This window comes from Aethalodelphis obliquidens, unplaced genomic scaffold, assembly GCF_003676395.1.
Source record: "Aethalodelphis obliquidens isolate GAN/ISIS:26980383/991018 unplaced genomic scaffold, ASM367639v1 scaffold48, whole genome shotgun sequence".
Lineage (NCBI taxonomy): Eukaryota > Metazoa > Chordata > Mammalia > Artiodactyla > Delphinidae > Aethalodelphis > Aethalodelphis obliquidens.
In genome coordinates, this window is record NW_020837992.1 from 16308764 (window position 1) to 16380852 (window position 72089).

The 72089-nt window shown below is 42.1% G+C and overlaps 1 protein-coding gene across 1 annotated transcript; it reads left to right on the forward strand.

Annotated features, from left to right (window-relative positions):
* The first annotated feature begins 7701 nt into the window (after positions 1-7701).
* Positions 7702-50092, forward strand: ZNF648 (zinc finger protein 648). Its single transcript, XM_027083089.1, has 3 exons — positions 7702-7923; positions 11144-13856; positions 46314-50092. The coding sequence occupies exon 2, from the start codon at positions 11203-11205 to the stop codon at positions 12874-12876; it is 1674 nt and encodes a 557-aa protein (XP_026938890.1). The 5' UTR covers positions 7702-7923; positions 11144-11202; the 3' UTR covers positions 12877-13856; positions 46314-50092.
* Positions 50093-72089: the final 21997 nt, after the last annotated feature.

The window sequence follows — 72089 nt, forward strand, 5'->3', positions numbered from 1 at the left end:
GGCCATTCTGGTCCAAACCACCATCATCTCTCATCCAGATGACTGAAAAGCCTCCTAACTGATCTTCCTGAGTCTACCATTGCTGCTGCCATCAGCTTCCTGCATCTGGGGACCAAGTGAGGAGGAGGTAGAAAGACCTGGCCTCAGGACCTGGAGTTTTTGTTTGTGTGCTTGTTTTTAATTACAAATTCAATTACTTTAATAGATACGGGGTTATCATCATTACCTATTTGTTCTTGAGTAAGCTTTAGTAGTGTGTTTCTTTCAAGGGATATTTCTGTTCTAACTTGTCAAATCTATTGGGATAACGTTGTCCATAATATCCCCTTTTTATCCTTGTAATACCTGTAGCATCTGTAGAGATGTCATATCTCCCATTCCTGATATTACTAATTGGTGTTTTCTTTTTTTTTTTAACCTGATCAGTCTGACTAGAGGATTATCAATCTTATGGATCTCCTCAAAGAACCAGCTTTAGGTTTCACTGGGTTTTTTCTCCGCATTATATTCCTTTTCCATTTTATTTATTTCTGTTCTGATCTTTATCATTTTCTGTAGTCTACCAACTTTGGGTTTACTTTGATCTTCCTTTTTTAGTTTCTTAAGGGGGAAATTGAGGTCATTTCTTGAGACCTTTCTTCTTTTATAACATAGACCTTCAGCGTTACAAGTTTCTTGTGGCTGGAATTTGTGTCTGCTTTGTTCGCTGATAAAACCCTAAAGTCTAAAACAGTAATTGGAAATGGTGGGTACTAAATATTTGTCAAATTAATGAATTGATACCTCCTATCTACCCAAAGCCCTCTGAAGAGTTCCCATTTTACTCCAAATAAAACCAACTCCTACATCATCTATAAGGCCTTACACAGTCGGCCCCTCGCTGCTTCTCTGATCTCCTTTCCTGCTGTCCCTTCCCTTAGCTACACTGGTTCCTTTGTTGCCCCTCAAACAAGCTGGGCAGAATCTGAACTCATGGCCTTGGCATTTACTGTTCTGCCTGGAATACTCACCTACCCCATTTGTCCTGGTAAAGAATGACTTCAAATCTCTGTGCAGAGAGCGTCTGCCATCTCTCATTCTCTTCCCCCTCTCTGCTTCCACCCTGATGAAGAAACCTGGCTGAAAAGCTGAAGCCGGACACTGAGAGTTCTCACTTCCAGAGCAGCCCTGCCTGGAGTCATCACCTCAGCAGCCCCACCACCCCGTCAAAATCACGTGTCTGTTTCTGTGAGGCTGAGGACTGGATTCAGCTAAGGCGCTTTCACCCGTGAGGCCCAGCCACTAGCAGATTGTGGATACTTTTTTTCTGAATGCAAGATTTTAATTTAAGTTTTATTTTTATTCATTTTATGTATGAGGACATAACTTATCTCATTGTTGTTTTCAAATGTATGGCATAAAACTGCAAAGTATTCCTGTATGTGTTCATAACCACTCTCAATTTTGTGTTTTTACATCCGTCCTCCACCCACACCCTCCAACTAGACTTGTCCGAGGATTTCAGTCTTTCCAAAGGACAGACATGCGCACTGCTGGGCTAGGGGGCAGGGCCAGTCCTCAGCTCACCCTGGCCCGGAGAATCCGCACGTACCGAGTAATATCGCATCCCAGGAGCCCTAAACAAAATTTCAAGAATCTTGGCTTCACACCCTCTGCCAGACCTTTCTGAAGACAGGTCCTCTCCAGTTATGTTCAGTGCAGCAGCTGACAAAGGGAAAGGGAGGTGTGTTTTCCTGGAAACCCCAAACGCCTCTCCTCATCTCCTGTGAATTACCTCTGTGTTCAGGCAGCTGAGCTAGACACCTGCGAGGAAACGCGTGTGTGTTCAGTGGGGGCCTTGGAAAGAAAAGGCCCCTTTTACCCCTGGCCAGCACTGTAGGTGGTATGGCCCAGGAGGGCCCCGTGGCAGCAGCTCGGCTGCTGCAGGCAGAAGTCAGAATCCCGGTGGCAATGTTCAACTGAGCCAGAGGGGGAGCCAGAGAGCTGAGAGGCCCGTCCCTGTACAGAGAAGGGCGGAGCAAGGCCGAGGAATGTGACGTGAAATTCCTGATGGTAGTGTGGCCCTGTCCCTCCCCGTCTGTGCTTGGTAAACTCAAGTTCATCTTTCAGGGCCCATGTCAAAAATCATCCTTTTGGAAAGACTTCTCCGAAGCCCAGACAGAGCCAATTTCTCCTCCTTCTTGCTCCCTGGAGCATGCCTCAGAGTCATGCAGGGGCTTGTCAAAATGCAGATTCTAGGGTCTGCTGTTACCCCAAGAATCTCTGGGAGTGTGGTCCTACCATCATCATATTTAAACAGATTCCTGGTTTTTTTTTTATGCAGAGCAAGAATGATACCAAGTACAGCATCATCTCCCTTAAACCCCATAAGAACTCTGGAAGGTAGACGCTATTATTAACCATAACGTACAGATCAAGAAACTGAGGCACAGAAAGCTTAAGTAACTTGCCCACAGACATGCAGCCAGTGGTAGAAACAGGATTAACTAACCCAAGTAGCCTGACTCCAGAGCCTGCATCCTCGGTCCTTACACTGTGCAGGCGTCCCCCTTGCCAGGTGGTGCTATCAGTCAAGCGAAGGTCTTCTGATCTCGGGTGGCCTCAGCCGGCACTGGCTTGAAGCAGGATTTCGGCTCCCAGCCAGAGATTGAGGTCGGGCAGCAGCCGTGAGAGCACTGAATCCTAGATACCAGACCACCAGGGACCAGTGGCCAGTAACAAGGTCCCGGCCTGTCAGCTATGTAGAAATGAATTTCCACATAGAGACGGAACATAGTGAAGTAAGTAAAGTGTTCATTAGGAGGAAAAAGAGTACAGGACGTGTGGATAGACACATGGGCGGGCTCAGAGAGAGTTGCGCACTCGTGGTAGTTTGAATCACTTTTATGGGGCATTTCTTCTGTGTTTCCTTTGACCAATCATCTTGCTTTGCCTGGTTCTGAGTCCGTATTTGGTCTTTCTCAGGATCCTCCCCTGTGTGCGTGCGCATCTCTTAGCCAAGATAGATTCTAGCAAAGAGGACTGTGGGTCGTTGACATCACTTACTATGAGGTGGCGCCCCCTCGCTTTTTGACCTCCAAGGAGCCTTTCTGTGCATGTGTAGTCAGGGAGGTCTCCTTGACTTCGAGAATGAGGAATATGTGGTCTTTCATCTCTTATCTGGGCAGGGCCTAGCCTCCTCCATCATCCTGCTTTTATGGAGTTTCTGCTATTATGGAGTTTCTGTCCACAGGGTAGAAACTGTTCAGCCTGGGGTCCGTCTATCTCCTGCCTCACTTCTACCTGGTACCATCCTGCAGAAAGTTCTAGGAAGTACTGACATTTGGGGTCACTGCCATGTTCTGTCATCCTGTCTAGAGCACGAACCTCCCAGCCATGGCATTGACTGCCATGTGTGTCGAGTGCAACACACAATGAAAAGCCCTGACATCACTGCTCTGAGAACATCATTGGCCTTGAAAAAGTCTGCTTGGCTGGCCTCTGAGTGGGAATGCTTTGGGCAGGGAGACCAGAGTAGGAACCAGAAAGAAGGTGCCCTTCAGGTGGCAGAGTAATTAAGGACAAGCATTCTGGAAGGACAGGGATGGGGTAAAGACATCAGCAAGCTCCCACCAGCTCTAGGATAAAAATAATAATTTATTGAAAAACCACTACATGGCTGACACTGGGCTAAAACTTTACAAATATTGTTTCAGGGTATTTTCACAACCACCCTGTAATGAAGGTTGTAATGAATTCTTATTCCCATTCTACAGACAGAGCGCCTAAGGCTCAGAAAAGTTAAGGAAATTGGTCAAGGTCGTCAAACAAATACACCTGGGATTCAAAGCCAGGTCTGTCTAGCCCGAGATCATGTACCAAGTTCCTGTTCCACCCACAATTCTGCTCGCCCGCATGCATTCTCTTACTCAACAAATTTTGATGCATGTGAGAGAAAAACAACAAATATTTTAAGTCTCTCCCACATATGGGCCACTTAAGTGGCTCCATTAATCTTCCTCAAGGATGACACAGGGGCAAGAAAGCAGACTGGATGACTGGTTTCTCAGCAATGGTTCCCACTGTTTGAAAGCAGCTCAGCTAGATCACTGTGATGACAGCTGGCGGCAGAGCATGGGGAAAACCTGCAGGGGAGGGGATCCTGGAGCCTCATCAATGGAAGCGGGAAGTTTCTCAGGTCCTCTCAGAATCATAATCAGACCCAACGTCCAGGCTTAGCCACGGTTTGTGAACTCAGCGAGGTGCCCACGCGTCCTCCAGGACGGAGGGCCAGTCTGGCCTGTTCTCCACCCGTGTCACTCAGCCCTGCCGGTCCAGTCGGTGTGGTTCATAGGCACCGCTGGGCTCTGGCACCATGCCTGGCAAGGGCCAGGTTCCCTTCTCTCTCCCCAGTGCCCTGCAAGCCTCTCTCAATCTGTCTTTTCTCCCCTTCCCAGACAGGCAAGGGGACCCCAGTTTTCACCATTGCCAGTCAGAACAGCTCAAGGAAAATGCCAGATTTTGAAGGTAGACTTGCAAATAATAACAAACAAAAACAATGCCTCCCTTGTTTCCATACCGAAGGGATTGGGCCAAATTATATAGATTCCAAGAGCTCTTAAAAGAAGGAAAAAGATGTGGCTTTCCCTTCACCTCTCATGCCCGGTGGTCCCCAGAGTGACGGCTGGGGAGATTAAATAGTGAATGTGCTTGTGCTGTCGGAAGGAAAAAGATCCCTGTCCCCTTGGGTCTGAGCAGGTTGACCAGGGGCCTGAGCAAGACCCAGGATTCAGTTCTGAGGCCTGCTCAGCCCCCTGCTTGCGGCTCCTTAGGACGAAGTTCCACACACAGAGAAGGTGCGTGACACTTCAAAGTGCGATGTCAGAGAGGGCTCCGGGGATCTCTCAGGGTAGGTGACTCGGGATAAGGGGCTCCTGTTCCGTCTTGCTGTCGGGAGTACTCCCCTGTGTGCGTGCGCATCTCTTAGCCAAGATGGATTCTAGCAAAGAGGACTGTGGGTCGTTGACATCACTTACTATGAGGTGGCGGCCCCTCCATTTTTGACCTCCAAGGAGCCTTTCTGCACATGTGTAGTCAGGGAGGTCTGACTACACAGGATGGCAGAGAGGGCTCCGGGGATCTCTCAGGTAGGTGACTTGGGATAAGGGGCTCCTGTTCCGTCTTGCTGTCGGGAGTACCCAGGCTGCTCCTTATCCCATTTCTCACTCGGTGAGCTCGCCTGGCCCACACCAGCGAGGTGGTCAGGGCAGGGTGTCTTGGAAACCAAGGGGGAGACAAAGTGGGCAAGTTAACACGGAAGTTCCATGGCGTGTGGGCTTTTGTTATACAGTTGATGCTTAGGGTTTCTAGAAATAAAGCACGACGAGAGACAAGATGTGTTGGCTGCACAATAATAAGTTGGCATTTATGGGACCCATCGTCTCCTTGGGCAGCTGTGCTGAGGGAAAAGAAGGTCTTCTGGAGGAGGGACTTCAGGGACCCCCCCCGCCACACACACACGTCACACAGCCTCGGGTGGAAGGACTGAGGGTTTCCAGGAGGAAGGGAGGGCAGCGCCAGGCCAAACACACAGGCTCTGAGGTGACAGTGTTTGAGCAGTTTGTGCTCAGTGGTTCAAGTGCAGACCCTGATACCTTGGAACCGCAGCTCCACTCGGTAGTGACCATGTGCTGTGAGCCTAGAAAAGGCGCTAAGCCGTCTGTGTCTCTGCATCCTCAGTCTGTGGACGGGAGTAACATTGACAGCAGCCACTCCACTGGAATGCAGTGAGGATTAAGGGAGACACTGCATGTGGTGTCAGCGTAGTGTTGGCACAAGGAAGAGCTCAGCGCATGTGCACCGGTGCCGCGAGGCTGGGAGAAGGGAGGGACCCGTACACTTCCACCCCAGCTGCAGCCTTCACCTCCTCTGGCCTCTTTGAGGAATTTAGTCACTTCCTTGCCAAAGGTATCTGAAGGCCATCCTGTATGACACAGCCACTTGGGAAATTTTGAACAGCAGTGTTGGGGTGTGGGTTGGTGGCAACACCATCTGATACGTTGCTATGGGAGATATTTTAAGTACCAACTCTCCCTATCCTATCGCTCCCCCTGCACAAAGGGGATCACAGTCCCTTTGAGAAATGCGTAATAGCTAAGGATCCTCTTGCCTAGACAGTGCATATCCACATATCTGTAGCATTCTGCACTTTATTTCAGGGACATCAGGTTTTGAACCCTGTTCCAGACTTGCAGACTCAAAGACCTAGAGGCATCTCTCTGCTGCCTGACTCCTTCCTCTGAAGCCACACCTACAAAACGCCAAGGGGCAGAGAGACCTACTTCTCTCAATCACATTCTGAAGTTTACTGTTCAGAAAAATGTGTCAGGTGTCACTATTGCTGTCAGAGTTGCAGCCCTGACAAGGCAGTGGGGATATGAAAGGAGCCCCATGAGCCATGTCTTCCCTGGAAACAAGAACATCCATAATAACAAGGTGGGCAGCTAACTTTTCTGGGCACTTACTACGCTCCAGACACTGTGCTAAGCTCTTCACATGCACGATTTTATTTAACCTTCCCAAGACCCCCATGATGGGGATACTGCCATGATTCCCATTTCATAGATAAGAAGCTAAGGCACAGAGAGGTTAAATAACTTGTCCAAGGTCATACAAGTCATGAGGTAAGAGTTAAACCCAGGCCCAGAACCCTACTGTCAACCAGTATAGTTTTGGCCACCTAGGGACATCACAGGTACCATACTCCCATCCCCTATTTTAATGTCCTGAGCATTCACCCTAATAAAAGCACCTTACACTCGAGTGGATGCCAATTCTAGACATACTGAGGGTTGATCCCGGGCCAATTTTCTCTTCAACATGAAACTGCATGGGAAGCAATGCTGAAAGAAGACAGAAGTAGAGTCACAGATGCAGAAAACAAACTTATGGTGACCAGGGGTTGAGGGGGGTAGGGGTAAAACTGGGAGATTGGGATTGACATATCACACTACTATAAACAAAATAGCTAACAAATAAGGACCAGGGAACAGCACAGGGAACTCTACTCAATACTCTGTAATGGCCTATATGGGAAAAGGATCTAAAAAAAAGAGTAGATATATGTATATGATTCTGTGCAGCAGAAACCAACACAACATTGTAAATCAACTATGCTCCAATAAAAATTCTTTCACAATTTTCTCTTCACAATGAACCTGCATGGGAAGCAAGGCTGAAAGATGGAGAGAGAAGCTTGGTTTGTATATGAGTCAGGAGAGAAAATTATCTCCCTGTACTCCACCCGCAGCTAAGTAGTCATGGGCATCCTTGAGCCGATGATGACTGCAGAACATCCTGGGAACAACCCTGCTCAAACCACAGTGCTGCAAAAGGTGGGTACTAGCATGGGAGGTAGGGGTACAGGCCTAATACCCTGTCCTGCTTTCCAGGAAGGGAAAGCATGCTTCCCCCAGGAAGCTCACAATGTGACCAGAGGCTTACGGACATATTGGGGCAGGACGGAAGGACTGAGTGCCTGGTCTGCTGGAAGAAGGGATGACAGTGAACAGAAGGGAGAGGGCCACCTGCAGGAGGGCTGAGTAACCTTCCTGAGGGCGGGAGGAAGGGAGGGAGGGAGGCTGGCCTTGGCAGGAGGGGAGGCGGGCGCAGAGGAAGCAGCAAGATCAGTCCAGGCAGTGAGACAGGGCAGCCCCAGTAGACTTCCCAGGCTGCCCTTCTGGGAAGCAGGCAGGAAGGTTGAGTGTATTACGCTGGCCCCACCTCCTGAAGCTCTCTCCACAGCTGCTGGACTGGACACAAAAGCATGAGGGACAGAGACACCATCTCTGCTGATTTGTACCCAACTCTAGTTCCAGTAGCTGAGAAGCTACATATGACAGAGAAGCTGGGGGGGCGGGGCACGTGGCTGTCTGCATTTCCCAGGTAAGTGACTATTTGTGTCGGAGCCAGAAGTGACGAGCAAGGCCTGAAGGTGGTGGGCAGGGCAGAAGGCGGGAGGCGGCTGCCCTGGGGTGGACGGGGTACCTTCTATGGAAGGAAAGAGGGGCAGGGGCTGGGAGCTGGAACAAGGCCTGTGGCCAGGCTTCTGCAAAGCATCCACGTCCACGGGTGAGGTAGGTGAGCCGGGGCCGCCCCTGGCCGGCAAGCACGGAGGAAGGTCCAGGAAAGGGCTGTGCTCTGCCCGCACCAGGGTGTCAGCGTTCCTCTTCCAGACTGGGAATATTTGTGTCGACCCGGCCAGAAAACCCCAGCCTGAGCCCTTGCCTTCCTCTCGGTCTTCTTGGTGGTCAAGACAGCACCTTTGGCAGCTATAGGAGGAAGACAGCGGGACATACTCACTGGGAATGTGGCTGCAGACAGAGGGGTTTCCCATCTGGAAAGGCAATCCCCGTCAGCTGTGAGCTAGCAGAGGGCTGTGTGCCACCCTGAGGAGGCTCCCCTGTGGCCCAGAGGAAAGGGATGAGACACGTGTTGTGTCGAAGGCGGGGTGGGGAGTGGGTGAGATGAATGGTCTGTGAACAGCTCTCTGTGAGCATGCACGGCGTGTTGTCCCAGAGAAAGAAAGACGCCTTGGAACCTGCTTCAATCAAATCCAGCGTCCCCTTGCCATCCTGCTGGCAGAACAGTCCCTGAGCAGGCACACTGGCCTCAGTAAGTCATAGTAAGCTGGTTAGTGCTGTGTCCCCTCTACACACACACACACACACACACACACACACACACACACACACACACACACACAGCCACTCTCTAAGAACCACTATGCTGAAAATATGTCAAACTTGGTTTCCTGCCAAGAGGTACGCCAGCTACACTCTGACGTGTTATGGGGATAGAGCAGAAGGGTCAGAGGGAGAGAGTGATCCCTGGGCTTCGGGTACAAAGGGACATGAGATGTTGAACTCCAGTCGTTACTGCACTGTGTCCTCCATTTATCTATGGCTACTGTATCCACGGAGAGAGTGAGGAGTCCTCCCCATCGCTGCCCCTCCCCTCCCTCCAGCCCACACACAGAGCAACTGGGCTTGTTGCGATCAGGCAGGAGCTGGGGGAAGGGCAGTCTGGTGAGACAGGGCCTAATATAACAGGACATGACCTTACTGTGTGAACCTTGACCACCAAACTGCGAAGATCGTCGACCTAGACACCTCCCGGGAGTCCCGCCGCGGTGCAGAGGAGCTGGCAGCACGAGTGACAATGGCCCAGTCACTGAGAGCCAGCCATGTGTGCAGGAGCGTCCCCCACACTGTACAGTAGGGGCAGTATGTCCATCCTGCAGACGAAGAGAACCTGGCTCAGAGATGTCTGTCGACACACAGGCATACGGTTTTGACTATTTGGTCAACATCTGTCGAATGAATGACTCCGTCTTGCTGAGGGAGGATGGCAAGCCTCCCGCCCTGAAGCGGCACGTTGGAGCCACACCAAGAGCCTATCCCTCTGAGAGGCGGTGGAAGGTGGGCGGAGGGGAGCAGCGGCTTTTGGAAAGCAAACCCTCAGTGACTCATACGCCGAACCACCTCAGTCAAAGGCCTGGCCTCTCTCTCCTGTGCAGGGCAATTTGGGTCAACAGGGTCAGGGAGGAGCCCAGCCGTGAGGCCCCGTAGCCAAGGTGTCTTGGCCCAGAAAACACAAGGGGCTTTGATGCCTCCGAAAGCAGCGGCTCTCCCCACCCCAGGATGCTGCGGCGGCTCTTGGGCAGGGCCCAGCCCCGGGGCAGGGCCTCAGTGTGGAGGCCACATCGGGGAGCTAGGGCAGAAACCCCACGGCTGCTGTCTAGGAGCTGTGTGACCCTGGGCAGGTGAGTAATCTCTTGAAACCTCAGTTTTCTGGTCTGTAAAATGGAGAGGATACTAGCACTTATCTTAAAGGTTGCTGGGCGGATTAAAGGAAGTCATGCTTGTGAAATGCTCAACACATTGCCGGGCTCATAACATTTGTCCAGAAAATGGAACTGCTAGTAATACTGCTCTCTGGGATTCTCAGAAGGTTCCCTCCAGAGCAAAGCAAACTCAGCCCCCGGGTCAGAAATTGCTCCTCCCCCACCTACACCCCATCCTGCCCCACTCCCCACCCCCCCACCCCCGGCCTCCACAGAGACCCTCAGTAGCCTGTCTCTCACTCCAGCAACTCCTGTAAGACTCACACAAACAATCCTTATTAACCAACCCCAGCAGGCTTTCTTTGTATCTTCAAGCTAAAATAAAATCAATCAGAAAATGCAACTCAAAGCCTCTCTTGTCTCATGCCTTGCTGTCAAAACCCTAAGTCCATACTTTTCAAGTTGGGGTATGTACACCTGTGGGAGCCTATGGGGGTATGCCAGGAATACATGAGGCCATGGGATAAATACAGCACACCTGGGGAAAAGTTAAACGTTTAAACTGAAGGTAACTTAAAACACTGTTTTTACGTTGAAACAGACATGACATAGAATCTACATTCTCATGAACAGTTAAGATGAAGCAATACTTCAGAGATAGTTCAAGCTGTTGGTGGGCATCCCTTTTTCCCTGGGTGCATGTGTCTACCCCGCCCAGCAGCAGGGGGGTCCTCACTGCAAAGGCCTGAGAAGCTCCCCTTAAGCAGTGACAGGCAGCTGGGTTTCTTCTTGGGAACACGCTGGTGTCTTCCTGACTCACCCCCATTCTCCCAGGAGCTGGTCCTTAGCTTTGGAAGGGGTGGCCCACGCAGTCCAGGGCCTGGGAGGCACTCCCAGCAGACATGGCAAGAGCCGGCCTGGTTTTCAGCTTCCCGACCAGGACGGCAGTTTAAGAGGTCCGAGGAGGACCAGACCTTGCTTCCTGCCCTCTCTCTTCCCCAGGCTCACAGAGCACCCACCTGGCTAGCAGTTGGTGTTTGAGCCCCTGGGAAGGGCAGGGCAGGGCACAGCTGGCACTCAACAAATGCCCCACGCTTGCCATCCTGACAACATTGTCTCCTGGGGCTTCGGGCAAGTGGGACCTCCAAAGGATTAAGGGTGACTGTGGAGTTCTCAGCAGGGCCCAGCTCCTCCTTCGCCTGTGAGGGGCAGCAATGTGGCTGGAACGGCTACCAGCTGGACACAGATCTGTAGTGAGAACTCAGTCCCCGTGGCCGTGAAGGTGATTAAGTCCATTCTTTGTGATTTTCCTTTTTGCAGGTATCTTGAGCCAAGTAAAGGTCTGTGTCGGAGAAGCAGGGACAGAAGGACCTGCACATATGGCACAGGTGGACCCCCAGGATGGACAGGGTGAGGCATCTCCTCTCTGCAGCTATGACCCCCGGATGCTACGCATGAACTTGGAGAGTGAGGATGAGGACCATGGACAGGCAGGAGACAAAGGGGGCACTGGTGACACTGGTCAGTGGGCCCATTCAAGGCTCAGCTCCCAAGGGACTCAGGACAAAACTGACTTGCCACGGCAGCATCCGTTCCACAAAAAGGAAGAGAAATTCTCTGACTCCTTTAGTGCAGGAGTCGTGGGGAAGAAACCCATGGCAATGCCTAGGAAGAAGGCCAGCTGGGAAAGAGACGAGTCAAAGATCACCCTGACTCAGGACTCCCCCAGAGCAAGCACAACTCCCAGTGGCCTCCCCAGCAGCTTCTCACACAAGGGGTTCGGTCAGGTGCAACCTCCTAGGGACCCATTACCTGCTGGCAATGATGGAGACTGGAGGGCAAACCTGGACACTGCTCTAGGTATCCCATCCAACTTCCCTGGTTCTGGAAGATATTTCTGTGCACAGAAAGGGGTAGACAAGTCCCCAGACAGCTCCTCTCCAGCTTGTGTCCCCAAGGCGGCGGGCAGTTGGGACCCCTCCACGCAGGAGACACATATACCAGTCCAGGGGTCGGCCACCCCAGCCAACCTGGCAGCGGAGGCGCTGGCCAAAGTGCGGAAGGGCTTTAAGGACCAGAACCCAGCGGGCGCCGGGGAGGGCGGGCAGAGGGAGGCGTGTCCCCACAAGCGCCGGTGGGGCGGTCAGGCCTTCCAGAAGCCGCCTGGCGCCAAGCCTTACGCGTGCGAGCTGTGCGGGAAGGTGTACTCCCACCGGGGCACTCTCCAGCAGCACCAGCGCGTGCACTCGGGCGAACGACCCTACCGGTGCCCCTTCTGCGACAAAGCCTATACGTGGTCCTCGGACCACCGCAAGCACATCCGCACGCACACGGGCGAGAAACCCTACCCTTGCCCGGACTGCGGCAAGGCCTTCGTGCGCTCCTCCGACCTGCGCAAACACCAGCGCAACATGCACAGCAACGACAAGCCCTTCTCGTGTGCCGAGTGCGGCCTGACCTTCAACAAGCCGCTGTCGCTGCTGCGCCACCAGCGCACGCACCTGGGCGAGAAGCCCTTCCGCTGCCCCACCTGCGACCGGGAGTTCGCCGTGGCCAGTCGGATGATGGAGCACCAACGCGTGCACTCGGGCGAGCGGCCCTTCCCCTGCCCCACCTGTGGCAAGTGCTTCACCAAATCCTCCAACCTGATCGAGCACCAGACGCTGCACACGGGCCAGAGGCCCTTCAAGTGCGCCGACTGCGGCGTGGCCTTCGCGCAGCCCTCGCGCCTCGCGCGCCACCAGCGCATCCACACGGGCGAGAGGCCCTTTCCTTGTGCGCAGTGTGGCCAGGCCTTTGCGCGCTCCTGCACCCTGAAGCGGCACCAACAGATCCACTCCGGGAAGAAGGGCTTCCTCTGCGCCGAGTGCGGCAGGGCTTTCCGCATTGCCTCGGAGCTGGCCCAGCACATTCGGGTGCACAACGGGGAGAGGCCCTACCAGTGTGAGGACTGCGGCCAGGCCTTCACCCGCTCCAACCACCTCCAACGACACCGAGCCAAGCACCGCAGCTGCAAGAAGGAGCCCATCCCCCCCTCCTCCTCGGACGAGTGAGGGCTCCATCAGCTGACTCTCAGGGAAGGTGAAGACATGGCCGACCTCGGATGCAGTGACGAAACAAACTAGCCCGTTCTGCCCTCAAAGCCATATGCAAATACCGAGAAGGTCCAGGCTGGTCCTGTCTAGAGAAAGGTACTTTTCTGTTTTTATGTAAATAAAGGAATCCCCAGATGTGGTCTCTATGGAGGAATCTTCCAAAGCAGCAAATTATACCTGGGGGTAACTCAAACCCATCCAAATGGCTCAGCATTTCACTTTCCTAACGAAATGACTTCACCCTGGGGAATGTATTTCTGAGTCATGGCTTTGAATTAGAGACGGCCTTTATCTTAAAGAGAGGGGTGTTTATGTCCTATATTTGGGACCCAGTTATCCTAGAAATCCAGAACAGCCTTAGCCTCTGAAAAAGAAGAAGCCCGCTTCTCTTCACAGTGGAGCTTAGTAACTGGAACTAATCGGAGTCTCACCTGCAAAATTCACAGGTGCCTCCTCTCTGGCTACCTCTTCTCCTGTTTCCACCCTGGGAGCTTCAATCACATGCTATATTTACAGAGGAATCTGCCCATTTACAGAGACATATACAAAATTTCTCCCTGTGGGCTTGACCATGGTTCAGGAAGCCTTTTAGGTTCATTTAAACTTGCCAGGATCAAGAGCTCCAATGTGAAGTAAATAAAATAAAGGACCCCTTGCCCAAGTGCAATCAGCTTGTTTCACCGTCATTAAAAACAGGTTTGAAAACCTACGTGACTCTCAGTTATTCTCGAACAAGGTTAACTGAAATTTGCATTACTAACAGCCATCCTTAGAGATGTACTGCTACATACATTGATTTTGTATAGTTTAAAAGTCAGTAGTTCTTAGCTCTGGACCTCAACCGGGAGGAATCCGTGACTTCACAGAGTTCCGTTGACGCACGCAGGTAAACGACACTTCTCATCTTACCAAAGTTAAAGAAGGTACTCCACAAAAAGGTATTGCACTCTCCTTCTGAGGATATCTTTGCTATATTCCTAAAATCGCCACCGAAATCTGCCAAATCTGAATTTCCCTTGAATTTCAGCTGATTTGGACCCAGGGAGTGACTGCTAAATAGTGTTCTTATGCTTGACACGTGGAGTCCAGAGAGAACTGCTGTACGCGTCACGCCTTGTTTGACAAAGGTAACCTTAGAGTTCTGACAGCATGCCTGCAGGTTTTGTGTGTTGACTCAGATAGATCTGCGTGTCCAAACGACAGAGTTAGCCAGTTCTGGGTCCGGCTGGAGAGCCAGTTGTTGGGTTCCTAATCCATCCATCTCCATATTTACCAGTGATGTGACCTTGAATTCAGCTTCTGCATCTGAATTGGCAAAATAGGAATGATAATAACGGGGTAATAAGGGTGAGCATCAGTCTCCCAGGAGAAGAGCTTTGAATTCAAAAGCATTAGATTGGTAGAAAAGTCATAAGAATCAGCTATAACCTTGTGACTATGAAGAGAGCAAAGGATAGTATACTTTTTTCTGGGAAGTCAATGAAATATTTGAAAACTGAAGTTACTCTTCCTTTTCTTTGTGTTCCGTTTTTCTTAAGGTGGTTGTTAGTAGAGCTTTTCCTAATTAAAATTTTGGGTTTGGCCTGTAATTTCTTAAGGTGGTTGTTCCCCAAACCAGTTCATAGAATGGCTGTATAGAAATCACCTGGGATGTTTGTTAACCATACAAACTTGCTGAATCCTAGCCTTGAATATTGATACAGGTCTGTAGTGCATCTTGCAATCTAATTTTATTTTATTTTATTATTATTTATTTTATTTATTTATTTTTGGCTGCGTTGGATCTTTATTGCTGCACGCGGGCTTTCTCTAGTTGCTGTGAGCGGGGACTACTCTTCATTGTGGTGCGCGGGCTTCTTATTGCAGTGGCTTCTCTTGTTGTAGAGCACTGGCTCCAGGAGCCCGGGGTTTAGGGGTTGTGGCTCGCAGGCTCTGGAGCACAGGCTCAGTAGTTGTGGTGCATGGGCTTAGTTGCTCCACGGCATGTGAGATCTTCCCAGACCAGGGCTTGAACCCATGTCCCCTGCATTGGCAGGAGGATTCTTAACCACTGTGCCACCAGGGAAGCCCCTTGCAATCTAATTTGTAAAGCTTCCCATGTGTTCTGGTGCACAGCTAAGTTGGGACCACTAGTATAATCAATATACTGGTGATGCTTAAATCTTATTATTTAATAAACAAATAATAGAGGAATAAGAAGTGGGCAATATGGATGAGATCACAATAGAACTAGACTTAAAATAGGCACAAACTACTGGAACATCTCCTGAGTTGGATATGGTAGACTCAAACTAGCAAGCAAGTTTTGAAGTGTCCCATAAGTTCATTTCTGCAGATGAGATGCAGCATCTAGGTATGGCTTCCAGGTGGTTATACTTTTGGAATGAGAGTGTGAGTTAATAGGCCAACTAGTTTAGCTTGTGCTGGGTACATTTGGAGCTGTGTACTGTGTTTCTGGAATATAAGGGTGTATAATGTACTGAATATTATATAATATGCCGAAGAGAACTTCATTAATCCTTCAGTGCTTATTACATAAAGAGGTCACATTTCTTTTTAAAGGAAAATTGTCCCAAACAGTCTTTTCTCACTACATCAGCTGCAAGCGTCATGCTGAGTAGGTATTGCGGGTGGGGCAGGGGGAAGCAATCCTGTTGCCATAGTCACAGGGCCATTCCATGGTGCACGTAGAAGGCAGCAACACATGGAGTGGCCAGCAGAGAAATCAACCAGCTGCAGGCTGGCTTGACACACATTCTGCCCAATAGCCTGTCCTTCCAAATTGGAGGCAGTTGAATCCTCTATTTGAAGAAGAATCAATGCTAGAATACTGGTTATTCTGGCTCAGATTGTTGCCTGCAAGTGATGCTGAGCTACTTTTCTGGTTTTCTATACACCCACTGTACCTCAAATCTTACTTCCCTAGTATATAATTTAAAATCAGAGCAGGGACCTCATTGTGATAGAAGAAATTTAACATTTCTCTCTGGACTAGTGCTGTTTCCACTGTTTAGTTTGCCAGAGTTAATTTGGATATGCCCAGTAAAACTGTTCATTTGTAAGTTTTCACTTAATAAAAATTCTCCTAATGTATTCACCAGAGTCTACAGTCACCATGATCCACATCCTTTGGATAAGAGTTGGCACTTACAGTGCCAGGAACTGTTTTAAGTGTTTCTCATGTATTAACTGTTTCATTTTTAAAGTAAGCCTTTCTATTCTATTCTGTTTTTAAGATGAAGAAATCAAGAGGCATTCTATTTTTTTTCTATGTATTTTTTTAACATCTTGGAGTATAATTGCTTTACAATGGTGTGTTAGTTTCTGCTGTATAACAAAGTGAATCAGCTATACGTATACATATATCCCCATATCCCCTCCCTCTTGAGCCTCCCTCCCACCCTCCCTATCCCACCCCTCTAGGTGGTCACAAAGCACCGAGCTGATCTCCCTGTGCTATGTGGGTGCTTCCCACTAGCTATCTGTTTTACATTTGGTAGTGTGTATATGTCAATGCTACTCTCTCACTTCGTCCCAGCTTACCCTTCCCCTGCACTGTGACCTCAGGTCCATTCTCTATGTCTGCATCTTTATTCCTGTCCTGCCCCTAGGTTCATTAGAACCATTATTTTTTAGATTCCACATATATATGTTAGCATACGGTATTTGTTTTTCTCTGTATGAAAGAGACTTACTTCACTCTGTATGACAGACTCTAGGTCCATCCACCTCACTACAAATAACTCAGTTTCCTTTCTTTTTATGGCTGAGTAATATTCCATTGTATATATGTGCCACATCTTCTTTATCCATTCATCTGTCGATGGACATTTAGGTTGCTTCCATGTCCTGGCTATTGTAAATAGTGCTGCAATGAACATTGCAGTACAAGAGACATTCTATTTTTAAGATGCAGAAATCAAGAGACAAAAAAGTTATATTGCCCAAGATATCGTAGCTAGAAAGTAGCATAATAATGATTTGACATCCTGGCTCCAGAGACTGTGTTCTTAACCACAGAACTAACTGCTTCTGTTTGGTACAGAGGAATACCCTGAAATTCTTGATAACATGTGTTTTCAAAGTGGATGATCATAAATTCAAGGGAAGATAAAGGTTGAAACACAGCACAGCAGAAACCACGGTGTGACTCTAGGAAGGAGACCTGTGAATTACTTAAGAATGGGTGTGGGAGACCCTGGGATGGCAGCTGTTACTCATTAATTCCTTTGAAAAGCTGTCAGTAACCTGGTCAGAGGGAAGGAATTGAATCTAAAGGAACGATGGTTCCCTGAAGACCTACCATTACTTCATCTCACTGAGGAAAGAAACATTCTGTGCCTATGCTGGACACAGAAAAATACAGCAGCAATGAATCTTGGCACTCAGCATTTACACAACATTTTATAAACCAAATGCACGCACACTGAGCAGCTATAGTACCCCCAATATGAACACAATAGATCACCCAGGAGTTCCAAGTAGGCCTTAAAAAATCTTACTTGGAAGGAAATTTTGTGTAAAGCATCAATTTAATTGCTAAAATACTCAAGCAGATGTCATTGCTAGGCTCAGAACTAGACTATGAACTACAGACTCAATTACCCATGAAAATATTGCCAGAGATAGAGTGACTCAATGTTTCATCAAAAGAGAAAAAGGCATCTTTTTAAAGTTGAGAGGGAAGCTCATTTTTTATATCAATTGCCCTCTTTCCATTCTGTATAAAACCATGCCAGTATAATTAAAATTTTTCCACTATGGCTGGATAATATTTTAAAATCTTCCTTTTCCTTGTTTTCTCCTCAGTCAAATTGGCTCAGAGTTTCACTGACTCATCTCAGGAGTGTCAGGCTGTTAGTAGATTGGCTCAATGAGTGAATGGAGTGTCTATAAAACATAACCTATGATTGAGATTTAAAGAAAAACAGGAGGGAAGCAAGGATTCTGTCTGATAGTTCAGATGAAATCAAGGACAAGTGGGGATAATACATTAAATGAGAAGATGCCTGAGATTTCAAAGGTGTAGTCAATTAGGCTTGATGACGGGATAATAACTTCTATTTAGTGAACAATTTTTAGGGGTCAGACACTACATTCATTATCCCAATTAATCCGGTCTGTTATGGGAGACCCTTGAGAAATATTCCCATGTGGGGTCTGCAACAATTTTCCTTTCCAGGAAAGCAGGTGAGATTAATAGATCTTAGCTTTGCCTATTATTGTTAAGCAAGGGTCACTAAATCACTAGAGTCTGTGTACCCCTTCCAAGAAATAGGTTGCAAACCTGCAACAAGGAGAACATGCAGCAAATCCCCTGCCTTTTGGTTTAGAAATCATGCTTGCTTACATTTTTATTTTCCATCATTGTGGTGGTTTAAAAAATATATCCACATAAGTGTCCATCAACAGGTAAATGGGTAAAGAAGATGTGGTATATGTATGCAGTGGAATATTATTTCAGCGATGACAATGAAGGAAATCCTACTGTTTGTGACAACATGGGTAGACATGTTGAGAACATTATGCTAAGTGAGATAAGTCAGACAGAGAGAGCCAAACACTGTATGATACCCTTATATGTGGAAACTAAAAAAGTTGAGCTCGTAGAAACAGAGTAGAATGGTGATGACAAGGGACTCGGGGGTGGGAGAATTGGGGAGATGTCGGTCAAAGGGTACAAACTTTCAGCTATAAGACGAATAAGATCTGAGGGTTTATGTAAAACATGGCGACTATAGTTGATAACACTGTATTGTATAATTGGAATATGCTAAGAGAGTAGAACTTAAATGTTTTCACCGAAAGAAAAAAAATAAGATAAATATGTGAGGTGACGGATATGTTAATTAACTAGATGAGGGGAATCCTTTCACAATGTATGCATATATTAAATCACCACATTGTAGACCTTAAGTATCTTACAATTTTATATGTCAATTATACCTCCATAAACTGAAATTTAAAAAAAGAATTTTAAAAGTTTTAATAAAAATATGCCCACAATTCTTTAACACTCCTCCCTTCAAGAAGTAGAGCCTAATATTTCCTCTTTCGTGTGGGCTAGACTTAGTGACTTGGTTCTAATGAATAGAATAAAGCGGAAATGTTGGCGCACAACTTCTAAGGCTAGATCATAAAAGGCACTCTGGCTTCTACAGCTCTCCTCTGTCTGTCTCCCTCTCTCTCTCCCTCTCATCACTCACTATGGGGGAAACCAGCTACCATGCTGTGAGTAGCCTTACAGAAGAACCCGTGTGGTGAGGAACTGAAATCTGCTGCTAACCGCCACATCAGTGAGCTCGTAGGGGATCCTCTAGCCCCAGTCGAGAGTTCAGGTGACAGCAGACCTGCCCACTGCTTGACTGAAACCTCATGAGAGACCTGCAGCCACAAGCATCCAGCAAAGTGGCTCCCAAATTCCTGGCTCTTGGAAACTGTGTAAAATAATCAATACTTGTTGTTTTAAGATGATAAGTTTTGGTTGGCAATTTGTGACCCAGGAATAGGTCACAAACGCTAGAGAACAACTTGCCCCTAATGAATTAGAGAGCAGTCACTCGATGTCACCCTGAGCCCTGATTTCTGCCCTAAGGAAATTGACAGAGGGGTTGAAAAGCATCTCCACTTCCTGTCATCCCCCCCCCACTCAGGTCACTGTTAAGGTTGGCAGAAGCTCAGCTGGCCTACATCTCTGTCATAGGCCTCATTGCCAAGTGAACTGTCCTAACCCTAGGGCCCAGCAAGATAGACCCTCTGGGAAGGGGGCAGAAGCATTGTGCATAATATCTGGACACTAGCACCACATCTGATAGAGAATGCTGAGAATTAAAACCCTTTTGCTTGCCCTTGTTTTTGGAATACTGCAATTCCTACTCCATGGAGATAAGTGAATCAATGCATGATCTTCCCAGAAAGGGGGGAAATCTCTAGTTCTCTAGAGTGTAGAACACAATCCTGTGAAGGAAGTATTATTATCTCCATTTTGCAGGTAAGGAAACAAAGGAGTGCAAAGATTAAGCAACACGTCCAAGGTCACAGAGCTCCTAAGCACAGAACCAGAATACCAAGTCAGATCTGTGGAGCTGTGCGGGCTCAGTCTTGGAGTGGGGGAGGGCGTGGGAACCAAGGATTGGCCCCAGGTTTCTCCCTGGGCTCACTGGGCAGAGTCAGTGCTCTTTCCACTCTGACCACTGGCTCTTATTCCTAATTTCTTTTTGTTCCCACTTCCCTGCCCTAGGCCTTCTGTAAATACCACAGCTAGCATTTTCCCATTTCTCTTTCCCACTCTCACTTTCCAACCCCTATCTCCAAGGAATGAGGGGGTTAATGGGGACTTTAAGAAGATGGTGATGTGGACACATTTGTGCGGCAACTGAAGCTCCTGTTGGGTCATCCTCAGCTCATGTTTCCGGGAGGAAAGTGACATGAAATATATAGATACCTAAAGCTTTTCCATTTGGAGACTGTGGAGGTATGTCTTAAAAAAGGGATTTTAGGGGGAGGTACAAACTGTTGTGTGTAAGACAGGCTCAAGGATGTATTGTACAACACTGGGAATATAGCCAATATTTTGTAATACCTGTAAATGGAAAGTAACCTTTAAAAGTTGTATAAAAAAACCAAAAAATTTTAAAAAATTAAAAAGGGATTGGAGGCGTCAATGGAAGGAGATATTTGGGAGAGGCACCCTCCAAGTGCTCCTCGAATCATAAGACATCCATCTGGAAATTGATATGTAATTATTTATGTCAGCCTGGAACATCTATAACTCGAAACAGACAACGCAGAAGTGTAGTTAGTGTGCATCTTGTTTCCCCCAGTATAACGATGTTCACAATCATGATGCCTGGATGTCTGTGTGGGTGTGTGTTTAAACCACTTGTATTAGTTTCCTGTGGCTTCTGTAACAAAGTACCACAACCTCAGTGGCTTAAAACAACAGAATTTACTTTCTCAGTATTCTGGAAGCCAGAAGTCTGAAATTAGAGCTAAAATCAAAGTGTCTTTAGGGCTGAGTTCCCTCTTAAGGCTTTAGGGGAGAATCCATTCCTTCTCTTTTCCGGCTTCTGGCAGCTGCCGGCTTCTTTGGCTTGTGGCTGCATCCTTCCAATCTCTGTCTCCATAGTCACAATGTCTCCTCCTTTTCTGTCAAATCTTTGTCTGCCTCTCTTTATAAGGACACTATGATGGCATTTAGGGCCCAGTTGGATAATCCAGGAAATCTCCCCATCTCAAAATCCCTAATCACATCTGCAAAGACCCTTTTTCCTGAGAAGGTAACATCTATCCACGCGATATCTTTAGATGGCCATTATTCAGCTTACTACCCTGATGCGCAACAAATAGTATCAGGGGTCTTCTTACAACTATGAATATTAAGTGATAAACAATTTTTCACTTAAGGTAGCTGAAAGGTCAGTGAAAGTATAATTTTCCTGTCACTTAAAGAAACTTTGGCACTACAGCGGGCCTTAGAGATCACTTATTTTGCAAGGGAGAAAGCTGCAAGTTACACAGCTTTTAACGGCAGTCCAGAGTTCTTTTCATTCTACCAGATCCTCTTTTTCATTTTTGTGTGAAGTTTGATTTCTAATCTTTAAAGTCACTAACAGTCATAACTTTAATTAGCTCTATTAATTTCAGAAGTTATGGTAGATTTAAATAAAATACTTAGATATCAGAAATGAAAATTTTTACATTTTCTTTTTATACTAATAACATTGCTTTAGTTTTAGAATTGCTTCAATTCTCGATCTATAGCTGTTTCTGTCTTCTAAGAGCCATTCATAATTCCCATTTCCATCTCAATTAAATGATCTACTTAAGCTTTCAAGTCTTTCCAGCACCATTACTCCTTATTATAACTTGTTTTCTACCATCGCCACTTATTATCTGGGCAAATATAAAAGAAAAAAAGTTTTCAATCTTAACATGCAATTTTCCAAATTCTTCTCCTTCCATCATATTTCAAAAGATCTTAAAACACGCTTACACCATGCAAAAGAGATTACTGCCAATATTTTCACAAATGTAAAAGAAAGCATTTATTAGAGGCATATTAAAGATGATGCTTTTGTAATGATACAGCAGTCCTGAAGAGAAGCGGTAAAGAACTAAAGATGAAACTAGAGTGATGAGTCTGGAAGTCATTCCCAAAATCTTTTAAAGCAGTTCTGAACCTTTCCTTGAATCACAGGCTTTTGGAGAATTCAATGAAAGCTATGGATCCTATCCAAAAAACCCACATTATTGATGTTTTGTGTTATGATTTCAGAGTCACAGACCTTATAAAGCCCATCAACTGGACAGGAATTAAGAATCTCTGTTAGATTCCTCTTCCAAATATGTGTCCAGCACCAATACCCAGGAACTTAAGTCAGTTACAATAGGAAAGGGCTACAACAGACTTACAAAGTAATCCTCATCAAAGACTATCTTTTAGGGGATTTTACAAAGGGAAAATCACACAGAAGATGACTGAGACAATTCATACTCCAAAGGGATAAACGTATTTCTTCGAATGCTGAAATGAATTTATTACGAGTATAAATTAGTAAATTAACTTATAATTAGTCATGTTAAATTAACATGTTAAATTAGTCATGTTCTCTCTTATAAAGGTAACAATTATTCTTGTAATTATAAAATGGTATATGTAGTTTGAAAAAAGTACAGGTTCATCTCACTAAAGTATTGTCATAGCTTTTAAGAAAAACAAATACTTTTTTGAAAAATTTGCAACAGTGACAAGGCTAACCAAATTACTAGTGTACTCTAGGAAAGAGTCTACCTTTGCATCCTGAACTGCATGCAAACCTGCAGAGGGGTTACAACTATGGAAAACTCCAATAAGGACTAGTCCTTAAAGGACCAAGCGGAGCACCAAATTATGAAAAGAGCCAGAGGCTTCTTGATAAGGAGTCTGCCAACCAAAAACTTCATTTAGTTCTGTCATTGAAAACTGTTATCTGTACTTGTAAATACCTACTTCTTTACTCCTGCTAGAAATGACTATGGCATTTCTAAGGGGAAAAAAACCCCCCACGTTCTTAGATTTATTTTAAGCCATCCATGAGGAAGCAGGGTCTGGGGAAAAAACCTGGACTAAGTTAATGACTATATTGGAAAGCTGGCAACATGAAATCTTAATGGAGACAAAACCAAAAGGTGATGATAAACTTAACAGTCCTAGCCACTAGGATTCCTCTGCTCTATGAGTCCATTGTGCCTCCTCAGAGCGCCTGACTCAGTGAAGGAATGATCGCAGGAAGCACAGGAGTGTGGTTTCTCTCCTGTATGAATCCGCTGATGGCCTTGCAGGGGTTTCAACCAGGGGAGGTCCCTCCACATTCAACACGGTAGAAGGGGCGCCCTCTGTAGTGTGTTTGTCGGTGTCTTTTTAACCTGACCAGTGGTACAAAGGCCATGCCACATTCTTGGCACTTGTATGGCTTGTCCTGCCAATAGATCACCTTATGTTTCCATAGAAGATTTGGTTTGCAGAACCCCTTACGACAAACAGGACAGATAGGTGTATGGTTTGGAGCCTTTCTTTTCTTTGTTTCCATCATCTGAACTGTGATGGTTCAGGTACGCAGTGGACCAGGGATTCTCAGGGTACCATTTCTACAACCATTTTTGAGTGTTCCATCCAGTGCATGTTACACAGGTGCCTCCACACATCTGCTGTGTAGATGAAACCTTTATGACATTCAGGGCACTTCTGTGTCCCATCCCTAGAGTGAAACAATTTGTGCACGTGTAGGTTGGCAGCCTGGAAGAATTCCCTACTACAAATGGGGCAGCAGTGGAAACATTCCGCTAAATTGTTCTGCTTATACTCCTGAAGTCCTGTAAGCTCCTGAAAAGCTGTCCCACAGTTCTTAGGTTGATCGGAGCAATCTTCTCCAGAGAGTGGCTCTAGGTCTTCATCATCAAATAAGGCAATAAGGATATGTCCATCATCCCCAATAGGCTCTCCCTGAAGCTCTTCTGAGTGCTCAGAGGAATATGTTTCCAGGTCTTCCTCCTCACACTGTGTGTCAAGATGGGTACTAGAAGGACAGAGTCCTGCGGTGGTTTCTCTCCGCGAGTGGTAGTAAGTTTCATAGGTGTCGTCATCTTCTCACTCAAGTTATACTAGGAGCTCTTGCTTACCTGAGAGCGCCCCACCCAAGATATAGCCAGCTCTGGAGGGTAGCAAGTACTCTTCTTGAACTTCCAGATGGAGGCTGGATTTCTTTCTTTTTTTCATTGAAGTATAGTTGGTTTACAATGTTGTGTTGGTTTCAGGTGTACAGCAAAGTGATTCAGATATACTATCTATCTATGTAATTGTTCAAATTCTTTTCCATTATAGGTTATTATAAGATGTTGAATATAGTTCCCTGTGCTATGTAGTAGGACCTTGTTGTTTATCTATTTTATTACATAGTAGTGTGTTTCTGTTAATCCCAAGCTCCTAATTTATCCCTCCCCCCTTTCCTCTTTGGTAACCATAAGTTTGTTTTCTATGTCTGTGAGTCTGCTTCTGTTTTGCAAATAAGTTCATTTTTTTAGATTCCACATATAAGTGATATCATATGATATTTGTCTTTCTCTGTCTGACTTCACTTCGTATGATAATCTCTAGGTCCATCTATGTTGCTGCAAATGGCATTATTTCATTCTTTTTTTGTGGCTGAGTGGTATTCTATTGTGTATATATACCACATCTTCTTTATCCATTCATCTGTCAGTGGGCATTTAGGTTGCTTCCATGTCTTGGCTATTGTAAATAGTGCTGCAATGAACATCAGGGTGCATGTATCTTTTTGAATTAGAGTTTTCTCCAGATATATGCCCAAGAGTGGGATTGCCAAATCATATAGTAACTCTATTTTTCGTTTTTTTAATATATTTTATTTATTTTATTTTGGCCATGTTGTGCAGCATGTGGGATTTTACTTGCCTGATCAGGGATCAAACCCGTGCCCCCCTGCAGTGGAATCACAAAGTCTTAACCACTGGACTGCCAGGGAAGTCCCTATTTTTAGTTTATTAAGAAACCTCCATAGTGGCTGCACTAATTTACATTCCCATCAACAGTGTAGGAGAGTTCCTGGAGGCTGAATTTCTGATGTATCTTCCCCAGGCTCAGGCTGGTTTCATCTGAAGATGATTTCTCTGTGACCTGGACATCTCTGACTGCCATGCTACCTCTATACCCATCCTTGGGCCAATGGGCTAAGCATTTGTTTTTGGATTTTTGTTGAGGTTCTCGTCCTTCATTCTTACATACTTCCTAAGTAGATATTCTAAACAGATATAGCTTCATTTTAGTTTTTTAAACATTCCAAGGGGAAAAAAAGAGATCAGTTTTGTTCATAGAATTAGTTAAAATTTACTCTAGGAACTACAAAGTTATTTGTTTTTCTAAACAGTTAAACAGTTTTAAATTCTAAAAAGAATTAGAACTGTAGTTGCCTGTTTTTTTAGTCAAGATTGTACCGTGAGTTTATACTTTAACTACCACTCCCAAAATACATGGCAGTGCATGATAGATAAAATATAATAAAAGAAAACAATTAAAATATAGCTATATTCCAAAGCAAGATACAAATCCTCATGGACCATATCTGAATAGAAGCAAAATGCAGTGATTAGGGCTAAAGGTGTATAGTTGTTGGATTCTGGGTCAGAGAATTGGCAAAAGTGGCTGGGAGTATAATTCTCAAAGCATAAATGAAATAAAAATGCAGCTGGGCTGGAAGAATATGTGACCACAGCCTGTGAGATGGCTGATGTAAAGCTGTATACCTGGAATAGTAGGTAGAAGCAGATAAAGCCACTAACCCAGAATATGATCAAGATAGGGGAAAATTAATAATCTAGAAAACAGAAAAAAAATCACCATGAGAAGCTGGTTCTTTGAAAACACTAAATGAAAAGATAAAGCATTAGCAAGATGGACAAAGGCAAAAGGAAGGAGAGCATGAAAACATTAGAAATGAAAAAAATCAAAATTACATTTCAGTAGGAAATTTAAAAACTAGAATAAATATTTTGAAAAATTAAACTGATGCCCATATATTTAAAAACTTAAATGGAAAAATTTCTAGAAGAATATAAGTCATCAAAATGGCCTCAAGAAGATAAAAAATAAAATAATAACCACTAAAATTTAATCTGTTATTTGAAGCCTTACTCTCTTTCCTTCAACCTAAAAAAAAAGACTTCAGGCTTATGTGGTTTTACACTAAATCTACAAAGAATACGTAATCCTTTTCTAATGCAAGTCATCCTAGAAAATGAAAGAGAAAAGGCAAATTTATATCAAGACTGGATTAGAATAATATAAAGAAAGAAAAGTATGGCCAAATCTCACTTATAAATTCAAAAATCCTAAATAAATATTAGGAAGTCAAATCCAGCAGGAAAAAAGAAAATCCAAAAGCCAAGAAACCAACAATGAAACAAAACTAACACATTTTGACTAGAAGGCTTTTTATCCCCCCAAATGAAAAGGTGTTTCCACATCAAGAAATTTTATTGAAGTAATTGACCACATTAATTAAACAAAAAGCAACATAGGATCTTCTTAACAGGTGTGATAGAAAACATATTCAAGAAAATTCACTAGAAATTCATGATAAAAACCACAAAATAGACACTTTTTTAGAGTTCCTTGAAAACAAAGCTTCAGACGAGTAACAAAGTATTGAGTACTTTATTTGGGAGGTGATTCCGGGTGGCAGCAGTGAGGTCGCAGAGAAAATGAAACAAGCAAAGAAGGTGAGCCAATATAAATGTGTTATCAATATCACTGTTATAAACCACAACATCTCAATACCACTGGGATCCTTAGAAGCATAGAAAAAATCGTCCATCAGAGGAAGGAAAGACTAGAAGCCAGGACATCCATCCTTGAGCTCCCATTCACCATTGATTCAGGGGTAACCTCTAGCCCAGCACTTCTATGTAGCATCTCCACACAAGGACTGAGTGGACTCTTATGGTTTTTGAAAAGCCCTACTATTGCAGAGAAGCCCATCGGGGAAAACTAAAAATGAAAACAAAACCCCAGAGATATATGGCATATGCTTGAGGTGAGATATTGTTAGCCTGAGTCAACAATGTTCACTATAGGTGCAGCTGAACTATAGTGAACTTTGCTGGGTACCAAAAATGTCTGCTACAGTTACCTAATAAGAAGCTACAACCAGCATCATAATGGTGAAACTCTTTAAGGTCTGGAAAAAGACAAGGATGCCTCTCATTATGATTATTACTACTCAACACTATTTGAGGAACCATGTGATGCTATAAGTTAAGAAAAAAGTATAAAAGTTTGAAAGAAAGACAAAACTGTCTTTGTTTGTAGATGATAGATCTGTCTAAAAAAAGTAAAAAAAAAAAAAAAAGAAAGATGGACAGACAAGCCATTGGAACTAAACACAAGATAAGCCTATAAAAATCAATAGATTTCTATACACCAGCAATAATCAACTTTAAAATGTAACAAAAACAGATAACATTCACATTAGCAGTGATCTCTAGGAATAAAAGCCAGTAAAATATGAGCAGGACTCATGGAGACAATTATAAAATGTTATTTAAGGGTATAACATAGGGGGGCTTCCCTGGTGGTGCAGTGGTTGAGAGTCCGCCTGCCGATGCAGGGGACGCGGGTTCGTGCCCCGGTCTGGGAAGATCCCACATGCTGCGGAGCGGCTGGGCCCGTGAACCGTGGCCGCTGAGCCTGCGTGTCCGGAGCCTGTGCTCCGCAACTGGGGAGGCCACGGCAGTGAGAGGCCCGCATATGGAAAAAAAAAAAAAAAAGTATAACATAGGACCTGATTTAATACAAGGTAGATTAGATTCATGCTTATGGATGGAAGGACTCAATAGCATAAAGATTAAGTTATCTGTAACACTCTGTAAAGTCATTGCACTTCCAATGAAAACCTCAATATGACTGTTTTAAGGACCTTGAAAAACTGATTTGAAAACGTATATGGAAGAGTTAAAGGACCACAGACAGCCAAAATAATTTGGGGAGGATAAAAAGAAACAAGAGGAGGAGGAGTAGCCTGAGTAGTTAGTAAGACATATGACAAGTCATTTTAGAGTAATTAAGTCAGTTTTACATTGATATAAGGATAGACAAATAGATTAATAAAACAGAACAGAGAGCCCAGAAAAAGATCTAAGCATGTGTAGGCTCTTAGTATGTGATAGAGCGGATATTACAAATCAGTGGCAAAAGGTCAACTTATTCAGTAATGGTGTTGGGATAACTGGATACACATATAGAAAAAAATAAATTTCTTCCCTATAATATAAATGATTAAATACCTAAATATGAAAAACAGAGGTTAAAACTGTAAGAAGTAAATGTAAGATATCTTTACAGCACCAGAGAGATTTTTTTTAACAAGACAACAAAAGGGATCATAAAGGAAAATTGGTAGAATTAGACTACATTAAAACTTTAAAGATCTGTAAAACAAAGGGTAGCATAAGTAAATATAAAAGACAGGTGACACTTTGGGAGAACATTTATGACTCGTGTGACTATAAATAACTCAGATGAATAAATAAAAAAAACTCAAAAGAAAAATAGGCAAAGATTATTAAACAACTTTAAAAGAAGTAACTTGAACATCCAAGGAAAAGATGCTCAACCTTATAAGTAATCAAGGAAATTCAAAATAAAATGCAATTTCATTTCTTGTCCATTAGATTGGCAAAACTTAAGAAAATCTGACAACCTCCTGATGTGATTCACTGAGAACACAATATCACTTATATAGTATTCCTGCCAAAAATACATAACCCCATCTAATCATGTGTAAATCATCAAGCAAATCCAAATTTAGGAACAGGAAACAAAATAACTGGCCTGTACTCTTCAAATATGTCAATATCATGAAAAATAATATCTAAGGAACTGTTCAGGATTAAAAGAGACTGAAGAGAAATGACAAAGGCAACATGTGTGCTGGGTCAGAAAAAAAATTGCTAAAAAGGACTTAAGTGGGAGAATTGGTGAAATGTTATAGTTCTTCAGCAATGTTAAGTTTCCTGAATTTGATCATTGTACCATGGTTACATAAGAGAATGTCTTTGTTCTTGGGATCTACATGTGGGGGTACTTGGGGCTAACAGGTCATACTTTCTGCAACTTATTTTTAAATGGCTCAGGAAAAAATTATGGAAATAAAACATAAATGCATATGAAGGGAAGGAGGGGAGGGAGGAAAGAAGAGAGAGAGAGAAAGAAAGTAAAAGTAGCAAAGTATTAATAATTGGTGAATCTAGATGAAGCTTATACAGGAGGTCATTGTAACAGTCTAGCAACTTTGCTGGTTTGAAAATTTTTTCAAAATAAAATGTTTAAAGCATCTGTTCATATCAAATATTATTAAGGTTGTAGGAAAATGGAAATTTTCATACTCTGCTAGAAAGGATGCAAATTAGTACAGTTCTTTGGAGAGTAACATAATAATAATGTATTATATTGTATTGTAGATACATAATAATAATATAATATAATAATAATGATAGTAATATAAGTAAAGGTGAACATGTTCATATCCTGTACCCCAGCAGTTCAAATGGGATGTGGGAAGAAAATAATAGAACTTTGTATTTATTTATTTTATCTTTTAAGAAAAAAATTTACATTTTACAGTGGATATTGTATATTAGTATGATAGAGCATTTATATAATTTATAGATAAATATAGAAATGTTGGGGATAGGCAGTTAAATATTTTCTTGATAGGGCAGCCTGATGAACACAGTAGGAGACCGCTGGTCTTAAGAAATTCAAATATGCACGAGGATATATATAGATATGTATGTTAACCGCAAATTGATTTGTAGTGGCAAAAATCTGCAAACATCCTGAATGTCCATCAGTAAGAGAAAAGATCAACTGTCTTTTATTCATATGATGGGGTACTAAATAGCAGTTAAAATGAATGAAACAGAGCTGTAAGTATCTACATGGGTAGGTTTAGAAAATGTTGAGTGAAAAAAGGAAGTTGGAAAACAATAAAGACACAATACTATTATTTATGGATATTTAAATCTGCCCTAAAAACAAAAGCACTGCCTAGACAACAAAATCCTGGTGCTTGCCTCTGGGAGGGATGGAGGAGACAAGTACCAGAAAAGAGATTATACAGAGCTTAACTTAATTTGTAAAGTTTTATTTCTTTGCCCCTTCCCCTCCAAAGAGAGAGTACAATCTGAAGAAAATATTACTAAATGTTAATTTTGGTTAGTTCTGGGTAGCAGATATGTGGGTGTTTGCTGTATTATTCTTTGAACTTTCTTGTACCTTTTGCTTTGTCCAAAAAGCAAAACTCAAAGTTTTTCATTTTCCTGATGAATTACAGGCCCCATACAGAAAGCACCTGACCAGCCAAACCTGTTCCTACAACTCTGCATATATCTCAGCTTCTGGACACACCAAAGCAACTTTAAATCAGAGCTTCTGAAAAAATACTTATCCACAGAAAACTAATGCCTCTTCTTTTCATAAATGTATTCCTAATTTTATGGAAATGTCAGTCTAGTAAGGAGCATGTAGAGCCACAAGTGATGCCATGTTGAACCCAGATATTCTGTAGTGCTAAGTCATTGGCTGTTATCTTGATGTATGCAAGGATAAAACTGGAAATTCTCTCAAAGGTTAAAAAGTAATTTAAGAATACAAAAGTTGCATATTGCTGAGTTACATATGTTAAAGTTCATTACCACTTCTATATAAAATTACCAGCCTCTTGCTAATGGCTCCCTTAGTTCAATATTTCAAGTTATGCTTGTATAATAAAAGAACTTTAATTATTCAGGGAAAAATTAATTTACATTTCTCTAACATTTGGCCTCTTAATGGCATTTTTGTTTGTACCTGTACTGACTCCACCTCCACAAGAAAGAGAGTGAAACTAAAAAATTGGTCTCTTTTACTATGTGTTGAGAGAATTAATTACATTTTAGTGAGAAAAAAGAATAGACACTATTGATTTAAAGGAGACTTGAGGATTACCCCCAAAATTTAATTGTAGGAACTTCCTGTGGCCCTCATTTGCATTAATTATTAGGAGAGGGCTCACATATTATTGCTGCCAAGAAATCTATAGGATAAAAGTCTATCCAATAATCCACCTATTTTAAGCAGTAATTTGGGCAGTTCCTCTGAGCTAGTGAGTGGAGAGAATAAGACATTAAGAATTTCTGTCTGAAGGAGTTTCTTAGGTCCTCCTCTTACCATATGTTTAATGTGTGCAGGATCTGTAGTGTGGTCTCTTTTTTCATTCCTTATATTAGACATTTGTCTTTTTTTTTTTTGAAAAGTCACACCAGAGGCTTGTTAATTTTATTAGTCCTTAAATTTTTTGTTTTGTTTTGTTGATTCTCTACTATATATGTGTTTTCTATCTGATTCTCTCTTACCTTTACTATTTCATTGCTTCTACTTTTCTTCCCCCCTGCCCACTGCCCCTTGGCAAGTCGCTTTTTTTTTCTTTTTTTTGGCGTATAGTTGATTTACAATGTTGTGTTAGTTTCAGGTGTACAGCAAAGTGAATCTGTCATACATATACATATATCCACTCTTTTCCAGATTCTTCTCCCATACAGGCCATTACAGAGTATCAAGTAGTGTTCCCTGTGCTATACCATAGGTCCCCATTAGTTACCTATTTTATATATAGTAATGTGTATATGTCAATCCCAATCTTCCAATTTATCCCTCCCTCGCTTACCTCCTGGTAACCACAAGTTTATTTTCTACATCTGTAACTCTATTTCTGTTTTGTAGATAAGTTCATTTGTACCCTTTTTTTTTAAATTCCACATATAAGCAATATCATATGATATTTGTCTTTCTCTGTCTGACTTCACTCATCTTCTACTTTTCTTGTGCTTATTTTTTAGTCCTTTTATAACCTCTCTAGAAGGGTAGAATTCTTGCTCATTAATTTTCAGTCTTTCTTCATTTCTACTATATGGCTTTAAGGCTATAAATTTCCTTCTAAGGATTTCTTTAGCTAAATTGTACAAAATTGGATTGTACGTTTTCATATTGTTCAATTCAAAATATTTCCTAATTTGTTATCATTTCTTCTTTGACCATGGGTTATTAGAATATGTGCTAAATTTCCAAATATATGAGAATTTTGTGGTTACCTTTCATGATTCATTTCTAGCTTACCTGCATCAGGGTCAATAATATATTTTATCTAGTCTATATGATTTCATTCATTTGAACGTTGATGAGACTTTCTTCATGGGCCAGTTTATGGCAAATTTCTGTAGATGTTTTATGTGTGCTTGAAAAGAAAGTATATTCTGAAGTCTTGGGTAGAATGTTCTATATTTGTCCATTAAGTCAAGTTTCTTGATTATTCTTTCCTGGTATTATATCCTTAAGTTTTTGACTGCTTGTTCTATAAGTTGCTAAAAGAGGTATGTATAAAAAGCTCCCATTGCGATTATGGACTTGTCTGTTTCTCTCTGGTTTTGACCATTTTTACTGTATATATTTTGAGACCATGTTATCTTCTCTGCTTAAAATGTAGGGGAAAAAAAGAAAGAAGAAAAATTGGTTGCAAAGATAATTCCATCTCCTTTTAATAAATCAAAAATGTTGCTGGACAAGTAACTAACATTGTAGGATATTTTCCATGATGACATTTGTTCTGGGTTGTATTGTGTCCCTCCAAAAGAAATAATGTTGGAGGCCTAACCCCCAGTACCTCAGAATATGACTTGACTTAACTTTACTCTGTAAAGACTTACAGTTCAAATGAAGTTCTTAGACTGATGTCCCTATAAAAAGGGGAAAATTGGACACAGTCAGACATATATAGGGAGAAGATGGCCATCTACAAGCTAAGGAGAGAGGCCTGTAACAGAATTCCCTTCACAACCCTCAGAAAGACCAACCCTGAACTCACCTTGATCTCAGGCTTCCAGCCTCCAGAACTGTGAGACAATAAATTTCTGTTGTTTAAGCCACCCAATTTGTGGTATTTTCTTATAGAAGTCCTAGCACACTAATAGGATATTTATAACAACACAATTTTGTCATTTAAAAAGAAAAGTATGTTTTTAGCAGAGGGAAAAAAAAAAAAACAATAACCTTTCTGCCCTTAAAAATATAAAATGAGGAACCAGGAGTTGAGAAAAGCTGATTTGCTATTTAACAGAATATCCTTTTACATGTTAATAGTAAAGATAAAACTTTTTATCTGGTATCATGAGGCATTTTTATTTAATAAACTTGGTGGGTCAGTCTTACTGAGTGAAGGAAAACAGTTCCCATGTTCTCAGAATTGCATTTTATGATTTCCTAATTAAGGATGAGGAAGACAATTCCCCAGTTTCCTTCAGAGAGGACTGGAGCAATAAACATAATGAACTCTAAGAAGTTTAATAATAAATCACCAAATCCAATGAGCATAATAAATACAACCAGGGAATTATTTTAATATAGACTCAGTGGAATAACCACAAATTCAACTTCAAAGCAGCATGAGTTACACATATAGTACACATATATTAAACTTTGCTGGAAGTCAAATTTTAAAGAAGCTTAATTTTCTTAGCATAGATCTTGGGCCATGCCAGTTTTGAGGTTATTTCTCATTGGAAAAAAGAGAGGTATGACAATGTATAGCCTTACCTGTTCTAAGATAATGTCAGCAAGAGTAACAATGTCCTCCTACAAACCTTGCTAAAGAGAAAATATGAAGCTGCAGTAAGCGTAGGATATGAATATGGACCAAGTGATAACTTCTTTAAGACTGTCTGTAGAATTTTGCAATCACATACACAGGTTGTCTTATTAGCAATATGCTGTCTGATTCCCAAAAGTATACCCTACTCTGATATTTTGAGGCTCTTATCTCACATGTTCAGACCAGTGCCTACAATATACGTTTGGCAGACGGTCAACTGATGAATAATATGAGACGAAGTTTGATGTGGCTCCATCTTTACTGGATCTCATAAACCCAGAGCAAGCTTTTTTTTTTTTTAATTATTATTGTATTTATTTATTTTGGGCTGCATTGGGTCTTCGTTGCTGCGTGTGGGCTTTCCCTAGTTGCGGTGAGCTGGGGCTACTCTTCATTGCGGTGCATAGGCTTCTCATTGCAGTGGCTTCTTGTTGTGGAGCACAGGCTCTAGGCATGCAGGCTTTAGTAGCTGCAGCACACGGGCTCAGTAGTTGTGGCTTGTGGGCTCTAGAGCACAGGCTCAGTAGTTGTGGTGCACGGGCTTAGTTGCTCCGCGGCATGTGGAATCTTCCCAGACAAGGGCTCCAAACCCTGTTCCCTCCATTGGCAGGCAGATTCTTAACCACTGCACCACCAGGAAAGTCCCCAGAGCAAGCTTACTGTCAGTAAGAAATATATGTATCAGTTTCAAACCCTTGACTATGACATCCAGTCTGATATGATAAATATGTAGACAATTTTGGCTGGATCAATGAAAGTCTGATTTAAAGTCTTTGGGTTTAAGTATTTTCAAGTCAAAATTTGTATAAAGGGCCACTGTATGCAGGAAACTCATACCTAAGCTCTTCCTTGAGAGTTTGAGTGGTTCAAATGATAGAAATCTCTCATATTCATTAGGTATTCCATCCTACCATCTGACTGCTCTACTTATTAGAAATGCTTTCCCTAGAGTAGCCCTCAATTGGCCTATAGTTAAGTCTACTTATAAGGCTTAATTGTGCCTTAGGGAGATATAAAAAGAGGTTCATCCTAGAAATGACAGCTCTTCAGATATCTAAAGAGAGCAATCATGTCTCCACTAAGTCTATTTCTAATTACAATATAAATACATTTCTCTATTTCAATAAATGCGGGGGATACATTTAATTTTCAGTAATGGGGTTTGTGATAAGTAGGGGCTGGGGAGAATGATTTAATAATAGAATTACTTCTTTAAAGGGATTTTTGACCCTGCCTTCAAGCTTGTAATAACCTCCCTACTAATTTGTGTCTGAGCTAAGTTTCACATTCAGGGAGTCCAAAGAATATCTCAACAGGAAGCCAGGAAGGTACCTGGAGAGGAGGAAACAGTGAGCTGGGATAAAAGGAACCTTCAGAGGACATATAGAGATAAGGATCTTAGGTGATTTTATAGGTTGTTCATGTTGTCTGTCGTCTCTTTCCTCATTCTTCTATTTCTGGCCTTTTAAATTACAGGTAAGAAAGATCATTATGAAAAGATTATTAAGACTAAAATGTGGTGAGATACCTCAATTCAGTCATGAATTCCTTCACCTTATGATAAGCAGGATTTATACATTGTCCAGCAATTCTGTTCTTCCCAAACTTGGTTCCATCAAAGACTCCCTGGAAAAAAAGGGTGCATATTAGTTTCCATTAATTTGTAATTTCTGAAAAATCTGATTTCAGTCCTTTAAATCTTGGTGCCTAAATTCTGAAAGACAAATGTCTTGAGAAAGATAACTGGAATGGTACTTAAGAGTGAATTTAATAAATAGAAACCATCTTTCACTGTTCTAATTTCCAGTAATAGCTACCTCTCCCTGTATGAATACAATATGAATCAATCCCTCAAATCTATAGATTTTAGGTATGAGCATTTTACATCCATATTTTATAATAATATATAAACAGACTGCTATTCTACAATGTTTATTTTGTGTGTGTGTGATATGGGTACATGTTATCTTAGAGGCCAAAAAAGACATGGGAGCAGGGAAGCAGTAGAAGAAAATTAAGGCCACATTCTAATTGGCATAAAAACCAGCCCATGTTTATCCCTATACCTGCCCTTGCCTTTTCCATGCTGGCCCAGTTTCTCTACTGATGCTGTTACTATTTATTCCTCCGGTCTGTCACATGTGTATGGCCACAAACATATAGGATAAACCTTTTTTTTCTCTCTTATTTGCAGTTATCCTACTTTTACTAACCAGCCTCAGCCCTAGCCAGTCTAAGCCAGTATAATTGTGTTGTGATTAGCATCAGAAAAACACATCCCAGCCCCTTCAACGTCTCTTGTAGAACCTGAGATTGCCAAAGCTTCAATTATATGGAAATGATTATATTGCTTAATGTGGTAGGGACATTCCTGTTGGATGGTTATCACAGAAATTATTATTCAAAAAGCAAAGGCAGAGAAAGAAAACTAATGGCCTATATATAGATAGATTATCAGATGCTAAAAGTTCTTTTTGAGAAACAAATTCCTGTTAAAGTGTATCATTCGTGAGGTCTAGAGACATGACATATTAGTGTGAATTCGATGAATATATTTAAATCTCTCCTTAAATATATTAAGCTCAGAATAAAAATATAGGCAACATTCAGAAGCACATACACACAGCAAATATATGGGCTAAAATAAACAGGGAAAATTTTGTGGGGTGATGGTCACGTTTGGTATCTTGACAGAGATTTGCGTTGCATAGGAGTATCTGTTTAGCAAAACCTATTGAATGATCTATGCAAGATTTGTACATTACATATAAATATTACCTCAAAAGGAAAAAATCATAAGCAAATATTGAAATCTATTTAATGATGTACATGCTGAAGTGTTTAGGGGTGAAGTGTACTGATGCCTGAAGCTTACTTAAAATACTTTAGAAAATAAGATGGATCATTGGATGGATACACAGATATATGAATAAAGCAAGTAGTGTAAAATGTTAGATAGTACACATCAGCTTAAGTCAAATAGGATTTATATAACTCGGCACCATGTGCACAGTACGCTAAGTTGGCAACTAGAATTTTGGATACTTCCATTTAATGCACAAGTGACATTTTATTTCTAGGCCTTATTTTGATTATCTCTAAGTTGTAAATTGTCATCCATAATATTAAAGTTAGAAAAATAACTCTTAAATGTTATTTGAGCTAAAAAAAATGTGACGAGAATATAATCAGTGATTTTTCCATCAGTCTGGGCTACGTGGCAATAAAGATCTCAGAATCCTAGTGGCTCACAACACAGCTTTATTTCTCGTGTCCATACTGGGGTCAAGTTTGACTCAGTTCCATTCCAGATAAAAGCAGCCCCTATCTAAAATGTAAGAGTTTCATGTCAGAATGAAAAAGAGCTGGTGGTGAAGGACCATAAAATGGCTCTTAAAGCTCTGTTCAGAGGTAGGACTGTCGGTTCAAGTCACAGTCCAATGACCAAAGCAAGTCACATGACCATGCCTGCCACGAGCAGAGATAGGTCATCCTCCCATAGGCAGGGGCCCTATGGAAGAGGCAATGAATATTTTGAGGAAAGATACCATCTATTACAAACTAATGTAACTTTCAAATTTCATCAGAAATATTTTGAACTACTATGTTCCAGTCCTTTAGTAGTATTATATTAATACTTATATAATTAGTATATAATAGGTATTCAACAAATGTTTGCTGAAGAATGAGTTTTTCTGTATTACATCTTTTCAAATTTAGAAAGGAATCACAAATTATTCAATAGGATCCAGGAAAAGAATGTAATAAGCAAAATACCAGGTTTAAGACAGAGAGGCCTTGGGACTTCCTTGGTGGTCCAGTGGTTAACATTCTGCAGTTCCACTGCAGCGGGCACAGGTTTGATCCTTGGTCGGGCAACTAAGATCTCACATGATGAGTCGTGTGGCCAAAAAACAAAAGAGGGGGGTCTTAAAAAAAAAAAAAAAGTGAGGCCTGGAGTGGACTGTGGGGAATGCATGCCCTGTTATTACCTTCTTGCATTGGTGTGGTACATCTGTTACAAGTGGTGAAGCAATATTGATACATTATGATGAATGAATAACCCCAAGGTTTTGAGCCTCAAAACTAGACAAATCAAAGTTGTCAGAGAAGTCAGGGCAGTAGCTGAAGAGAAAGAAATTTAAATTCAAGAAAGAAAAGAAATTTAAATTCCAAGGTAGGCATATAGACTAAGAAGAATATAAGTCTCCTACAGTGGAAAAAAAAAAAAGCAAAGAAGAGTATAAGTCAAGGTCTGGACTATGCAAAAGGTAACATTTCTGTGAAAAACTAGATAGTAAATATTTTAGGCTTTGTGAACCTACCTCTGTCACAATCCCTCAAATCTGCCATGGTAAACACGAAAGTCGCCATAGACAATACATAACCAAATGGACATGGCTATCTTTCAATAAAACTTTGTTTACAAACACAGTCAGTAACCCGGATGTGGCTCCTGGGTCATAGTTTGCTGACCCCTTTTCCAGACCATGGCTTCTAGATTTGAGTACTACCTGGGATGATGGGTTGATCCTGGAGTACAAACCACCTCAGAACATCACAGAGGTGGCCTCAGGCCCTGTACCTCTGTACCTGGTATAATGCCAGACATACAGAAAGTGCTCAGTACATGTTGAATCAAGGTCACCGGTGAATACAATATTAAAGAGTCACAGAACTTGGTAAGACCTCTCTACCAAGATTTCTTGGCAAATCACTCAGAGGGAATCAGATAGTGACAACCAAAATACAGTTTTGATGACTGGCTTTGATTCCTCTTCACTTTTCTCATTTACCATGTGTGAGATATTATGCCAGTTATTTTTTCATAAGTTCACACAGGATTCTCATAACAACTTTGCAAGGAATGTACTTTTTTCACATTTAATTAGACTTTTATTTAGTTATATCTTTATTGAATGAAAGATTCTTTAAATTCTACAGTGCTTTACAATTTTCAAATTTTCACACATGATTTCCTATAATCCCATAATAACCCTTTCTCCCCCTACCCTAACATTGCCCCTCCCCCCTTCCCTTTCCACACTGGTAACCATTAGTTTGTTCTCTATATCTGTGAGTCTGCTTCTTTTTTGTTTTATTCACTAGTTTGTTGCATTTTTTTAGATTCTACATGTAAGTGCTATCATACAGTATTTGTCTTTCTCTGTGTGACTTATTTCACTTAGCATAATGCCCTCCAAGTCCATTCATGTTGCTACAAATGGCAAAATTTCAATCTTTTTTATGGCTGAGTAGTATTCTATTGTATATATATATATATATATACCATATCTTCTTTATCTGTTCATCTGTTGATGTACACTTAGGTTGCTTTCGTACTTTGGCAGTTGTAAATAATGCTGCTATGAATATTGGGGTGCATGTATCTTTTTGAATTAGTGTTTATTTCTTTCAGATATATACCCAGGAGTGGGATTGCTGGATCATATGATCATTATAATTTTAGTTTTTAGAGAAACCTCCATACTGTTTTCCACAGTGGCTGCACCAATTTACATTCCCACCAACAATGTAAGAGGGCTCCACAAGGAATATACTTTTATTTTCATATAAGGAATGAAGATCTTGAGTCTTATTGGTTGAATTATGTACCCCCAAAAATGATACGTTTAAGTCTTAACCCTCAGTACCTCAGAATGTGGTCTTATTCTTGGAAATAGGGTCATCGCAGCTATAATTACTCAATGGTCATTGCAGCTATAATTATTTAAGATGAGGTTATACTGGAGTAGGGTGGGTTCCTAATCCAATATGACTCTGGTCCTTGAAAGAAGACAGCCATGTGAAGACACAGAAACACAGGGAGAATGCCTTACAAAGACAGAGGATTGGAGTGATGTATCTATAAGCCAAGAAACACCTGGGGCTACCAAAAGTTAGAAGAAGGGATGGAACAGATCCTCCCTTAGTCTTTGAGAGAGCATCACCCTGCTGACATCTTGATTTTAGAGTTATAGCCTCCAGAATTACGGAACAATAAATTTATGTTGTTTTAAGCCACCTAGTTTTTGTTACTTTGTTATGGCAGGCCTAGGAAACTAAGACACTGAGACTCAAGGAATTTGTCACTTGTCCAAGATCACCCAGCTAGTGTGAGACAAAGTCAGTAGTCAAACCCATGGCTGTCTGACTCCCAAATCCATGCTCTTTTGATTACACTGCACTGAATCAGTCTTTATTCTACTTTACTGTGATAAAATGATGTAAAATCAAATACTGACTCATACTAGAAAAGTGAGTCCCTCTCTTCTATTCTCACTCTACAATATTCCCTACGAGCAATACCGCTTCCTTCCTTTCTTCCTCCCTTCCTCCCTTCCTCCCTTCCTACTTTCCTTCCTTTCTTTCTGGCTGCATTGGGTCTTCATTGCTGCGTGAGGGCTTTCTCTAGTTGCAGCGAGCAGGGGCTACTCTTTGTTGCGGTGCCCGGGCTTCTCATTGCGGTGGCTTCTCTTGTTGCGGAGCATGGGCTCTAGGAGCACAGGCTTCAGTAGTTGTGGCTCTCGGGCTCTAGAGTGCAGGCTCAGTAGTTGTGGCGCACGGGCTTAGTTGCTCTGCGACATGTGGTATCTTCCTGGACCAGGGATCGAACCCGTGGCCCCTCCATTGGCAGGCAGATTCTTAACCACTGTGCCACCAGGGAAACCCTCTTTCTTTCTTTCTTTCATTTTCTTTCTTTCCTTCCTTTTTTCCTTCTTTCTTTCAAGACTTCTCTACCAATATTACCTTTTAAAGTAAGGTTTCTTATACTATCCTTTATAGTCAGAAGCTATAAAGCTATACAAGTTTTGTCTTTCACCCTATTCTGGCCTCATGCTATCCATTTTTTACTGTTTTCTTTTTTAAGTAAACCATCTTAATCTATCTATACATGGCATATTTCTTTTAAAAACTTCTCCAGCACACATATTAATGAAGATCTCTTAAATATAGTCAATAAATATATCCAAGTGATATTTCCTGGAAATGAGGGAGTGGAAAGTGAGAAAAAAATAGTACATGCTTTGCACCTTTCAAAATATACTATCTCCGATTCTCATTCCAATCCTATGAGCATTATTCCCCCTATTTTTTGAAGAAGAAACTCAAGTTCAGGGAAAGTTAAGAAACTTATTTAAGATCAAAGCTAGTATATGGTAGAGCCAATATTTCCCCCAGGTCTGTCTGGCTCCAACATGCTTTACCTTCATCACATTCTCCCCTCTTTCCCTCACTTTCTTTGTGGCATTATTTCCAAACTAACACTACCTTTCCCCATTTCTTACCCAAGGAGTTACTTTGAGTTGTCATTTTCCATATTCATATATATACCACTAAATCCTTGCCTCTCACTTTCGAAACTGGCCAGAAGTAATATTGTGAAGTATGTAGAAATCCTATCAAGCATCCTTTAATCTTTTGATCATTTGGCAAACTTTAACAAGGCCTTGTGCAATATTTTGGAGACTGACAATCACATACAGCCTTTTCTCTTTTCCTACATTCTTAGAGATTGCGGTGTCCCTTCTCCTATATGAAACCTAGTTCTCCATCTGGGCCCTTGATCACATGCCTTTCAGTCTCCTCAGGGATCTTCCTCTGTCTCAGATCTGTATCTTTCATCATTCCCTCCTCCCCTGCTGCATCCTCTCTGCTCACTAATATTCTCTCTCAAAAACATCCTTCCTTTATCCTCCTATCTACCCCTCAAGTCACTACCCAATGGCCATCTTCCCACCTCTTTATTCCCAGCCTTGGAGAGGAAGGTGTAGTTCATATCTGTCAACTCCATTTCTTGTTCAACCAAACCACTGAAGTCAGACTTTGCCCCCACCTTCCACTGAAACTGGTCTTAGATTACAAAAGCTACTTCAATATCAAAACCAATGCATGCTCTGAGGTCATCATCCAACTCCATTTCTCTGCTGCATTTGACAGTTTTTTTCATACCATTCTGCTTAAAACTCTCCCCTCCTTTGGTTTCTGGAAGATTGCATTCATCACGCTCCTTTTTTTCCCCTTCTTCTGCCTTCTAATGTGACCAACTGCTTGTCTCTCATTTCATGCTGTCCTGAGAATTCTTCCACTCTGATGATATTCAACCAATGCTTTTATGCAGAACTATGCACCAGGACTATATAGTTGAGCCTGTTCTCATATGACCTCCTCTTCAGTATTTTCAAAGGACTTACTTTTCTCTTAAGATGAGTTTTGAAGTAAAAGTAGAAATTTTCTGGCAGACTCACAAAGTAGAGAGAGAGTATTCCAGGGAGGCAGCTGCAAAATGATTTGCAGAAAGAAAGAGGGGAAGATTAATACAGATTGAGAGGGTTATCATCGGTTCAGTCATGCTGCAGTGTGCAGTGAACTGCTGGGGGTAGGGGTGGGAGGAGAGAGGAGAGGTGAGGCCAGGCAGATAGGCAGAGGTCAAACAATATGAAGGATCTTATATGCCATGCAGATGGTTTCAGATTTTGCCCTGTGTATGGTGAACCATTGTGGAATTCTGAGCAGAGGAGTTCCATGATTGGCTCTGAATTCTAGAAAGCTCATTATGTTAGGAGGGTGGAGAAAGGATGAGACTAGAGGCAGGGGAACAAAGAAGTTGTGCTAATAATCCAGGTGAGAGATGATAATGGAGTGAACTAGGGCAAAGAAATGGTTTGGAGAGTAGGGACAATGGGCCTTTCTAAAGTGGAATCAAGAGAATTTGGTGATTAATCAAATAAAAAGGTACATAGGAGGTAGACTGTAGGATAATGGGCTTTAGATGAAAAGCCTATTTAGATGAAAAAATATTCAGCACAATGGACTATAGGAAGTAAAGTAGATTTATCGGACAACATTCATTTACGAAACAGATTTACTGAGCATTTTCTACATGCTAGGCACTGTGCTAAGCCCTAGAATGATTTCCATTTTGGATGTGTTTGAGATGCCTTGAAACATTCAGGTTCAAAACGTCTAGCAAACAGGTAGAGAAAGGCATTTAAAACTCAGGAGACATGTCTCCATTGTGTTGCTATTATTAACAACATTGTGACATTTTTGTCCAGATGACTAATTAGCTAAACAGTGTGGAAGATATTAGCGAGATGAGAATTAGTCGAAATCTATAATAATCCCATGCCATGTTATTGATATTACTTTTTAAAATAATATCCTACTAATTTGCATTCTTGTATGATTAACAATTTTCCAAGAAAGAAAACTTGCAACTGCATAACTGAGTGGTGTAGGACTGATTTCTGCAAAACTGTTATAGAATCAAAGGTTAAAAAAATCCTCTTCGTAAGCATTTTATCACCCTCAAAGAAACTGCTACCTTCACCATACTTTAGTGGTGTCCTTTGACTTTACAAGAACATTTTATATATGATGCCTAATTTTATATTGATGACAGCCTTATGAATAAGTACAATCCTTTTTGGGAAATGGTCAAAATTTAGAAAGAGCTTGAATGTATGCATACCTTTTGACCCGGTAATTCAACATTTAGAAAATTCAACTATTCTAAGGAAATAGTCCAAGCAGTAGAAAAAGCTATATGCGTGATGATGTTTATCACAGTTTTATTTATAATTTTTAAAGAAAAGGAAGCAACCTTGGTGTCCATGGGAGTAAATTAGAGTTCATTTATATGTGACCATTAAAATTATGGTTAGAAAAATGATAGACATGCAAAATGCATATAATAGAATGGGAAGAGAAAAAATGCAGGAGAAAAATTTTAAGTAAACTGTAGTTACAATTACGTAAAAAATACCCAGGAGGGCTTCCCTGGTGGCGCAGTGGTTCAGAGTCCGCCTGCCGATGCAGGGGACACGGGTTCGTGCCCGGTCCGGGAGGATCCCACGTGCCGTGGAGCGGCTGGGCCCGTGGGCCATGGCCGCCGCGCCTGCGCGTCCAGAGCCTGCGCTCCGCAACGGGAGAGGCCACAACAGTGAGAGGCCCGCATACCGCAATAAAAAAAAAAAAAAACCCAGGAAAAATAATGGGAGTAAATTTGCCAAAATACCAACAATAGTTACATTTGAATGGGGAAATTAGGGGTTATTATTTTTATTTTCCAATTTATCTGTGTATCAAAGATTGATCATTTTAGCTTTCCTAGTAATCACTTGCCCTTTTTCTGGTAAATGTGTCCTGACTCTTCTTAGGGAATTGCTGGTTCCTTCTCTGAGTTCGCGTGGTTTCAGTGAGGTTGACGCCACCCCTGCCAGGAATATAGCCCAAGTCAAGATCATTGGAGGCAAATAGATTCAATTCTAAAATTTTTTTTTTTTTAACTTTTGGAAAAGATGCAGGTTGTTTTCGCTGTGAATTGCTAAGAGGATAGGATGTAATTCTGAAGTTTTAGGCAGCCAATTTGTCACCAGGAAGTAGAAGAGGTCCAGGGAAGTGGGTTCAAATTACCCAGCCATCTACATGGCACTGAGAAGTGGAAGAAACAATCACTGAGAAATATGTTTCAACCAATGACCTTGAACACAACTAGATTAACCATACCTTTTCTCTTGGGCAAGGTTAAAGAGTTAAAAAAAAAAGTAGTAAAAGAAAAAATAGGAGGGTAGAGAATGAGATAGAAGTTGCCTTTTCTATAGTCACATATAGTTGTTAAGCGCTTGAAATGTGGCTAGGAAAACTAAGAAACTGAATTTTTAAATTTAATTGTAATTAATTTAAAATTTAAAGCTACAGCAGTGTAAAATATTCCTCCATTAAACACAGCTTTATTGTTTTGGTAAGATCATAGTTCACTTGAAACACTGTATTGTCTCAGATATTATTATTGTATTATAGTGTGGATGTCAGGCATGTGTGTCATTTTAGTAATATACATAAACACATCATGGATCTAGTTGGTGTCAATCCATTGATTCAATTTGAATTTTTTTCTATGAATAAATGTAACATTTTTTTAATAAATGTATTTATTTTATTTATTTATTTTTGGCTGTGTTGGGTCTTTGTTGCTGCGTGAGGGCTTTCTCTAGTTGCTGTGAACGGGGTCTACTCTTCATTGCGGTGTGCGGGCTTCTCTTGCTTCAGAGCACGGGCTCTAGGTGCATGGGCTTCAGTAGTCGTGGCTCGCGGGCTCTAGAGCGCAGGCTCAGTAGTTGTGGCACACAGGCTTAGTTGCTCCACGGCATGTGGGATCTTCCCCGACCAAGGCTCGAACCCACGTCCCCTGCATTGGCAGGTGGATTCTTAACCACTGTGCCACCAGGGAAGCCCCCAGTGCAACATTATAATGCATTTATTTGAATATATTATGCAGACAGCATGAGTTACAGTAGTATCGATATAAATTATAATTGGTAACTAATTGAAATACATATTATTTTCATTACAATGCAATTAAATTATTTTTCCAGGTTGAAAAATAAGTATGGACAGATTTTTAAATTAAAAATGAAGGCAGAGGGACTTCCCTGGTGGTCCAGTGGTTAAGAATCCGCTTTCCAATGCAAGGGATGTGGGTTCGATCCCTGGTCGGGGAACAAAGATCCTACACGGTGCGGGGCAATACAAATTTTACAATGAATTGCAATTTGATGAGCAAAATTTTAAAATATATATATTATATAAAAAATATTTTAAGATAATAAAATGGACATTTACAGCAAGCACATAATAAGATTGATCAATAGTCGAAAGAGAGTCAATGTAATTAATTGCCTGAAATCAAGTTTAAATAACCAACAAAAGATGTTTTTAATGATTTTTAACAGGATCTGAGCTTGTAACATTGGTCAGCTATAAAACAACTTGACTTCCTGCACACACACACACACACCCACAAACACACATACACACATACACACACATACATATCACACTTCTAGATGGAGAGACAGTAGGTGTAAGAAGTTATTATTTGTTATAGAAATTTTGTTAGAAATTTATGAAGAAAAGAATAAAAATGTATTTTTATTACCATTAACCACTGTGCCACCAGGGAAGCCCTCAATATTTTAAAATATTAATTACATGTTGAGATGATATTACTTGAAATATATTGACTAAATAAAATGGTATTAAAATTAATTTACACCTATTTCTTTTACTTTTTTAATGTGACTACTAGAAAATCTAAATTTGCATATGTGGATTGCATTAAATTTCTGTTGGGCACTGCTGGGCTGGAATGTCAGGTGTATGGCTGCCTGTTTCTCCCATGGACTGCCAGCTCTTTGAGGATGGATACTACAGCTTGCTGTGCATTACCTTCATGAAAAAAGGTATTACAGGGCTTCCCTGGTGGCGCAGTGGTTGAGAGTCCGCCTGCCGGTGCAGGGGATGCGGGTTCGTGCCCCGGTCCGAGAGCATCCCACATGCCGCGGAGTGGCTGGGCCTGTGAGCAATGGCCACTGAGCCTGCGCGTCCAGAGCCTGTGCTCCGCAACGGGAGAGGCCACAACAGTGAGAGGCCTGCATACCGCACATGAAATAATACTTTTCATGTAGTAGATAATCAATAAACGTTTGCTAAATTTAATTTCTTTTGGAACAAGACACTACTTTCTGTTATGAGCAACTACTCTCATCTTGTGGATTTTTAGAACATTACTAGCAATGACTGTTAAATTTAGATTTTATTTTTTCAACCAGCGGAATCTAATATATTTCACATTTTTCTGTCTTCCCTTAGGTGCCAGTTCTTTGAAGCATCTTTATTTGCTTCTGAGTTCGCCCCAGTGCCAATTACTTGAGGATACCAGATAACTTTGCTCCTTCTGTACTGATTACTTCTCTCAGCACCAAGATAGAAATACAAAGCTAAAACATCGAGAAAAAACCCTGAGGGAAAAGAGAGGAGAGAAGGTGGGAAGAGAAGAGAGATCTTAAAGAGAGAAATGGGTAAAAAATCTAGTTCATGAAGCAGGAAATGGAATGGAGAGTCTGGTCATGAATCCCAAGTAAGTACCTTGAGGAGAGGGATCCCGACAGAACAAGGGAAATACGTAGACCTAAGGGTCAGTCATTGTTCAGATCAATGAACAGGAAATTGGGGTTTGGAGGCCAAGATGTGGAACGATCAGTTCAAACCCATATTCCAAGGCAGCAGTTACCTATACTTCTGACGACCTGGGTCCGGAAGGCACCCGGGAAAATGTTTTTGTTTATCTTGAGTGAGTTTGACATATGACCACCTTTATGATCTGTTTAAGTTCTTTTGATTCTGCTTGATGGAAACAGGTGCACCAGAGCTGCAACGCATCTTTCTTGGTCTCCCATCAGGTACTCAATGAAGCACAGGGAACAGAAGAGAGTTCCCAGTAATAATGCTCCTTCCCCTAACTGGTCCTGCTTTATAGACAGAAAGTGAAGAACCAAGATGGGTTTCTGTGGCTCTTCCAAGATTTGAGGAATGTGTGAAGCACGCTCAGCTGCATCGTGGGGCTGTGAATGCCAACACTTAGAAGGCTGTATTAATCAAACAAAATTATTTTGCTAATACGTATTCACAATGTATAGTCACAATCACCTATTTTTAAAAAACATTTCTTTTTGGGGGGCAATAAAGATTCTATGTATTGGGTGAAATACCACATTAAGTTTAGAGCTTTATAATACTAGGATTTTCTTTGTTTTATTTAATGTTTTGAGGAATTCTGATGCTAACAGGATTAGATCTGGGAAAGGGACTGAGTCAAATGCCATTGGAGAGATCATTGTGTGCAAAGAGGCTCCTGAATGCCTGTGGAATATGTCCTTGGCTGGATCAAACCTCAAATCAACCTCTTACCCATTGCTCTGTCTTAGCATGCTGGCAGCCTTCCTTCAGAAGGCTAAAGGAAGAGCAGGGAGAAAGACACAGGTCAGGTATCTTATGTGGACCTTATTCATGTTATCTTATTGAATAACAACAGCCTATAAAGTGGGCCATCTTCATTTTACAGATGGTGAAGCTGAGGCTCAGAAAGCAAGAATTACAGCTAATAAAGCGTAGACCTGAGAGTCTGACCTAGTGTCTTTCCAAGGTGCATTCTCTATACTGTTCTATCTCAATGTGAGGCCTAGGAAAGAAGGTATTGGAGGGGTGACCTTCCTGAGCTGACATTTTAGCTTATTCCATATTAGCCTCCACTGCATTTCGCAAGGATCCCCTCCGAAATTATGTAGTCAGTGAGCCTCCACTGAGAAACAAATGACTGACATATAGGAAATGTACATGTAGGAACATATAGAAAAATATTCTCACTGATAATAAAAAAACATGCACATTGAAACAGTGATGAGATTTTAAATACTCTTCCCTGGACCTTCAAGTCATCTGCGCCCACACCCTAAGTACGCATGTGCTTGTTTATGAGCCTGAATTCCAGCCTGAATTCAAGGAAATTGCCTGGGAATTCCCAGCCCTTGTTTCTCCTGACCTTCTGGCACTCTAATCCTGCTCCAGCTTCCAGCTTAGTGACCTGACCTTATCTCTGGAGGCCTGTCTGTGCATATCCTACCTGATAATTGGGTCCTAGCTTGATTCTTTGAATTTCCTCTAGTCCATTCCTTTGGCTCCCAAGGAACTGCCCACCCCAGGCTCAGTCCTGAGGAATCTAATCTGGCCGCAAGCCATTCAGTAGACTGTGTTGGCGTCAGGAGCTGGGGTGAGAATGCTGACATTTTGTCTAAATGTTGTGAGGGACTCTCCGTGCTCCTCTGGCAAATTTAATTTACCCATTGGCATGCTCCACTTTCAGTTTATGGGAAATGGGATATATGGGAAAACAGTATTCCAGGATCAACTGCCCACACCATTGGCTCAATTACCAGAAGTAATGAAGGAGTGTTATCACTGCCTACAAGCCTTATGGAATTTTACTCAGCCTGTCACTTTCTCTCGGGTGTTCCAAGTAAGTATGCGGCTTCTCAGGAAGTGTTTTTGGTCTGAGCAATGCGAGACTTGCTACAAAGACCAAAAAAACCCCAAAAACCCACAATTATACATATATATGGCAGAGCTGTAGACTTCATGACAAGAGCCTTTGTCCCCACCAGAAGACACATTTACTTTGTGAATCTGTGGCTGTTGCCCTTCATAATTTTTTTCACATATACTTCCAGAAGGTTCACTGGGCTCTCAACTTTACCCAGGGCGGGGGGGCATATCTTCATCCTAAGAGTTAGTGGGACTGTAGACAAGTGACCAAGCCTCCCTGTGCCATAGTCTTTTCATTAGTAAACTGGGGATAATAATAGTACCTACTTGAGAATTGTGAGAATTAAGTGAACAAATGCATGTAAAGAGCTTGGAAGGTACCTGGCACGTAATAAGCACTCAGTCTAGGTTAGCTGTTGTTGGTGCTCTACTCCCTTCAGGAATGAACAGTAAAGGCCCTTCGGCTGTTAACATTTCTCAAGGAGATGATGCGGGACAGTCAGTTTCTGCTCCTGCATCCCCAAGTAACTTCCTCTAGTGAGGTCTTGGAGCACAGTACAATCAGATTTTCTATTGGTGGCTTTTCTATAAAGAAAGTCACTGGTGTTTGGTGAAGTGATGTGTAAAGTGACCCCAAAGTGGAACTCCTCATCCAGCCCCAGAAGGAAAGTGGATATTCGTCTACTCATCAGTGGGGAAACCTGCATGTTTCTAGGAAGGGAGGTTGGCATGTTACTGCTATAAAATCTTGTGAGTGGCTTGCAATGCCATCTTGTGGAGGAAAGGACCCTTCTAGTCAGGTTTTAGACCACATTCTGCCCCTAAAATATTTTACCTTGGAAAAATCACTGATGTATCTATGCCTGTTTTTATCACTTCAAAATTGGGCATTAAAATAGATGAACTTCGAAGTCCCTACCAGGTCTAACATCCTAGAATTATGTAATTTGTGAATCACCATGGTTTAGGAAAATCTTAAGTAAATAGATCTCTTCTTTATGTGGGGTCCACACTCATAATGCCTGAACACCTTATTAAATATTAGAGGGAAAAAAACCCCAACAGATAGGCCATTTGGCTATTTTAAGGCCCTATTAACATAACTTCACAGGACATTTGGTAACTGACTCTTATAATTCTGCAGCTGTAAGTGCAAGAGTGTTCTCAGACCAAGCTTAGAATGAGGGTAGATGAGGGAGAAAATGAGTATATATCCACATCTCAGTACACGGTACCAAACTCTGCAGTCACATTGTACATTGTCTGGGCCAGAAATTGATGAGATGCACCTGATTCAGATGAGGACCTCCCCAGCACATATCCTGCTTAGCCATTAGAAACAACCCAAATGCCTATCGACAGGCAAACAGATCAAAAATAGTGGCATATTCATGATTGAATACTATAAAGAAATGACAAAGAATGAAGTACTGCTACATGCAACAATATGAATAAATGTCACAAACACAGTAGTGATCAAGAGAAGTCAAACACACAAAACACAAACTGTGTGATTCCACTTATATAAAACTAAAAAAGGAAAAAGCTAATATATGATACTAGATATCAGGATAGTAGCTACCTTTGGAGAAGAGGGTGGAAATTAGGCAGGGCATTGTAGGCAGACAGGGTAGGGGATTCCTGAAGGAAGAGAACCAGATGTAACTTTTTTAATATAATTTTTAAAGGTTACACTCCATTTACAGTTATTACAAAATATTGGCTATATTCCCTGTTTTGTACAAACACTTTGTAGCCTACCTTACACCCAATAGTTTGTACCTCCCACTCCCCCACCCCTATGCTGCCCCTCCCCACCCTCTCCCCAGTGGCACCCACTAGTTCGTTCTCTATATCAGTGAGTCTGCTTCCTGTTATATTAACTAGTTGATTGTATTTTTTAGATTCCACATGTAAGTGACATAGTATTTATCTTTCTCCAGACATAACTTTCTTGACCTAAGAGAAGCCATTTTAGGCTTAAGCCATTTTGTGATCTCAGCCTGGCCACAAGTGCTTGCTCTTGACCAGGCCAAGGAAATAACTTAACCATATTGGGGACACTAAATCAGTTGTAAAGACTCCCATTTCTGTTTCGAAGGTAAAGATTAGCCTGAAGCACATTCCTGAGCTATTCTGCAAGCTCTAAACCCCCCTTGAGTACTCCACCACCAGACTAACTGGAACCTAAGGAATGATGAAGCTGACCTTTGCTGACCTTTGAGACTTCAATCAACTAGAGCCAGGACTCTGTCAACCTTTGCCCCAATTCTAAGCTGCATTCTCCTCCGCTCAAGCCCCTCCATGAATATGCACGTACTATCCCGCCCAAGCCCCTTCGTGTATGCAAGTACCCTTAGCTTGAAACTTCGCTCATTTGGCTGTTCAGGGAAATACTACCTCAGGAAATTTCCTCGGTGTTCTCCCAACTTGTTGTGAGTAATAAATCCTTCCTTCCTTCTGCTCTTTTGCTTGGTTGTGTCTTGGCTTGACACCCACCAAAAAGCGAATCCAGTTTTCAGGTAACAGCTTGAGGGAGGCTACCTGGATATTTATAATACTCTATTCCTTCATCCAGGAGATAGTTACGTGGGTGTGTGTACTTCAGGAAAATCCATCAAGCTGTACACTTAAAATACATGGTTTGATAACATCAAGCAACATTTTTATGGGTTTTTTTTGTTTTTTTTTTTTTTTGCGGTACGCGGGCCTCTCACTGCTGTGGCCTCTCCCGTTGCGGAGCACAGGCTCCGGACGCGCAGGCTCGGCGGCCACGGCTCACAGGCCCAGCCGCTCCGCGGCATGCCGGATCCTCCCGGACCAGGGCACGAACCCGTGTCCGCTGCATCGGCAGGCGGACTCTCAACCACTGCGCCACCTGGGAAGCCCAAGAAACTTTTTTAAAATTCAAGTTTCACCCATGACAAATGATAAGATATATTGAAGGAATGGAATACTCACAATTTCCATAATTTACTGAAATCTGATTTGCATAGAATTTCCACACTTTTTGAGACTAAAGTGATGGATATGATTTTGGCAAAACTGGGAGAGGCTGGTGCAAGTAGAGAGAGGGACACGAGAACAGCATAAAGGTGAGCAAATGCAGATCACATTCAGTGACTAGTGAGAGGTGGGGTATCATGGGAAAGGTGGATGGGAAGGACATTAGGGGCCATGCTGTGGAAGGTTTTGAATACAACGCAGGGTTAGTTTTTAATCTCATAGGTCATAGACAGCCAGTAAGAGTTTTGAACAGGGAAGTAATATTCCTTTCCTCCAACTCTTTCTTTTTTTTTTTTAATTGGAGTATAATTGCTTTACAATGGTGTGTTAGTTTCTGCTGTATAACAAAGTGAACCAGCTATACATATACATATATCCCCATATCTCCCCCCCTCTTGAGCCTCCCTCCCACACCCCCCATCCCCCCCTCTACATGGTCACAGAGCTCGGAGCTGATCTCCCTGTGCTATACAGCAGCTTCCCACTAGCTATCTATTTTACACATGGTAGTGTATGTATGTCAGGGTGAGGTGTAGGGAAGGTATCTGAATGTATTCAGAAATGTTTTGTCCTAGGCTCGCACACACACACCATGTACTTACATATAAAATGAATGTATCCCCCACGACAATCCGAAGAAGTAGGTTATTCTTTCACAAATGAGGAAATTGATACCTGGAAAGGCTGAGTAACTTGTCCAAGGACAACAGAAGTGGCCTTCTGCCAACAGTGGAACAACCTTGCTTCCTTTTGAAGAGTGACCCCAGGAAACAGAACGTAGAGGTATTCAGCAGGAGATTTATTAATTGGGGGTGGGAGGTGGCGAGTAGGGAGAGGAAACAAAGAAAACCTCAGGAGAATTCTGAAGAGGCCACCATCCAGGGCTAGTGGCTAGCATGGTTTCCGTGATGATAGATAGCCACTCCAGCCACAAAACCTCATCCTCGTCTAGGCCAGAGAACCTGATTTGGTGATTCCACTCAAGCTGTGGAATCAGAGCCACTCAATCCTGTGTCAGCTCAGGGCACTGCCTCTAGAAAAATACTTTTTAGCAGGTCATTATTAACAATTCTTCTTCCTTGTCTCAGAAATGTTCTGCTCAGTGATGGGCTGAGTGAATGAGTGTTTTCTGAAATTTTCCATCTCCTTCAGATTTGGTTCATGTGAAAAAGAGTTGAGAAGGTGGAAAATTTCCTTTACCTATACTGAAATGTGCGTCACCAGTTGTCTCTATATACATGAATCTATGATGTGCCGTTTTTTCCTTAACATCCAATGGTACTTTCGATGTCAGATGGTGGTTTTGGTTCAACTCCCAGACCCATCCCTTCCTAGTTCTGTGATTTGGAGCAAATTAATAGATGTCCCATAGTTTCAGTTTTCTTATCTATATTGTGGGATATGGTGCTAATACTTGTTTCACAATGAGAAAATGGACATAAAGTGCTTAACACAGCCAAAGCTAAATAAACTATTAATCTCATGTCTAGACTGTTTTTCTGTCTTTTCCACCACGTAATGGAGAATTTCTTAGTAATTTTTAACACCTATTATCCTAAGGAGTTGGGAAATGTGGTGTTTCAACTAATTAAATATTATGAGTAACTAAGTTGATACACACACACAAACAAAATCAACATGAGATCAAGAATATTTAGGGAATAAGAATCACAATTATCGGGGCTTCCCTGGTGGCGCAGTGCTTGAGAGTCCGCCTGCCGATGCAGGGGACACGGGTTCGTGCCCCGGTCCGGAAAGATCCCACATGCCACGGAGCAGCTGGGCCCGTGAGCCATGGCCGCTGGGCCTGCGCGTCCGGAGCGGGTGCTCTGCAACGGGAGAGACCACAACAGTGAGAGGCCCGCGTACCACAAAAAAAAAAAAAAAAAATCACAATTATATTCAAGAGGCAATATTATTGAAAAGCACTAACACTCAGGATTTGATTCCCATTGGCTAACTCTAGAGTCCCTAGTTTAAGCTTCCAAAGATAGGATCCTAAATGGGTTCTGTGTGTTCCCATTTCACAAATGCATAAGCTGAGGTATTTCCTTTTCATCTACAAGTTTATTACACCTGAAAACGTGAACCCTCATTTTGTAACCATGAGAAAGTCATTTAAACTCTCAACGTTCATTTTCCTTATCTGTAGTATAGAGACAATCTCAATACCTCCCTTCTGGACTTGTGAAGTTTAAATGAGAGAGTCAATGAAAAAGAATTTAGCATAAGGTATATACCCATTAAATGTTAGTGTGATGGCTTCTCTTAGCGCCCCACCTGGATCCTCTTTACAGGCAGTGCGCCCACCCCCAGGCTCCTGTTGACTGATAACAATTCACAGCTGCCCCAACCCTTGAAACCAGTCCTCAGCCAAAGAAGTCTTATTGGCCAGGAGGCAACGCCCCTTCCCGCCCAGGGCAGAGCTCAGCAAATGGCAGCAGACTTCGTGGTAGAAAAGGCTGGCTTCCTTGCCTTGTTGTGGTAGAACTTCGGCCTCTCTGTGGAGTCGGACTGAAACTAGTCTTCAGCAGGTACCACAGTCTCGCTTAAGCTTTCTACTTCCATCCTCCTCTGCTTCTTACCACTCCTCTAATCCGGAGAGCACTTTCTCGAGCATTTAAGAACATCTCAGTCCCAGCTGCTCAGGAGCCCAACTTAAGACCACTGGCTTCAGAGGTGAATTTAAGAAGCCTACCATGAGGATGGGATTCTGGAGCTGGCTCACTTGCTGTCTGGATGGCAATGAGGACCCCAGAGCTGAAGGTAGGTTGAGAATTGATAATCCTTGCTATGCTACATAGTGTGACTGCTAACATTTCCATCTGTAATGAGCTGGGGAGAAATTCACGTGGGAGGGAATGTGCTAATTGGTACAATGAGTCAGCATTTGAGACTAATCTGTGGGAAATTAATGACTATAAGGTCTCTGGAATTGGACAAGTAGCTGAAGAGAGAAAATTACAGATTTATTGGTCAAAAATTTATAGCAAAACATGAGAGTCAGAAGGGCTTAACTCCTGCAGCTGGGATGGGGTGAGAGCAGAAACAGCTGAAATGGGGCATAGGACTTAATTGCAATAATGCAGAACTCTAAGAAGGCTGACTTCTCAGCCTGGGCAAGCCTTCTAAGTCAGAGTTGGGGCCTTAATGGGCAAAGAATGTGACCTTGAGACTTGGGATAAAGATATCACTTTGTAGATGTACTTTGAACTTTGATTCCTGTGAACCCTCTGATCCTGAAAAAGTGGTCTATTTCTCTATTGAAGATAGGGCCTCCTACCCCCACCCTTCTTGAAGATTATAAAGAGATTTCAAATGAGGCCTTATACAATAGTGCAGAGTCCTCTTCAAGATATCTTTCCACTTCCCCTCCTGGCCACCAGACTCATAACTAGCATCAAATCTCAGCGTAGCTCAATCAGAAAAGTGCTGGATCAGCCACAGGGAGATATTATATATTGAAGAAGCCTCAGGACCTAGAGAGAATTTATTGGCAGAACCTGTGGGAGTGTGTCTAACAGAAGCACCTGAGAGTGCTTGACTGAGGGAGAACAGAATATAAAGTTTGTTAAGGGGAAGTTTGTGGATATCAGAGCACTCCATCATAGCCATAATACCCTACAAGGGCCTAGCAGATGACTCTAAATTATTTGTGGCATACCTCTCAGAAGATTGGAAAAAGCAATGACCAACACAAAGTGAAGTAAAAATGCAAAACTGCTATTGCAAATGGTGGAGGAAAGAATCAGGAAGCTCAGATAAGTGAATATACTGGATTGGATCTGCCTTATAGGACCAGAAAACCACTAGCTGACCAAATTTTAAGGACGAACCCAAGGTCACTCCATTTAGCAAGGCAAACAAGAGTGCACAAAGGTTCCCTTTGCTCCACATCCTTGCCAACACTTATTTGTCTTTTTGGTAATAGCCATTCTGACTGGTATGAGGTGATGTCTCATTGTGGTTTTTTGATTTACATTTCCCTAATGATTAGTGACATTGAACATCTTTTCATATACCTGTTTGCCATCTGTATATCATCTTTGGAAAAATGTCTATTTAGATCTTCTGACCATTTTTAAATTAGATTTTTTGCATTTTTACTATTGAGTTGTATGAGTCCTTTATATATTTTAGATATTAACCCCTTATCAGATATATGAGTTGCAAATATTTTCTCACATTCTGTAGGTTGCCTTTTCATTTTCTTGATGGTTTCCTTTGCTGTGCAGAAGGTTTTTAGTTTTAGTCTCACTTGTTTATTTTTGCTTTTGTTGTCATATCCAAAAGATCATTACCAAGACCAAAATCAAGGAGCTTATCACCTCTGTTTTATTCTAGGAGTTTTATAGTTTCCGTTCTTACGTTCAAGTCTTTAATCCATCTTGAGTTAATATTTGTGTACCAGTTTCATTCTTTTGCATGTAGCTGTCCAGTTTTCCCAATACCATTTATTGAAGAGACTGTCCTTTCCCCATTGTATGTTCTTGGCTCCTTTGTCATAAATTAATTGACCATATCATAAATTAATTGACCATATGTGAATAGGTATATTTCTGGGCATTCTCTTCTGTTCCATTGATCTGTGTGTCTGTTTTTATGCCAATACTATATTGTTTTGATTACTATTGATTTGTAATATAGTTTGAAATCTGGGAGTGTGATGCTTCCAATTTTGTTTTCTTTCTCAAGATCGTTCTGACTATTCAAGGTCTTTTGTGGTTCAATACAAGTTTTAGAATTGCTTGTTTTATTTCTGTGAAAAATGCCATTGGGATTTTGACAGAATATATTTACATATAAGAATTTGTGACACATGAGACATCAATGGAAAAAGAAAGCATTCTGCATTGTGGTGCTGGGACAGTCTAACAATTTGTAGGAAGCATCAGTTCTATAAACTATTGGAAGGCAGGGACCTCTTCTATTGGTCTTGAACCTCCAGTGCCTAGAACATAGGCACACATTAAATAAACACTAAACTTCTTTTACTAGGGACTTAGAAAGTTAATCATAGTAAAGCAACAAGAAATTAAGTGGTTGTCAACTTTCTGTAGAACTATGTTCTTATAAGTAATAAATCACCAAAGAAAGAATCAACATATTTTTTACATAAAGATTTTGAAAATTTCAGCATATTAAAAAAAAAGCTAAAGGCATAACTGGCAAAGGGTTAATATAGAGAAGTCCTGTAAAGTAATAAAGCACTAAATAGATAAATAAGCAAAGTTTATGGACAGTTAATTTATTAAAATGAAATTGTTATAAACAATTATACAGAAAAACATATACAAAGCCATTTCTTCCTCCTAAGTTAGCAAAAACTTTCAATAAAAATATACAATGCAGGTGAATGTGTGGATAAACACATACGTGCAGGTATGCCTGGATGCTTTATGTACTGGTGTAACTGTGGAAGCTGATTTTTGTAAAATCTACCAAGAGTCATGAAAATATAAATAAGGTTTGCTCTCACCTTTACAGTTTTGGAAATAATCCTAAGGAAATATCCATCCTAGGGAAATAATCCAAATTTAAATTAAAATTTAGACAATAAGATATTCAAGGTTGTCTTATTTATAGCAACAAAAGATTGGAAACGTAAGTCTGGTGAAACGTAAGTATAGTGGAAGGGTTAAATATGGTATATCTCTTCTATAGGATATTTGTAATCAGTAAATGTAACGGCCACGAAGATAATCCAGTGCCATGGAAATACAATTATTACATAATGTTAAGTGATAAACACAAGATATAACACTGTGTATTGAATGGAGCAGGCCCCTTGAGATGCTTGCCAGTCACACTGTTCCCTTTTGTCAAACTAAGTGGTGGCCATGCTTCTGAGGGGTTTTATTTTACCCACAGATTGCTGGACCTTATATCACAAGACTCCTGACCATAGCTTCTTAGCACAAAAGATGAATGCCTGTATCAGTGGGCCCTTTTAAGCTGGAGAGTTGCAGGTTATAATCCATGGGTAACTTCTGGTGTTACTTCATAGAAAAATTCCTCCCAATCTTTTTTCTCTGTACTCTTCATGGAGTTCCTAACAATTGGATGGATTATAGACTTAATCTCTGTCTTTTACAAAATTTTTTTCTAATTTCCTCAACTTAATCCTCTAAATTCTGTATACAAATGCAAATTTCAGCTGTCTTAATTTTCAAGAGCTCTTTCTTGTTCTGGTAGTTCCTGTTGGAAGGATATTAGACAACTAATATTCCATGTGCTTCTCTAAATTTTCCAGTCTCAGTTAGATTTGGACTAGTTCTGGCCAATAGTCTGTGAGCAGAAATGATATGTGTCACTCCCAGGCTGAAGCAGTTAAAAGCTGTGCCTCAGTCCATCCCTCTCTCCTCCTGCTGTGTCCTTGAAAGCCACATGAAAAGATGGTGACATCACAGAATAATGGGAACCTGAATCTCTGAGTCCCAGATTAAGAAGAACAACTTTTGATTGCTTTGGACTTGGTATAAATGAGAAACTTTAGTTGTCCTAAATCATTGAAAACTGAGAGTTTGTTACTATAGCAGAGCCTATTATATTTTAAATAACACAGTTCCTTTTCCCTAGTACTCTGTCTTGTTTCATGAGCGCAATTTTTTTCTCTCAGGATACTCTAATCATTCTTCTGTTCTTTGTATAGTGTTTGTTTCTCTTCTTATTCATTTTCCCCATTTGTCGTCTCTCTTTCATGTTGGAGGCTTTCCTAAAAACCTTAGAGTTTTTGACTATTTAGTTTTAAAATAAGGTACAAAAATCTGATATGAAATTTTATATGCCTGCACAGGTCTTGTAGGCTATGGGGTTTCACATGGTACAATCAAGGGTTAGCTCTTCATTGGGAGACCCACATATTTCAGTATGTGCACAGCTTTCTTTGGGGTTATCTGTTTTCCTAATAGAAGAATCCTTTAACATCTTGTCTGGGAAGTGGGATGGCACATGTGCTTGACTGTGTTCCGGGAGCAAAGGAAATAAGTGTTTTGTTGTTTAAAGTGCAAATTTTCACTGAATTCCCTCATTTTCAGTGCCTGGTTCACATCTGGAATGTTCTTTTTCAGTTTCGCTAGAGAATCAGCTTCTGATCTTTTTCAGGGACTCATCATGTGGCTGTGTAATTTTAGAAGGGGGATCTGGGAGGATTCAATTGCTCATTACATAGATTCCAAACAAGCCCCTTATTTCCAGTCCTACATCTCACCTTCATCTTTGGTAGTGCCTGGGTCTCTAAATGCTAAGCCTTTCCAGGAACCTCTTAGGCAAGTTCCCCTTGTCTCTGCAGGCACAGGAGCTGAAGCTTACTCTGCCATACCTGTCACTCCTCCTCCACCTGATATTTTAACTTCAGTAGAAATGAGATCTTCCCAAGATGCCAAATCTTCTCGATGGCTTCCTTCTGTGGTCTCTTGTTCCTTGTGGACTTACATACTTTTATTCCTTCACTGTGACTTTACGGCGGTCAGGGACAGAGAAGAAATTCTCTTAAAAAGTAAATGGTAAACCACCTTGTTTACCTGGAGATACATTGCTTTTGTAATGGAAAAATCTGAAAAAGAGATAGGAAAATGTCGACACTGCTCACTATGGATAACAGAAATCTGCAGAAGTACAGCAAGAAGGTGGCCAACATACATGATTTATTTGACCTTCTATCCACTCTCCTCCCTCCAATATCAGCGAAGGTTTCACAGAGTTATGTAGGTGCTTGTGCAGTTTTTGGAATATTAAAGTTTAGTAATTCAATTTCACAAATATTTATTGATGAGAAAATCAGATCTCTGAAACCCTTTTCCAGAATTGTTTTCTGCAAGTTGACACAAATGAGGCAAGCAGGAATTAATATTTTAGCTTTTAATTGCTTTGTTCTTTGGTTATTTCTCCAAGCAAAACAGAAAACATAAAAAATGACTTATTTGGAGAAGCAAATGGATTTAAGTTATCATTTGAATTGACCGTATTGTAACATATAATTTCAGACATATTTCCCAAATGTGACTTGTTTTTATCGTACCTTAGTTCTATTAAAGTTCTTGTTTCGGGCTTCCCTGGTGGCGCAGTGGTTGAGAGTCCGCCTGCCGATGCAGGGGACACGGGTTCGTGCCCCGGTCTGGGAAGATCCCACATGCCACGGAGTGGCTGGGCCCGTGGGCCATGGTCGCTGAGCCTGCACGTCCGGAGCCTGTGCTCCACAACGGGAGAGGCCACAACAGTGAGAGGCTCGCGTACGGCAAAAAAAAAAAAAAAAAAAAAGTTCTTGTTTTTTTAAAAAATTTTTCTCCCCTCATATCTGACACAGAGTCAGAAGCTGCTTATTCCCTTCATCCATCCTCCTTCCCCCCCCAACTATATCACTATGAGAATATAAATGCTTATACTTTTTATACTTAAGCATTTATATTCTCGTAGTGACATAGTTAGGGGGTGCAGGAGGATTATCACTATACTTTCTGGGAATCCATCCTAAGAAAAAAATGCAAAATTTAAAAAAAATAGGCATTAAGAGACTCATGACGTTCTTATTCACAATAGCAAGAAATTAGGGAAAAAAAACCTACCACCCATCCCTCAAACACACAACTTACCCCAGTCAGGTATTAACTGCACAAGGGAGAAGCCGGCTGGCTTTAGAGGTACGTTAAAAAGTCCATCTTTTATAACAGGAAGAAAGCAGAGTATATGGGGGCAGATGGTTGGAGGTGGGTAAATGAGGTAGTGGGAGTTTGTGGAAATTCTCTTTTGATTGCTCCAATTTTGTGAGGAAAGTAAGAGGCAAGATCGTCAGCTGAGAATGAGCATGGGGGCAGAGGCGTTGGACTTGTGAGGAGAACGGAGAAGGTGTGAACTAATCATCTCAAAGAGTGGGAAGGCAAATACACCAGGGGAATCCAATGTGGCTGCTATGGTGGCATCAAGGGCCCCCTTGAGGTTCCGGACATGAATTTAAAGCACACAAGTCAGCATGGCTGTGTGTGTGTGTTTCTAGTCACTTCGAGCTGCGTTGAGTGTGTAGGCCAGTGCGGCTGGCAGAAATGCTCAAACTTGGAGTTTAGCCAAGCAAATACAATGAATTGAGGGGTATGGGAAATGATATATACACAGAAGTTACTAAGGATTGACTATTGTATGTAAACTGGCTAAGGAGGGAAGGGGGCAGGGACAGTAAAAAGATGATAGAATCCCTGGATTATAGGTCCAGGTAGGGTCAGAATTCATTGAATCTGGGGCTGTAGAGGGAGATTAGCTGAAGTTTATGGGAGATGGCTCAGGGAGAGGTCGGCATGGGATCTGTTTCCTGGAATACTTGCAATGATTTGTTATGACAAAGTCTAGGATGTCACCATGCAAAAGGGGACCCTCTTGCACTGTTGGTGGGAATGTAAATTGATACAGCCACTATGGAGTACAGTATGGAGGTTCCTTAAAAATCTAAAAATAGAATTACCATATGATCTAGCAATCCCACTACTGGGCATATACCCACACTGGGCATAAAAACACAATTCAAAAAGACACATGCACCCCAATGTTCATTGCAGCACTATTTACAATAGCCAGGTCATGGAAGCAACCTAAATGCCCACTGACAGACGAATGGATAAAGAAGATGTGGTACATATATACAATGGAATATTACTCAGCCCTAAAAAGGAATGAAATTGGGTCATTTGTAGAGACATGGATGAATCTAGAGACTGTCATACAGAGTGAAGTAAGTCAGAAAGAGAAAAACAAGTATTGTATATTAACACGTATATGTGGAACCTAGAAAAATGGTACAGATGAACTGGTTTGCAGGGCAGAAATTGAGACACAGATGAAAAGAACAAACGTATGGACACTAAGGGGGGAAAGTGACAGTGGGGGGTGGTGGTGGGATGAATTGGGAGATTGGGATTGACATGTATACACTAATATGTATAAAATGGATAACTTATAAGAACCTGCTGTATAAAAAAATAAATTAAATTGAAAAAGAAAAAAGACACTGAGGAGGAACGAGTAGTGGCCTAGCAGCTGGAGGTGGGGGTGGCCCACGTTTCAAAAAGAAGAGGGAGTGATCTTATTGGCAAATATCACTGAGGTCGAGTAAAAAGAGGCTGAACAGAATCCTCTGGATCTACCATTTTGAAGGTCAAATCAAGGGAACTTGCATGGATTGACAGGGCAGAGCCAGTGGGTAGGGAATTGGGCACAGAGGCATTGAAGAAGTAGATGTGATTCAGATGATTATATCAAGACTTTTATCTTGGAGAAGAGAAACAGGGCAATAGAAAACATGAGTCTTAGAAGAGTAAGTTTTAAGCAACATTTAAGTGAAGATACAAAGAAAATAAAAAATACAAAAATAATGAATGATTGATGGAACAACCTCAAAGAGAAGATGAGGGAATGGGATCGAGGTTGCAGTTAGGTAGGAGGTAGAACTAATATTTACTGAGTGCCTTCTGTGTGCCAGGGACTGTGGAGTTACTTTCATATACAGTCGTCCCTCAGTGTCTGGGGGTTCCAGAACACCAACGCCCCACAAATGCCAAAATCCACAAATGCTCAAGCCCCTTACTGTGTATCGTGTCATTTAAATATTACAACCCCAGAAGTGTTGTATTCCTCATTTTACAGATGAGAAAGTTGACCACGGCTCAGAGAGGTTAAGCAACCTGCTCAAAGCCACACAGCTAGTGAGGTTAGAGTCCAGATTCCAAAACCAAGCCTATTTGACACCGAGATTCCTTCTTTTTCTACCACATCACACCTCTACCTCTTCCTTGAGATGTGAGATTGAGGTAAAGTAGGTAGAGTTGGAGATATGTTTGTAGAAAGGGGACCAAGTTGAAGATATTTACCCTTGAAGACTTGGGTTTTTTTTGTTGTTGTTTAATCCAAATATCCGTTCATGGGATCCTCTCTACCCCTCTAAACTGAGATAAGATTGCCTCAATATCATTCCAAACCTTGTAGAGGTCTTCCAGCCTTCCACAGATCTCTGCAGATTCCCAGGTTCTTCATGGGCTCCTCTGGGTCGTGATCATGGCTTTCCCTGACTTGGCTCAGTGGAGAGATCCTCTTGCATCCTGTGAGCACTCTGATGTCTCTGCCTCAAATTCTACAAAATGACATTCTCACAAAGCACTTTTATTTGTGGTAGACTTTACAGAGGCTTTTGATGGGGAGCAAAGGAGGGGATTTATCCTAGCAACACAAACAGCTTCCAACTGACCATAACTCACTCTTGTCCTTAAAAGCCTTTTAGTATTCCCCACTGGGTTTTTCACTGGCTTCTTCACCCAAGGGTGTCAGCCTGCTTCAGCCATGCCTGTTAGCTTTCCTTTTCCTCTCCTTTTATCTCTCTTCTTTAACTCCTTCTTTCCTGTGGTAGCCTTGGGAATGCTAAAATTTTCTCTTTCTATTATGCCGTGCAACTGTCTGAGCCCCTACTCCCCTCTGCTGGTCTAAGCCTTCCTTTGCAAATCCAAGTTCATCAAGGTACTCCCCTGATTAAAAGGGCCTTCCACGGAACAAGATCCAGCTGTCTGCTTTTGATTTTTATGTTGCCCTGTGTGCAGAGAGAAGTAAGGCCATCTGCTGAGATGGGGAGCTGGGCGGGGGAGAGCAGGAGGAAGAAAGGGTTTGAAAAGGGAGTGAAAATGTCAGGTAGCCACTGCAGAGAAAGGAACACCAGGGAAGACAGAGACTCAGCTTAAGCAGGAATCTTTTAGATTTTTTTCTCTGGTAATCAGCTATCCAAGCAGAAAAAAGGTGAAAGATGGCTGGAGTTTCTTGGGGTTAAAAGTTTGCAGAGTGATCACGGGATAAAGACAAAACACAAAGTTGTGTAAAGTGATGGGAGACAGTCACTGATGAGATGGGGTGTGGGTCTGGGGCGGGGTGGGTGGGAGAGGGCAGTGAGCAAGTAGGTAAGAGGAAAAAGAGTTCAAGATAGACAAACAGGGGTTGTGAGAGGAAGGGCAAAATGGGAGAAGGCAGTGGTCAGAAAGGGGGTTCTGGAGTTACACCTTTGCAGCTGGTTGGCCCTCCTGGCGCTCGGGGATCTGAGCACCCAGTGTGCCAGAGCTGGCTCTGCCTCCCGGCCCTTGCATCTTCTCCCTGAAAGACTGCCTGAAAGACAAGCCTGTAGTGGCCTAAAGCAGCCCACCCCCCCGGCCTCACAAACATGGAGATGAGAAAGGCTAATTAGGAAATCGGGCCCCCCCCCCCCCACACCCTGGCTCCCTCCACGTGTCTCCAAGCGGCTGTCCAGTCTAGGAAGAAGCACAGTGGCACAATAGCTGCTGATTCTCTCTCCCACTTCTCCCCCTGACATCCCACTCTCTTTGTAGGGAATACTGTTCTCTTTTGTCTGCTGCTACACATATGGGGGTGGGGGAAATGGGCATTTGGTTTCCCTAGACCTGAAATTTAACACATCTCTACTCCCGAAATGCTCTCAGTTTACATCTCCATTTTATCATCTTGTGGTCCTATTGTTCATAAGTTGCTTTCCTCCCCTTCCTCCCCTCCCGCAGTTTCCCACATCTTTGTTTCAGTTTTTGCATGTTCATTTACTGCTCTTCCAATCACATGTCATCTCTGTTAACCCTGTATCTGAAGGTGAGCAGAGAAGGCCTGTCTTTGAGCTTTCGTTAAAGGGGACCTGTTGTTTAAGAGGTGTTCCACATGCCATAGGTAAACCATCTGTCTTCCGTGTACCCTGAAGCGGCATCTTTCCTGCCAGTTTCTTCTGTCTATAGCTTCTGCCCCTAAGTCGTATCACTGATAGCTTGCTATCACGTACTATCGTGCCTATGGCACAGTTAGGGGCCACTTTAATGTGATAACAAATGTCCTTAGTCATGGGGCCATATGGAGATTCAGTGGGTGGTACCATTAGCTGTAAAGCTTGAGGCAGACTTGGAGTTGCCCAGAAAAGAATCCCAAATCAGAGAAATGTTTTAATAAAACATACTGCAACAGATTTTAAGCTGCTCTACCATCAAACAGGAGTCTTCCTCTTCTCAATTCAATTGTATTGATGTTTCCCCCAAATAGTTTCAAACACGACAGGAATGGGCATATAGATCCTGACACTTTATGCATCATCCTCAATGATCATTTTCTTATCCTATAATGACCACACTTCATCATGGTTCTCCCCGGAACCAGGAGAGAATGCTGTCAGCCCAGTGTTTAGGGGATTAGGTGGGAAGCCAGTGAGAGTTTCCCATCAATATTTCACCATGAATCTACATATTTCTGATGAACTCACAGGTAAACAACAATGGACTTAGGGCAAGCTCTTTATCAGCCACTGAACTATAAATAGCCCTTGAATTTTGAAGCAGCCTGCTCCCCCTTCAAAGTGATGTCATCAAAAGCAACCTGCTTTTCTATCACATGGACCAAAATAGACCATGCCTGTAAGCAGCTTGCAGGTAGGGCCCACGTCTCTCCTCACTGCCCTAGCACATGTTAGGCAAGAAGTAGGTCCTCATGGAAGAAATGAGCTGAATCCAGAGCTGACAGGAGCCTACAAGGTCATCTACAAGATTATCTAGCTCAGGATTTCCAAAGATGGGTTCCTTAGAACATTAGGGCTCAGTAGGATAGAGGTTAAGTGGTTGAGGGAGGGGGAGGAGGGGGAGGAGAAGAGAAGGGTACCAGGACGGTTTCATGGCCAAGTTAGTTTGGAATATGTGATCGACAAGGTTTTTTTTGCTGTTGGCGGTATAAGTTTGAAGACTAGGTATGTCCTGTAATAAACAAAGTGCTTCTGAACCTTGTGAATGACTGAAAGAAGGGATAAAAGTGTGATTGTGTCTCTCCCACTGGAGTGCTGTGTATCAGTTTGGGAGAGGATGAAGCAACCTAACCCTCTCATTTTAAGAATGAGGAAAATTAGGGCTTCCCTGGTGGCGCAGTGGTTGAGAGTCTGCCTGCCGATGCAGGGGACGTGGGTTCATGCCCCGGTCCGGGGGGATCCCACAACCCGCATGCCGCAGAGCGGCTGGGCCCGTGAGCCATGGCCGCTGAGCCTGCGCGTCCGGAGCCTGTGCTCCACAATGGGAGAGGCCACAACAGTGAGAGGCCCGCGTATCGCAAAAAAAAAAAAAAAAAGGAAAATGAGGCTGAAAGAGGAAATGACATGCTCAGAAACACTTATTAGTCACACACCTGGGATTAGGATCTAGACCTCTCCTTACTGTGTGTTTTCCACAGGGGGTGTCGCCACATGGCCTTCTGCACCCAGGTAATAGGGAAAGAACCAAATGAATGAGCCTGTGGCATCAGTCTGATGTCAGGTGCTTATTTTCAGCTTGACATCTCAAACATCAATGCCCTATGACTGTCAAGAATTACCCCAAACCTCCCCAGGCCCTTAGAGGAGGAATGCATTTTCCCTCACGAACCACGCAGACCTCAGATTTCTGATCCGTGTGAAGAGATGTCACGCCCTGCTTTATGTTTTATTCAGGTTAGTCCAAGTCATCACTTCACCAAAAAAAAAAAAAAAGGCAAATGATCCTTATAAAAAGAAATTTGTGTACAAATGCAAGGTCCTTTGCTGAAACTAGATAAAAAAATAAAATGCCAAGAAGAACAGCTAAACGTGCATGTAACACTAGACAGAGGGGTGTGATGGAGTGGGAGTGTCTTCTGAATCACTGCCCTAAATTTAGCAATGCAGCTTAAAAAAATAAGCCTTTAAGATCTGCTTCCCAGAAATCCTGTTGTTTCTTTGCATATGTCTTACGTAAGTCTGTGCCACAGGCCTGCAGAATAATGAGATGGGAAGGGCACAGCCCTATTTTGAAAGAACTACCAAGAGAAATCCAAGAGAATTTGAGAGGATAAGAAACTCAGGAGAATGCAACCTCTGTCTTCTCTAGCCATGCAGCTGTGAGTGGTGCCGTCTGAAGGAAGTGATGTCTGTTAAGTGCTTCCCACCTAGAAGTTGTGGGGTGATTCGAAGATGTATTCATCTCCCCCACCAGAATAAAGCTGTCACTGTTGTCATTCATCATTTCCAAAAGCCTTTATCGTTGTACTTATTTAATTCCTAAAGGAGCATCTCTGTCACATGCCTTCATTCCCTTGGCACGTCACTCTCCTCCCCTGTTTTCCTTTCTCTAGCCTCACCCTGTGAGTGGTTCCAGAAAGCTGGGCCTCGAGAGTTTTCAGGAATTCATGTTTTTAGATTCTTCTTCCAGCTTACATCCAGTGGTTTCTTATGCAGTTTCTCTGAATCTCCTCTTAGCGAGTGGTAGAGAGTGAAAAGAATCCTGATGGTCAAGGCAGGATCGTGTTGTAGGCTACACAGGTGATGTCACTGAAAGAAGGTCACAGTTAAGTGGGAACAAATGTCCTGATGTTTTCCAGCTCCCCTCTGACTGTCTCTATAAGTGCCTGCCTCTGTAAATTGGGGTCAGCTTTGAGCACACCAGTGAGGCGAGTGAAAGGGGTCATGATGGCAAACTCCTCTCCAGAAGCCCCTCTAGGTGTCCTCTACTTGCCTGGACCCTCTTTCAAACCATGCCTTCCCTGCCCCCAAGACTCTTTTCCCTACCTCCCCTAACAAAACCTTTTCACCAGTCTGCAATCCGATTTAATCCTCCTTTGCTTTCCCACTGAACTGCCAGAGATAGTCATGAATCCCTGCTAGCTGGTGCTCTGGAAAGAAGCCGATAAACAAATTCACAATAATTTATAAGTAACTGATAATAACTTCATATATTACTTGCCTAGGATACTTTACATTTTAATAGAAGAGAGCTCATGTATTCATAGAGTTACTGGAATGCCTAGAACAAGGCCTAGGGATGAATTCAGGCAAGATCCCTGCTTATACTCTAGTGGGAGAGACAGACAATAAGCCAGAAAACAAACGAATAAGATGATTTTTTGGTAGCAGTAAGTTCTATGAGGAAAATAAAGCAAGGTAACATAGTTATTTGGGGAGCTGGAGTGAGCAGAGAGGTCTTCATTGAGGAAATGACATTTGAGTCTTCACCTGAAGAAAGGAAAGGAGCAAAATCTGGGGCAGGGTGTTCCAGGCAGAGGAAAGAGCCAGGGTAGAGTTCCTGATGTTGGAGCAACTTGGATGGGAACAGAGAGATGGACAGGGTGAGTGTGTGTAGTGAGTAGGGGACAGAAAGGAGGAGATAGCTCTGGAAGGGTGAGCTGGGGTCAGGTCATGGAGAACTTTGAAACCCATAAGAAGTTTGGAATTTATGTAATTGTAATGGGATGCCTTAGGAGAGTTTTAAGAAGGGAATTGACATGATCTAATGTAAATCTTAACAGACCAGCCCCTAACTTAATAGAATCTCTATTTGTAGAGGACCTTTCAAGCCAATGGAGGAAGAACTAAGAGGTGGTGGGTTGAGAAGTAGATTCGGGGAGTCTGGATGGAAGTCCTGACCTTGCCCAAAACAACTGACCAAAAGCTACCGCACGTCTTTGCCTTCAGGTTTTTCACGTAGGAAAGGATGAGGCTGGACCAATGAGTGTTCCCAGCTCTTTTCACATCAAAACAGATATAGAAGTTGATAGCAGTGCAGCACCCCTAGAAATAAATGAAGCTCCTCAAGGCTGTCCCAAGGGCTGAGGCACACTCACAACACACAGGGAGGGAATTTCTAGGCCAGATGATCTTGAAGGTTCCTCTCAGTTATGTTATCGTAAGATTTCATGACATTTCCTCATGATGCCCCTCAATCCATACCACACAGACAATCATCTATTTGAACTGAAGTAAGGGCGTAGTACTAATCTAGGTCATAATGACTAGTGTGGCCTACTATTTCGCATTTCCCAAGCATCAAACTTCATCCTAAATAATCAAGCATTGGCATCTGTGCTTTGTGCTTTCTGCTGCCAACCATGCAAATTTCCCAGATACACTGTGTCTCAAGTTCTCCTCTGCCACTTGGGTGGTCAATTCCTCCCCAAAGTGATCTACCCAGCTCAGAACTGCTGGTGCTGCAGAACGTTCTGGCTTTCGAGTTGACACATTTAGATCTCAAGCCAAGTGACAAGACAATCTACCACAATGGCTTATTAAGGTGGAAATTTGTATCGTTTCTTTTCCTCTTTTCCGTACTCCAAAAGGAATTTCTTCTAGAATAAAAAAGGAATAGCTACAGTTTATGTAATAGATAAGACATGGAAACTGAAGGTATCTGCACCAGGCGATCAAAAATCACTCTACAGCAATAAAAGGCAAATGTATAAACATGGTAAAACTTGCCCTCCACCCCAGGGCATGTTATTTGACACGTACATTCAATAGTGCAGATGTGTTGGAATATACCCATCTTCATTTTCCTGTGTCCTTTGAGACCTGGCCTAGTAGATACAAGCTGATTGAACTCTACATCACTCATATTTATTCCACCCTCTCTAACCTGTTTTTTGTTTTTACTCTCCTACATTTACCTTTGCTCTGTGCCCCATCACGACCTCAGTTCTCTGACCTCCCTAGTTCTATCAGCCCATCCTCCCTACTCCCAACCTTACTTATTCTGCTTTTCACTATATACCATATGTTCATTCACTATATACCATGTGCTCACCAGGATCCCTTGTGACCTTGACCTTCAACTTTAGCAGTTCTCAACCATAGTCACTCCCTGAATTCTCCAGCATTACCAGAATTACAGAACCCAGACAACTGGGTATTGATTGTGAAAGGGTCAACCTGGTGGCTTTGTCCGGTTAACACTGCGCCCCACTTAGCTGGTCACAAGCTCCTCCGTAAGTATCCACGCCGTTGCAGAAGGTGTTCTTTTGTGTTGTTCCATGGAGGTGGTACCAGTGGAGAAAAAAATAAGACTTGAGGAAATAAAAAAGGGTACATCAAACTCTTATATAACTCTGTTCATTTAATAAGCTAGTCTTTGCCTATATTTCCTTTTCTTTCTTCTACTTGCTGTAGCCATCCTCTCATGTGTCTGACTTCAACTAACAGTTAAACATTTCTTCCTCTGTCCTATCATTGAACACACTATAATCCTTTGCTTACATGTTTTCTCCCTTTCTAGATTATGGACATCTTTCAACACTGAAAATATTTCACTCCACTCTCTTCTTATTGCACAGATTCTGAAGAGAAGTCCAATATAATTTTTATCCTTCTTCCTCTATAGGTAGGATGTTTTCCCCACCATCCTCACTTCTTACAAGACTTTCCCAGGAATTCTCTGGTGGTCCAGGGGATAGGACTCCGCACTTTCACTGCTGAGTGTCCACGTTCAATTCCTGGCTGGGGACTAAGATCCCGCAAGCCATGCAGCACTGCCAGAAAAAAAAGACTGTCTTTGATTTTCTGCACTTTGAATATAATATACCTAGGTAGAGTTTTGGCGTTTTTTGTTTGTTTGTTTATCCTGCTTGGTATTCTCTGAGTTGCTTAGACCTGTTGTTTGGTGTCTGTCGTTAATTTTGGAACGACATTATTACTTCAACTATTTCTTCTGTTTCTTCTCTCTCTCTTTCTAGTATTCCTATTATGTATATGTTATGGCTTTTATAATTGTTCCACAGTTCTTAGATATCCTGCTCTATTTTGAATCTTTTTCTCTTTGCTTTTCAGTTTGAAAAGTTTTTATTGACATATCTTCAAACTCACTCATTTTCCCTTGGCCATGCCTAGTCTCCTGATGATCATCAAAGGCATTCTTCGTTTCTTATATAGTGCTTTATATCTCTAGCATTTTAAAATTATTTCTCAGAGTTTCCATCTCTCTGTTTCCATTTCCAATCTGTTCTTGCATGATGTCTACTTTTTCTATTAGGGCCTTTTACATATTAATCATGGTTGTTTTAAATTCCCAGTTTTGATCATTCTAAAATCTCTGCCTTATCTGAGTCTGGTTTTGATGTTTGCTTTATCTCTTCATGCGAGAAGCATGGGGGAATATTTCTTCACTATTCACCCTCAAACCTGGTGGGACTTCTGGAGGTAAAACTCATGCAAGTATAGGGACCCTCTCCCCTTAAAGTTGGGCCCGCAGGAGTTTTATCTTTCTTGTCCTTGTTCAGTCTCCAGCCATTAGTCATTTACTCTTAAATGTTCCTAACTGGTTCTTGCAGCAGCTTCTGTTCCAAGCAAGCTGTGATTCTTTGTATTTACATGTCTTTTCAGTTTTCAGGGTGGCAGTTTGCCCTGTGACCTCTATTCTCTGATTGTTTGAAGAGTGATTGATTTTCAGTTTTTTCCGTTTTTTTTTTTTTTCTAATGAGGACAGGAGTGACAACTTCCAAGCTCTTCCCATGTTAGACTGGCAACTGTGGGCTTACTATTCATCACTGAAGTCCTTTATAATGACATAATACCTAGAAAATAGCAGATATCCAAATATTTCCTAGGTCAAAGTCTACAAGAACAAGAAAATGAGGGGCCATCCCCCTAAAGATATAAAGCTTGTTTCCAGCTGTATTATGAGAGGAGCTTTGCTCCTTGGTCTTGAACTGAAATTACACTGTTTTGTTAAGGATTAAGTGCTTGCGCAGGCCTCTGCCGCTGCAGGCTTGCCCCGCATTCCAATTATAACTACGTAGCCCTCCCTCCCTCCGCCTGACTGAGCAAGAGCCCACTAATCAGCCGATGCTTTAACCCCATCCTGTCTGGGTAGGAACACATGCCTCAGGGGGACCTACATGCAGAGGTGGGGCCAAAACCAAAGCTGAACCCCAGGAGCTGTGCGAGCAAAGAAGAGAAAGGGAAATTTCTCCCTGCAGCCTCAGGTGCAGTGGATTAAATCCCCACAATCAACTTGATGTACCCTACATCTGTGGAATACCTGAATAGACAACAAATCATCCCAGAATTGAGGTGGTGGACTTTGGGAGCAACTGTAGACTTGGGGTTGGCTGTCTGAGACTGATTTCTTTCTGATTTTTATGTTTATCTTAGTATAGTTTTTAGTGCTTGTTATCATTGGTGGATTTGTTTATTGGTTTGGTGGATCTCTTCTTTTTTTATTATTCTTATTTTTTATTTTAATAATTTTATTTATTTATTTTATTTTTCTTTCTTTCTTTTTTTCTCCCTTTTCTTCTGAGCCTTGTGGTTGACAGGGTCTTGGTGATCTGGTCAGGTGTCAGGCCTGAGCCTCAAAGGTGAGAGAGCCAAGTTCAGGACATTAGACCACCAGAGACACCCCAGCCCCATGTAATGTCAATTGGCGAGAGCTCTCCCAGAGATCTCCATCTCAGTGCTAAAACCCAGTTCCACCCAACAGCCAGCAAGCTCCAGTGCTGGACACCACATACCAAAAAACTAGTAAGACAGGAACACAACCCCACCCAATAGCAAGACTCTGCCTAAAATCATACTAAGTTCACAGACACCCCAAAACACACCACCAGACGTGGCCCTGCCCAGTAGAAAGGCAAGATCCAGCCCCACCCACCAGAAAAAAGGCACCAGTCCCCTCCACCAGGAAGCCTACACAAGCCACTGAACCAGCATCACCCACTGGGGGCAGACACCAAAAACAATGGGAAATACAAACCTGCAGCCTGCAAAAAGGA

Excerpts from the sequence above, each read along its gene's own strand:
- ZNF648 (XM_027083089.1), top strand. The coding sequence starts at position 11,203 with ATGGCACAGGTGGACCCCCAGGATGGACAGGGTGAGGCATCTCCTCTC.